Here is a 72,089-nt window from a genome sequence, read left to right on the forward strand (position 1 = left end):
TTCTTTATCCTGTATTGAGATGGAGGGGGGTAGGGTTTGATGAGGGAGATGATCCCTGTGACACAATATCTTCCAGTCCTTATCTTTCTGCCCGATGATACCCTGCACTGCTAGTTCAGGAAGTCTATCTGACCTGTACTCAGCTTCACTCTTGACTTGAATACTGTTTATTGCCAGCGCTTCTGTGTGGTACAGATCACACACACCACTTTTCCCTTCGGCTGCAGCCAGACTAATAAACAAGTTCCCCACAATCCCCCTGGGGCTCTGCTAACCACTCCTTGTCTCCTGTGATTGTTTTAAGTCTTATAGTTGCTGTATGCTTTTGAAGCAACAGCACTTCTTCTGCATGTCACATTCTTCCCTCCTTTTTGAATGTCACCTTCTGCATGTCACAACTGGAGTAAGGTTGTCATAATTTATGCCACTTGTGTGTTGTAAATTATGATGACTGTCACCTGCGTTCCGTCACAATCACTCCACTCTCTGGAAAGCTCTTCACACACTTCACAATGGTAGTGCTGAGCTTTGTGTACATACGGGAAGAGTAGATTTCCATCAAAACTGAACAATTAGGGCTATGTGTAACTTTTTATATTACAAAAAGCAACAATAAAAATGCAAAAATCCTTTCCCGCACAGCCCCCCAACATGCAGCCTGACACAATAAACATCCCTCCATTCCCTGCACAGTACCCCAGCATCCAGTTGCATTTGACTGTCATTATCCTCTTCGCCATGCAGCTCCAAACAAGGAACATCACCACCCCTTCCTCACACAGCCCCCCAGCATTCAGCATCATCCCCTTCCTCGAATAGTCCCCAACAATGCAGCCCCGCTCAAGTAACATCACCCCCCCATTCCCTGCACAGCCCCCCAGAATCCAGTCCTACGTGACTGTCATTATCCCCTTCCCCATGCAGCCCCACACAAGGAACATCACCACCCCTTTCTCACACAGTCCCCCAGCATTCAGCATCATCCCCTTCCTCGAATAGTCCCCAAAAATGCAGCCCCACTCAAGTAACATCACCCCAATTCCCTGCACAGCCCCCCAGAATCAATTCGCATATGACTGTCGTTATCCCTCTCCCCATGCAGCCCCACACAAGGAACATTACCCCCCTTCTCACACAATACCTCAGCATGCATCATCACCTGCTTCCCCGTCTAACCTCCCAGCATTCAGCATCATCCCATTCCTCGAATAGCCCAAGTAACATCTCCCTCTTTACCGCACAGCCCCGAGCAAGCAGCCCCGCTCAAGTATTATCTCCCTCTTTACTGCACAGCCCCCAGCGCCGCTCAAGTAGCATTCCCCCTTTACCGCACAGCCCCCGCATGCAGTTCCGCTCAAGTAGCATCCCCCCTTTACCGCACAGCCTCCAGAATGCAGCCCTGCTCAAGTAGCATTCCCCTCATTTACCGCACTGTCCCATCATGCAGCGTCATTATCATAAGCTCCTTCCCCACACAGCCTGAAAGCATGCAGCCCCACACAAGGAACATCAACTCTTTACCTATGAAAAACCCCAAAAAGCAGCCCCAGACAAGTAGAAACAGCCCTTTTCCTATGAAAGCCCCCTAATAGCCAGCCTCATACAGCAGCTCCACTGTAGTAACATCATCCATGCTTCAACAGCAGCCTCTTCCCTGCGCAATCCTCCAACATGTACCCCATACAGTACCATCATCCATGCTTGTTTGCCCCCCAAAATACATCCTCAGACTATGGCGCCCGGCTACGTATTGGCGCCACAGAACCCAGAAGGGTGCATGGATTGACTTCTCCACAAGAGGCCCTCACACATTCACACACCTCCACCCTACCACCCCAGACAAGCAGAGGGAGCCCGTCAGGGATATATATAGGGAGGGTGGAGCCAGGCAGCTCAGTTAGTGAGAAGTTAGTTCTGTGAGTAGTGAGCTGAGAGTTGAGCAGAGAGCGTGCTGACGCTCAGAGAGCGTTGGCTGCTGTGCTTAGGCAAGCCAAGGCCTACAGCACGAGTGAAGGCCTAGTGAGGGCCCTGAGTGTGGCCGAAAACGAGAGGAGAAGGAAGAAGTAAAGTGGGGGCAGAGGAGCATACCAGGCTCACCCCGAGATATATACCGGACACCGGGTCCGTGCCTAAGGTGTCCCTTTATACCCAGTAGGGACCACCGGAACCCCTGGGGGACTACCGGTCCCAGGTTTACCAAACGCTGACTACAGTACCAGGGCTAGGAGTCACGGAGGCCCCAGCGACCAGGGAGAGTGATCTCCAGGAGAAAGCCCTACCACCAGGTCAGCAGGTGTTAGGGAGAGAGAGAGACAGTAACCAAGCTAGGCCTAGCTCCAGGCAGGTCAGAAGCTTAGCGAGTAAAGCCACGGATCAGGAGGCCCTATACCCGCTCACTGGGGAGAGTCCAAAAGTGCGCCCTTTGTCCGGAGCACCCTGGACCGTGCCTGCATCATCACCAGTAAAGGTACTGAAGCTTACCCCCGTGTGAGTGTCCGTCTTTCCTCCGGGACCATCCTGCTGTCTCTCACCAGCATCCACCATTTACCCCTACACTGCCCTGGAGCTAGCTCTACCTGTGGAGAGCCACACCACCCCTGCTGCCGTAACACCAGCTCCAGAGAACTGCTCCGCAGCGGCGGCACCCTTTAGCCGCAATCCACAGGTGGCGTCACGAACACTTTCCAAATCCCCTATAAATAATAATTCACCCTTTTTGATTGACTGTCCTGGGTCACGGACCGGGCCAGCCACCATGATATCCCCCATACTGGCATCCCTAGGCCCGGCTGCCGAGTACCCCACGGCCCTGGGGGCGCGTCAAATCTTGGCGTCTTGAACAGGATTCCATGCCTGTGAGCCTTAAAAGACTGCAATACTCAATGTGGTGAAGGTTTCCCGCCATTCCCGAGATTTCCCGCCATTGTCCGCCATTTTCCTGTCGCCGCACGGGAAGAAGAGGGGCGTAACCACGGGAATCGGAGAGGCGTAACCGCTGGAAGCGCACGAAGCCCAGGACACGCCCCACCCCTGACGTCGAACCAGGAAGCGTCAGTTCCTGGAAGGAGTCCAGAGGACGCTCTGACGTCAGACGCAAGCGACGCAAGGTCCTGGAAGAAAACCGTCGCCCGCGGAGCCTACCTGATAAGAAGTGAAGAAGGTAGGCTCCGGGTTCACATGGGGGGCGCAACCATTGCCGACGACCAGAAAGCCGCCGGAGCACCGGTTAACGCTTCTGATGCCCAACATGCACCCGGCGCTGCACAGGCCGGATCGGCCTCTTCACCAGCAGGGGTCGTGACTCCGTTGATACCCATGGCCCTGCCGTATATCCCTGGAGCGAAATGGCTTCCCCAGTATAATGGCAAACCAGACACACTGTCCGGATTCAAAAGAAAAATATGCGGTGTGCTAGACATGTATTCTATGACTGGTAAGCAGAGAGCTGCTGTGGTGCTGGGACAATTGACTGGTGCCGCAGAGCAGGAAGTTGAAACCTGGCCAGCCGTAGACCAGGAATCAGTATCCATCATCTTTAAGAGACTGCAAACTGTGTTTGAAAACTGCACTGAGACAGATCTCCAGATGAGGTTCTACCACTGCGCCCAGAAACCTGAGGACAGTGTCTGGGACTTTGCCTAGCGCTTACAGGAAGCCCTGCGGGCCCTGAAATAGGTTAGTCCAGCCAGCATACAAAATGAAAATAAAATGCTGACGGAACAGTTCATCAGGGGGTTGAGGTCCCAGGATGAGAGCAGGACCGTACGGTGGTGGGTCTTACACCATCCAGATGCCACTTTTGACACCCTTAAGGACATGGCTATAAAGGGTCTGCAGCCCCTGGAAACAACAGATACTGCTATCCAGCGTTACCAGGGTGGGGCCACCTCAGTGCCCGCAGCACCCACTACTCCTTCATTAACGGCTGAAATAAAGATGCAAACAGAGCCTCCTAGCGAGCTGGACAGTCTACGCTCTGAAGTGCGTCAGCTAAGTAAAACCCTGGCCACTGTCCTGAACACCCTGCAGCTACAGGAGGAGCCCGAGCCGGAAGGAAGGATCCTACTCGCCGACAGCCCTGAGGATGTCCCCTGGATGAGGAGAAAAAGGAGGACAACGCCACCCCATAGGAGGACAACGCAGCCCCATAGGAGGACACTGCCACCCCGTGGGAGGACCAACGACCAACGTCACCCTCCAGGAGAATTCATCTGCTACCGCTGCCACAAGACAGGCCACACAGTGCAGAACTGTCCTTTAAATGAGAAAACCCTGGGGCCGAGGGCTGACACCCAGGAGTAAATCAAGCAGGCCCATCCATCTGGTATCACCGGTTCGTAGGAGGAAGGCCTTTCCTGTCCATCGTACTGGACGGGATAGCAACACCTGCGTTGCTGGACACCGGCTCACAGGTAACCATCATACAAGATGTCCTTTACCAAAGGTACTGGTCCATAGATGAACTCCACCCGCCAGCCCTGAACCTCTCTGTGTATGCCTCTAATGGCCTTCCTCTTAACCTAGTAGGGGTTAAGGACGTGACAGTCAAGGTGGGGAGAGCGGAACTGAAGGACCAAGGACTGATTGTAGTGGAATCTAACCCTGGTGATACAGACTTGTACATGATACTTGGTACAAATATTGTTGGTAACTGTTTGGGAGAAGTGTTGTTTTTGCTCCAACAGATTGCTGACACTGCCAAACTAGGGCAGAGGAAGGTGCTCTAGAGAGAGATACGAGCCCTCCTGTACCAGCAACAGGTAAAGCTAACAGGTGATGAGATTGGTAATTTACGGGTGACAGACCCGATACCCATTGTGATTCCCCCGATGAGTGAAATGCGGATTTGGTGTAGGGCAGCCATAGGTCTCAAAGGACGGAACTACCAGGCGGTAGTGGCGCCCATTAGCTCAGAGCACAGATCTACACTCTTAACTGCCAGGGGGGTGGTTGATGTACGCAATGGGAGGGTACCCGTACGTCTCCTAAATTGTGGGGAGGATGAAGTTAAATTACCAAGATACGCCACTGTTGCCAGGTTGTATACTGTGAATGATGATGCCATACACACGGTGGAACCCCACCAGATACAGTGGAGGACAATGACTCCGAAGCTCAGCTGGAGGATTGGTGTCAACAGCTCCATGTTGGGACTGACGCCACTCCTGTCCATCAAAAACAAGGTGTATACAGGGAGGTCCAGGAATACGAACAGGTATTCAGCAAACACCCACTTGATTTTGGGAGGATTATAGGGGTACAACACCATATACCCACAGGTGACCATCCACCCATCAAAGAACGTTACAGGCCCATACCACCAGCACACTACCAGAAAGCGAAGGAAATGTTGCATGACACGAAGAAAGCAGGGGTAATAAAAGATAGCTGTAGCCCCTGGGCAGCTCCCCTGGTCCTGGTCAGGAAAAAGGATGGAAGCATGGGGATGTGTGTAGATTACAGACAGGTAAACCGTATAACACATAAAGATGCATACCCTTTGCCCCGTATAGAGGAATCCCTGGCTGCACTAAAGTCTGCAAATTACTTCTCTACCCTTGACCTCACTAGTGGGTACTGGCAAGTAGCAGTTGCTGAGGAGGACCGGGAGAAGACGGCCTTCACTACCCCGATGGGACTCTGCGAGTTCAACAGTATTCCGTTCGGACTCTGCAACGCCCCTAGAGCATTCCAGAGATTGATGGAGTGCTGTTTGGGACACCGTAAATTCGAGACCGTGCTGCTATACCTGGATGACATGATAGTGTACTCAAAGACGTATAAGGACCATTTGAAGCACCTGGCAGAGGTATTTGAGTCGTTGTCCCGGTATGGGATGAAATTGAAACCTTCCAAGTGCCACCTGCTCAAACAGATGGTTCAGTACCTGGGGCAAATCATCAGTCCAGAAGGAGTAGCACCAGACCCGGAGAAGGTCCCTGCCATCCAGAAATGGCTGGAACCGAAGAATCTCAAGGAGGTATGTCAGTTTCTGGGACTGGTCGGGTATTACCGGAGATTTGTAAAGGACTACACCAAGAAGGCAGCGCCTTTGCAAGATCTCCTGGTAGGACAGTCCAACAGAGGCAAACCACCCCCCCCTTCCAGTGGGGTAAAGAGCAGGCTGAGTCCTTTGCAGTGATGAAAGAGATCCTGACTGACGAAAAATCCTGGCCTACTCTGACTACAGCCAACCATTCCTGCTGTGCACTGATGCCAGCAATGAGGGAGTAGGAGCTGTGTTAAGCCAGAAGCATTATGGCAAAGAGAAGGTGATTGCCTATGCCAGCAGGAAGCTCCGTCCTACCGAGAGGAATCCAGAAAACTATAGCTCCATCAAGCTGGAGCTCCTGGCCATGGTCTGGGCCATCAATGAACAATTCAAGCACTACCTGGCCTCCACTAAGTTCACGGCCTATACTGACAACAACCCCTTGACACATCTAGAAACAGCCAAGTTGGGAGCCATGGAACAGCGTTGGATGGCCCGACTGTCAAACTATCAGTTCACCATCAAGTATCGGGCAGGCCACAAGAACGCCAACGCCGATGCCCTATCCAGAATGCCTCACCAGTCGGACACTGAAAAAGAAGTGGATGACCTGGAGGAGATTGAGCTACCTGACTTCCATAGAAATGGGAGGGTCCACGAGCAGCGCACCTCCAGGAGATATCGTGGTAAGACACTAAACCCTTTACTTCACCACAGTTGGAAGGAGACCCAGGACAGCGACGCAGTTGTCAGCCGTATCAAAGAACTGATAACCCAGGAAGGTTCCTCCCTGGAGAAGGACGTTTCTTCACAAGCCAAGCAACTGTGGAATGAGAGAAGCCGGCTGTTCATCTATAGAGAGAAGCTGTGCCGAAGGTATGTTAACCCCAGGACCCATGAGATGGTATTGCAGATCGTAGTGCCCAGGACAGACATCCAGATGTTGTTGGAGGCCTGCCACGATCAAGCAGGGCACTTTGGCTGAAAGAAGCTGGAAACCCACCTGAAGAGTCGGTTTTATTGGGTTGGAATGCGGAGTTCCATAGAGAGGTGGTGCCGGGATTGTGGACCTGTAGCCTCAGAAGAAAAGACTACAGCAGACAGAAAGCACCCTTGCAGTCCATCAAGACAACCCAGCCCCTGGAGATCGTTGCCCTGGATCACGTCAAGCTGTCATCCAGCAGGTCATGCTACTCCTATGCCCTGACCATGGTGGATCACTACTCTCGGTTCCTGGTGGTAGCCCCCGTCAAGGATCTGATGGTAGAAACTGCAGCAAGGGCGTTTCAAGCATACTTTTGCAGGCCCCATGGATACCCGGATAAGGTGCTGATGGATCAAGGCCCTGTCTTTGAAGCTGAGCTGTTCAAAGAGTTTTGCCATCTGCAGGGGTGTAGGAAAATTCGGACTACGCCGTACCACCCTCAAACCAATGGTCTATGTGAAAAGATGAACAATATCGTCATAGACCTGCTGAAGACCTTACCTCTAGAAGAAAGGAATCAGTGGCCAGACAAACTACCTGACCTGGTAGATCTCTACAATCACATACCTGTGAGTTCCACCAATTGTACTCCAGCATACCTCATGAGAGCAAGACCCGGAAAGTTGCCCATGGATCTGGAGCTTGGAGTTGTAGAGCCGGAAGCAGATATGTCCACTGAAGACTGGGATACGACTTGACAGTACAAGAGAGTACAGGCCTGTGTCGAAGACAGTCTAAGTAGGGTGAGAGATAAGCAGGAAGCACAGTACAACAAGAGTGCACCAGCCGAACCCTTGACACCTGGAGAAGTTGTGCTGAAACGAAAGAGAAGAAGCCACAAGCTTGACGAACAGTGGGAAAGGGAACCTTACACTGTGTTGAATTCCAGATTCGACAATAGAAAAACCTGTCTAATTAGCAAAGACGGAGGAAGAACAACTGCAACGGTATCGAGAGATCATCTGAAGTTGTGCCCAAGTCCGCTGAAGCCTCCGGAGGAAGTGCCTCTCACCGTCCTGGAGGAGCCTAAAGAAGAAGTACTCCATACTGTCTTAGGAGATTTCCCGGCAGATTGGCCTCAAGTGGATGGAGCGGAAATAATACCTGTGCTACACTTCTACCAACAGCCAGAAGACTCTCCACTGCAAGTAAGACCTGTAAGTGCCCCGGAAGAGCCTGCTTAGGAAGAATCCCCGGAAGAAGGATCACCAATAGAGGCAGAGCCAGTAGGCCCAGTAACCAGTGTACTTGCCAGTCCCGTAGAGAGGTTAAGGCAGTCTTGCAGTCCACCAACACATAGAGCTGATAGAGCGGAAAATAGCGCAAACATCCGCACTACATGCATCCCAGTACTACGTAGGTCATCGCGTAGCACAAAAGGCCAGACCCCTGTCAGGTAAAGGGAGTGAACAGAGAAACACTGAGAGTATAAATAGTTACCCCGTAGGGTATGTTCTTGCAATAATTTCATGTATTTATTTATTGATTTATTTTGCCTTGCTAATGGACAATTTATGTGACACGGACACTTCTCATTGCATTTAGTTACCCATAAGGGTATATATAAAGGACTCGGTGGCTGAGAACTGAGAGCAGCCCAAAAACTGTCATGTACATAGTTGCACTCCCTGGAGTGCCTTTTAAGTGACCTCAGAACAAAAACCTGTTTGGCATGGCAGAAGTCATGGTCCGACCCCCGATCGCCCATGCCCTGCAGCCACGCCCAGGGCCTACGTGGAGGGTTTATGGACAGGTCCCTCAAGCTACCTTTGCACTTTATCCAGTGACAGGGATACCCTGTTGGGATCTCTCTGGAACTGATTTGAGAAACTCTGAAGATACTTTATATTATTGTATTATAATGTTACATGTAACGTTCAAGAAAAGTGCCTCCCATAAAGGGAAAAAATGTTATTGTTTAACCTGTTTTGAGAAAAATGCTTCAGTCCAGGAGTACTGAGTTTTACTAGGGGGGGGGATGTGGCGACCTGCTACACATTGGTGCCACAGAACCCAGAAGGGTGCATGGATGGACTTCTCCACAAGAGGCCCTCACACATTCACACACATCCACCCTACCACCCCAACCAGCAGAGGGAGCCCGTCAGGGATATATGTAGGGAGGGTGGAGCCAGGCAGCTCAGTTAGTGAGAAGTTAGTTCAGTGAGTAGTGAGCTGAGAGTTGAGAAGAGAGCGTGCTGATGCTCAGAGAGCAGCGAAGAGGCAGAACGCTGGCTGCTGTGCTTAGGCGAGCCAAGGCCTACAGCAAGAGTGAAGGCCTAGTGAGGGCCCTGAGTGTGGCTGAAGGCGAGAGGAGAAGGATGAAGTAACGAGGGGGCAGAGGAGAATACCAGGCTCACCCCGAGATATATACCTTACACCAGGTCCGCGCCTACGGGGTCCCTTTTTACCCAGTAGGGACCACCGGAACCCCTGGAGGACTACAGGTCCCAGGTTTACCAAATGCTGACTACAGTACCAGGGCTAGGAGTCACGGAGGCCCCAGCGACCAGGGAGAGTGATCTCCAGGAGAAAGCCCTACCACCAGGTCAAGGAAGAGAGAGAGAGACAGAAACCAAGCTAGGCCTAGCTCCAGGCAGGTCAGAAGCTTAGTGAGTAAAGCCATGGATCACGAGGCCCTATACCTGCTCACTGGGGAGAGTCCAAAAGTGCGCCCTTCGTCCGGAGTACCCTGGACCGTGCCTGCATCATCACCAGTAAAGGTACTGAAGCTTACCCCCGTGTGAGTGTCCGTCTTTCCTCCGGGACCGTCCTGCTGTCTCTCACCAGCATCCACCATTTACCCCTACACTGCCCTGGAGCTAACTCTACCTGTGGAGACCCACACCATCCCTGCTGCCGTAACACCAGCTCCAGATGACCGCTCAGCAGCGGCGGCACCCTCTAGCCGCAATCCACAGGTGGCGTCACGAACACTTTCCAAATCCCCTATAAATAATAATTCCCCCTTTTTGATTGACCGCCCTGGGTCACGGATATCCCCCATACCGGCATCCCTAGGCACGGCCGCCGAGTACCCCACGGCCCTGGGGGCGTGTCAAATCCACTCATACTTGTTCCTGTGTGTAAAAAGTAAAACACCTCCTTCCCATTTCCACAGCTCCTTTATGCAGCAGCTCACTCATGTCTCACAACTCTCTCACAACCCATACAACTTTTCTCCTTCTCAGCAGCATGAGCACAAAGCAGCATCCTGGTGGAGGAGGAGGCCCCTGTGACATAATACCAGTAACAGGGGGAAACTGGAGCTCATAGCATAATTGTGGACTTCAGAAAGATGATGCCAACCTCCTCCCATAGGTGTGACCTGGACAGGCCAGTGGGCATGCCCAGGTCACAGCTAAGGCAGTTTCCGTGCAGTAGATGCCGTCGGAGACCGACTGAAGAGTCTTATGTACAGGGGTGTATTTGAGGTGAGTAATTGCTGTTTTGGGCAGCCCCCAGTTGTTGAATAAAATATTAATAATAAAAAACTGTTAAAACAGTGAATTTAATTTTGTATTAAAAATAATTGATTATATAAGCAATAATTATTAATACAAAAATAAAAATTGCGGCACCTTCCCTTTAAAGTGACTTTGAGGGGCCTATGTGATAGAAAATACCTGAAAGTGATACTATTTTAAAATCTGCAACCCTCAAAGTGCTCAAAACCACATTCAAGAAGTTTATTAACCCTTTAGGTGCTTCTCAGGAATTAAAGAAATGTGGAAGGAAAGAATGAACATGTTAATTTTTCCCACAAAAATGTTGCTTTTGACCCACATTTTTCCTTTTCACAAAGGTAATAGTAGAAAACAAACCATATAATTTGGTGTGCAATTTTTCCTCAGTACACTAATACCCCATATGTTTTAGAAAACTACTGTTTGGACACATGTCAAGGCTCAGAAGGGAAGGAGCACCGATTGACATTTGAAGTGCAAAATTGACTCGACATGTTGGATTTGCAGAGTCTCTGATGTGCCTAAACAGTGGAAACCCTCCACAGGTGACCACATTTTGGAAAATACACCCATCAAGGAATTTATTTAGAGGTGGGGTGAGCACCTTAAACCCACAGCTACTTCAAAAAAATGTATAATGTTGAGCCATGAAAATTAAAAAACAAAAAAAAATTCCCACAAAAATGTTTTACCCCAAATTTTACATTTTAACAAGTATAACATGAGAGAATGGACGATACAGTTTGTTGTGCAATTTCTACTGAGTACACAGATACCCCAAATGTGGGGGAAAACTAATGTTTAGGCACCCGACAGGTATTGGAAGGGAAGAAGCGATATTTGAATTTTTTCGAGCTCCATTTTGGCATGAATAGATGATAGACACCATGTCACATTTGAAGAGACCCTGACATGCGAAAACAGCAGAAACCCCCTCAAGTGATCCCATTTTGGAAACAACACCTTGTGTAATTCATCTAGAGGAGCAGTGAGCATTTTAACATTCACAGAATTGTATAACATTGAGTTGAGTAAATGGAAAATAACCATTTTTTCCAATAAAATGTTGCTTTGGCAACAAGCATTTAATTTTCAAAAGGGATAATAGAAGAAAATGAACAGTACAGTTTGTTACTCAATTCTTCTGAACATGACAATACCCCATATGTGGTCAAAAACTACTTTTGAGGCAAAGGGCAAAGCTCAGAAGGGAAGGAGCACCATATTGGAATGCAGATTTTGTGGAATGTTTTGAGGGTGCCAAGTCACATTAGCAGAGGCCCTGACATGCCAGTGTGGTGCCCCTGAGGGTTCAGTCACCACAGAGGTACTGCACCTCACCCAGAGGTGTGGTGTCTCCTTCTCTCAGGTAAGGAGGGAGTGCTGCCGGAACCCCAACACCCACATTCAACACTACACTGCTCCAGGCCGGCTGGAAGGGCAAGATGCAATGTGTTTTCCTGCTGAGCCCTGTCCCTGGCAGGAGTTGGGGGAACCCAGAGGTAGGGGGAACCAGTAGTGGGTGTGGGTGGAGGAAGCAGTTTAGGGGAGCATTTTGACAGTAGGTATAAAAAGGGAAGCCATCTTAGGTGGCAGGGAAGTTCAGTCAGTGAGAGGAGAGTGAAGACAGTCTGGGAGCAGAGTCTCTTTAGGAGCTCTGCTCCACAAGTAGGGCCTAGTCCTAGAGGCCCAGGAGGGGAGCAGAGGAGAAGGCTCTGTTCTAGTAAAGGGATCCCAGGGGGTACGGCGAGTGCAGGACGGCACCCGTACTCCCCGAATCTGTCAGAAGACAGAGGGATCGTAGGCCGCAAGAAGGGGACCGGCCTCTGGACCAGTCGTGGTACTCCAAGTCTCGGCTGGAAAAACTGGAGGCTTCTGGCTTTCATAGTCCAGTTGCCAAAGCCTCATTCTAATCACCGTGAGGGTCAAGCAGGTCCGAGAACTCCAGTTAGACAGGAGGGACTTCAGAGCACCCGAGCAGGACTGAGAGTGGGGAAGCGCAGGGCAGGAGGGAGAAGACCCAGCGTGAAGACGGTCTAGAGAGGAACACAAAAAAGCGGGGTTCCGTCAGGTGCTCTTAAACTACCTGAGGAAGAGCTGAATCCCCTTTCTGGTGAACGCAGCGCGACATGGGAGGCTGTAAGCTGGACAGTGCAACCTGAGGAACTTAACAACTGTGAGTAAAGACTCGGATGACTGCACCGCACTGCCTCCGTCTATTATTTCAGCTGCGCCATCTTTACCCCTGCACTACAACGCCCAGCGCAACCCTCACTATCTACACTGCTAGCTCTTCCTGGGGAGAGCCACACCATCCCTGCTGCAGTAACATCAGGTTCAGAGGACTGCTCCGCAGCGGCGGCTCCCTTTGGCCGCATTCCACAGGTGGCGTCACAAACTTTTCAAATCCCCTATGAATATTTCCCCTTTTTGTTGACTGCCCTGGGCCAGCCACCGTGATATCCCCCCCACCAGCATCCATAGGCCCGGCTGCCGAGTACCCCACGGCTCTGGGAGCGCATCACCAGAAAAGCAGGACCCCCAAAAGGTGATTCTACCTTACAAACTACACCTTCAATGAATTTATCTAGGAGTGCAGTGAGCACTCACAGAATTTTATACCATAGGGTGATGAAGAAGGAATAATTACATTTTTTACCACTAAAATGTTGTTTTAACCCCAAGTTTTTAATTTTTATACAAACTAATAAAAAAATGGACTGCATAGATTGTTGTGCAATTTCTCCTGAGTGTGCCAATACTCTACATGTAATTGGGAACTACTTTTCAGGCATAATACAAAGCTCAGAAGGGAAGAAGCTCCATATTATAGTGCAGATTTTGCTGTTATGGTTTGCTGGTGCCATGTCACATTAGCAGAGGCCCAGAGTTGCCTGAACAGCAGAACCCCCCATAAGTGACCCCATTTTACAAACTACACCTCTTGATGAATTCATCTAAGTGTCTAGTGATCATAATGACACCATGGGTATCGTGGTGCAGCATATACTTTATTGCATTATTTGGTTTACTATTACTAATTACTGCTATTTGCTTATTCTTATACACTAGATGGTGGCCCAATTCTAACGCATCGGGTATTCTAGAATAGGTATGCGGCCGACGGGGCGCAATTAGCAGAGCGGCGTTTAAATTTGGCACCCAAATCGCTGATTGGTCGCGTTAGGCAACCGCGACCAATCAGCAAAGCGGTGTTTAAATTTGGCGGCAATATCGGTGATTGGTCGCGGGCGGCGGCCGCGACCAATCTGAAAACCGTGTTAGTGAGGACTGGAGAGCGTGTTTAAATTTGGCACCAAAATCGCTGATTAGTCGCGACCAATCAGCAGAGCGGTGTTTAAATTTGGCGCCAATACTGCTGATTGGTTGCGGCCACCGACCGCGACCAATCAGCAGAGCGATACAGAGCGGAGTTTAAATTTGGCACCAAAATCGCTGATTGGTCGAGGCCGCCGGCCGCGACCAATCAGCGATTTTGGCGCAAAATTTAAACAACGCGACCAATCAGCGATTTTTAACACAAATATCCGGACCTTTGTAACACCATGCGGATACTGTGGGGACATCAGTGGCTAGGGTGTGAAGGGAGGACCGGGGAGCGGTGCTGCGGGTCGGGATACTTCTGCTGCGAGCAGTCGCTCATCTCCAGGCTTCTCGCAGTGGAAGTATCCTCACAGGCAGAGGCGCTCCCCGGTCCTCACTAATACGATTCCGCTCCCCGGTCCTCACCAATACGATTCGCTGATTGGTCGCCCTCTCCGCACGCGACCAATCAGTGATCTTGGCGCTAAAGTTAAACACCGCTCTGCTGATTGGTCGCGGCCGCTGCCCGCAACCAATCACCGATTTGGGCGCAACATTTAAATAACGGCCGCGACCAATCAGTACAGCGGTGTTTAAATGTGGAGCCAAGATCGGTGATTGGTCACGGCCGATATTTAAATTTGGCGCCCAAATCGGTGATTGGTCGCGGGCATCGCCAGCGACCAATCAGCGATTTTTAACACAAATGTCCGGATCTTTGTAACACCATGCGGATACTGTGGGGACATCAGCGGCTAGGGTGTGAAGGGAGGACCGGGGAGCGGCGCTGCGGGTCGGGATACTTCTGCTGCGAGCGCCCGCTCATGCCCCGGGTTCTCGCAGCGGAAGTATCCGCACAGGCAGCGCCGCTGACATCCATGCGGCAAGGGTGTGAAGGGAGGACTGGGGAGCGGCGCTGACATCCAATTGGTCGCGGCCGCTATTTAAATGTGCCGCACAAATCGTTGATTGGTCGCGGTCTTGGACCGCGACCAATCACTGATCTTGCGGCTAAAGTTAACCACTACTGTGCTGATTGGTCGTGGTCTATATTTAAATTTGGCGCCCAAATCGGTGATTGGTCACGGGCAGCGTCCGCGACCAATCAGCACAGCGGTATTTAACTTTTGCGCTAAGATCAGTGATTGGTCGGGTCCGAAGACCGCGACCAATCATCGAATCGTCTTTGTGAGGACCGGGGAGCGGCGCTGCCTGTGCGGCTACTTCCACTGCGAGAACCCGGGACATGAGCGGGCGCTCGCAGCAGAAGTATCCCGACCCGCAGCGCCGCTCCCCGGTCCTCCCTTCCGCATGGATGTCAGCGACGCCGGCAGTCCTTCCGCAGCTACCGGCCGGGACATGAGCGCCTCGCGCCGCTCATCTCCCGGCTGCATCTCCGTCCCGCAGATGGGTCCGGCGGTCGGGGTCCTTCTGCTGGTACCGGCCGAGAGATGAGCACCTCGCGGCGCTCATCTCCCGGCTGCAACGCCGCTGAGCTCCTTCCCAGCAGATGAGCCGCTAACGACCGCCATCTTTTTCTGAAATCCCGCGGCGCTGATTGGCCGCTGCCGGACCAATGAGCGACGCGGGATTTCCTGGACAGACAGACAGACAGACAGACGGGATAAGACAATTATATATATAGATTGCTTTACATTGCACTTGCATTACCAGCAGATAGCCCCTGCTCTTTGGGACACGCGAATTATTAGCCTTTTTTACTCGGTGCTGACCATTAGCAACTATGTGGCATAATTAATTTGTCTTTTATTATTATTTTAGTGGGATGGTTTTGATGTTTGGGCACACTCCCACGATGGGCATTTATTATGCTTTTTAATTGATTTTAATATGTTTATGTGAAGTGTTTTTTGCAATAAATAAACTTTGAATATTTTTATATGGTGATCCCTGCAATGAATTGTTTTTTGCTTTTTTTTATTTTTTTTTAATGCAGTTTGATGTGTGGGAAAAGTGATAAGACAGTTTTATTCTTCGAGTCAGTACGAACACAGCAATACCACATTTATTTAATAATAACTATTTCCTAGAAAAAATAATTATTTTTGCATCGCTATATTCTGAGAGCTATAGTTTCTTTATTTTTCTGCTGATGGATCTTTATGGTGGCTTGTATTTTGCGTGACAAGATGATGTTTTTGGCTATATAATTTTCATTTATAAGCAGTATTTGCAAGCAGTATTGCCACTTTTTTACTTTTATGAACTTAACTATTTTAACAGTTTTATATACTGGATCGTTCCGGATGCAGCAATACCAAATATGTGTACTTTTTTAAAATTTTTACATGAATATACATATTTATTGGTATAATATCTTTTTCATTTTTGTTTCTTCATTTTGTGATTTTTTTAAGTATTTTAAAAGAATGTTTAACTATTTTTTTTTTACTTTTTTATTCTTTCTCCCCCTTTAGACCTTAACCTTTTTTACTCTGATCAAAGGTTTAATGGATTGCAATTCATCATACCTATCAGTGTTAGGCTGGTTTCACATGTCCGTATATTTCCGATACCGGAGATATCCGTGTCCCGTGTGTCTTTGTGTGTCACACGTGTGGCAAACGTGTGCCCCCCGTGTGCCGCATCAGGATCACATCGACCGGCGCCTGGGAATCAGCGTATAGTTACCGCTGTTCCCAAGCGCTGATGCTGAACATTGCCCTCATCATGGTTCCCTGCCACGCTGCAATCAGCACCAGCAGGGACAATGATGAGGGTAGTAGTAGTCAGCTCCCGTAGTGTCCCTGTGTAAAAATAAGAATAAAATAATAAAATCCATATAATCACCTGTCCTGAGATGTCCCCCGCTGTAATCCTCTGACTGCTGATGCTGAGGAGTCGGGGAGAATGAGCCGCTGCAGCAAGCGGCTCCGGAGCTGCACTCAGTAGCAGTGTTCTGTCGCTCAGCTCTGGAGTGGCTCATTCTCTCCGGCTCCTCGGCGGCAGCAGTCAGAGGATTACAGCAGGGGACACTTAGGACAGGTGAGTATAAGGATTTTATTACTTTATTCTTACTTTTACATGTGAACACTGCGGGAGCAGAAACTACTACCCCATTATTGTCCCTGCTGGTACTGATCGCAGCGCCGGCAGGGAACCATGATGAGGGCGTGTTTAGCACCCAGCACTTGGGAACAGCGCTAACTGTAAGGCACCGGTACGTGTTACATGGATGACACACGGATATCATCCGTGTGGGACATTTTGCTGACAGTGCATCCGCAAAAAAATGAACATGTCAGCACGTGAAGCACACAGACACATGGTCCATGAAAACACACTGACCTCTGGTTGCCATGACTACCATCGGCAGCCCGCGATTACGTCATGGGGGTGATGATCAGGTGGTAGAGGGAGCCTTCTCCTTCACCTAGCCTTCTAAATGCTGTGAATGCTATTGATCACAGCATCCAGAGTGTTAAACAGTTAGGGTTGCAGGCATCACCTCTTGCTGAGACAGTCAGAGCTCAGCTATCATTTAAGCTGAGCTCCTGGAGGCAATTGTGTTGCACAGCTCCTGTACTTGCACAATCGCCAGGATATACTGATACATCATTTGCGGAAACGCACTGCAAAAGGTACATCCATTGTCAGGAAGGGGTTAAATCACCCCTTTTTCACCAAACGTAAGTAGCAAAATATAAAGAATACAAAAATAAAATGTTTGTTATTAATGTGCGCGTAATTGCCTTAACTAATAATTAGAGATGAGCGTTGTTCTACTCGAACTGTTCGCCAATCTCAAATTCGAGCTGTTTTGGGCGGTGTTCGAGCCGTTCGGCGAACACGAACAATTTGATAAAAATTCGGCTGTTCGAGGTTATGTTCGATAACTGTTCGTGCACCAAAATCATAACTGGATTTTTTCTCAGTAATGATGAAAATTAATGTTAATACGCAGTTTGAGTGTACGGTGGGGTGGGGGGAGGGGCAGGGGATGGATCTCTGCAGGAACAATGAAGATCTCCATTTTTTTTTCTCTTTCCCGCATTTGCAGTGGGGAGGTGCAATCTGTCAGCCTATCAGCAGCGCACACACGGAGCGAAGTGCTTTTTTTCACACAAGCAAGGGCATGTGTCATTGGCAGTGTATGTCACATGTCCTTGCCCTATAAGACCAAGCCATTTTCCCCGTCGCCACCATTTTCTCACTGCTGCAGCTGCGTGTTAGACGGCACCGCTGTTGCTGTGTGCGCTATACCTTGTTAATTTCAAGCCAATTTTCGCACAAATATACAGATAGCTTGGGAGTAGGGAATAGTTGTGATTGCAGTCCTTTTAAGGACTAGGTTACAGCATTTCCTACGACTTTTATCAGGGAGGTCTGTGCTCTTAAATAGATAGGTTGTGGGAGTAAAGACTAATTGTAATTGGAGTCCTTTTCAGGATTAGGTTACATCAGTTCCTATCAGTTTTTGCCAGGCAGGTCTGTGCCAGTGCTGTGCAAGTTTTTTTCACAGCATTTGGCTGAATCTAGCAAAGCTAATCCTTTTTGGCCTATTGCAGAGTGTGTTAGTCAGTGGAGTAGCCTATCTGTGCTGCAAGATATACCACCTGTGTATAGAATACCAATTTTTTTACTGCACCTAGTGAAGTAAAATCTTTTGGGCATAGCATCATTCTATTAGTCCATCTATACTGACCTCCATCAGGTTGCAAATTAAAACTAATTTTTATCTGCATCTACAGTACCTCTGAAAAAATATTTGGGCTTCTAGCTGTGTGTGGGTCTTGTTCTATTAATCCATCTATACTGACCTCCATCAGGTTGCAAACTGAATATAATTTTTTTCTGCATCTAGCTCTGAAAAAATATTTGGCCTTCTAGCAGTGTGTCGGACTTTCTCTATTAGTCCATCTATACTGACCTCCATCAGGTTGCAAATTAAAAATAATTTGTATCTGCATCTACAGTACCTCTGAAAAAATATTTGGGCTTCTAGCTGTGTGTGGGACTTGTTGTATTAGTCCATCTATACTGACCTCCATCAGGTTGCAAATTAAAAATAATTTTTATCTGCATCTACAGTACCTCTGAACAAATATTTGGGCTTCTAGCTGTGTGTGGGACTTGTTGTATTAGTCCATCTATACTGACCTCCATCAGGTTGCAAACTGAATATATTTTTTTCTGCATCTACCTCTGAAAAAATATTGGGCTTCTAGCTGTGTGTGGGTCTTGTTCTATTAATCCATCTATACTGACCTCCATCAGGTTGCAAACTGAATATAATTTTTTTCTGCATCTAGCTCTGAAAAAATATTTGGCCTTCTAGCAGTGGGTCGGACTTTCTCTATTAGTCCATCTATACTGACCTCCATCAGGTTGCAAATTAAAAATAATTTTTATCTGCATCTACAGTACCTCTGAAAAAATATTTGGGCTTCTAGCTGTGTGTGGGACTTGTTGTATTAGTCCATCTATACTGACCTCCATCAGGTTGCAAATTAAAAATAATTTGTATCTGCATCTACAGTACCTCTGAAAAAATATTTGGGCTTCTAGCTGTGTGTGGGACTTGTTGTATTAGTCCATCTATACTGACCTCCATCAGGTTGCAAATTAAAAATAATTTTTATCTGCATCTACAGTACCTCTGAAAAAATATTTGGGCTTCTAGCTGTGTGTGGGACTTGTTGTATTAGTCCATCTATACTGACCTCCATCAGGTTGCAAACTGAATATATTTTTTTCTGCATCTACCTCTGAAAAAATATTGGGCTTCTAGCTGTGTGTGGGTCTTGTTCTATTAATCCATCTATACAGACCTCCATCAGGTTGCAAACTGAATATAATTTTTTTCTGCATCTACCTCTGAAAAAATATTTGGCCTTGTAGCAGTGTGTCGGACTTTCTCTATTAGTCCATCTATACTGACCTCCATCAGGTTGCAAACTGAATATATTTTTTTCTGCATCTAACCCAGCCAATAGTTTTGGCCTAATACCACAGTTTGGCCACTCAGCTCTGCTCGGTTACCATCCATTGTTTTTTTGTGCAAACAACTCCAGAGTTGTGAATTAGTTAACCACCAAAATGAGTGGAAAAAGGCCTGCTGCTGGTGGAAAGGGGAATAGGCGTGTTGGGAAGGGGAAAAAAGGTTGTGTCCGTGGGGTAGGTGTTAAAGCAACAGTAACATCTGCAGAAGAAAGACCATCTTCCAGCCAAACTAAAATGTCTACTTCTTTTAGCGGACAATGTGATAAGATCCCTTTCTTATGGCCACGCCAATCGCTACAAATTCCAGATGAGGCACAAAAACAGCAGGTGCTTCAGCGGATATCAAGTGCTCCTTTAAGTGGGCTCTCCTCCACATCAACTTCAACATCACAAATACTCCAGTCCTCAAAGGTGTCACCCAAATCGCACTTGCTTCCTCACAGCTCCCAAATCTCCAGCTGCCCGTCTGAGTATGAGGTAGAACAGATGGTTGAGTCTGCAGAGCTGTTTACTCATACTATAGCCTGGGAATCAGAGGTCGACTCCAGCGCTTCTGTGAATCCAGACGAGGAAAAGATCTGCACTGATGCCCAGAATCTTTATGAGTCGGATCCAGGACCAGACGCAGAAGGTTCTGACCATAATGTAGACCCTCATTCCCAAACTGTAACTCCTGTTGGTGGAGACAATGAGGAAGACGATGATAAGACTCAAATACCTGATTGGAGCGACAACTTTAGTTTTTTGTCAGGGCAGGAACAGGTTGGCTCTGAGGACGACGGGTGTGATAACACACAGGGTGATGATGATGAGGTTGGAGATCCCACTTACTGTCAACCCACAGTCAGCCAAGAGATGAGGTCAGCAGAGGAGGTGGAGGAAGATGCTAGTGACGACGAGGTCAGGTTGCGCCTTCCTGGACAGAGACGTAGTACTGGAAGCACGTCAACAATTGCATCCTCAAACACAACTCTGCCTCTCACCACAAGTCGTGGTGGCTCTTCAGGTCGCATGGGTGCTAAGCCTTGCATAGCCTGGGCATTTTTTCAGATCGATAAAGATGACCCAACTCGTGTTATCTGTAACATTTGTCAGCCAAAGCTAAGTAGAGGCCAAAAAATACATAGTTTGAGTACTTCATGCATGAACCGGCACATGGACATGAAGCATAAGTTGCAGTGGGAAGCTCAGTGTGCTACAATGCGGCCTAGCCGGCCGGGCCAACCACCGTCTGCCATATCTTGTGCATCCGCGGCCTCTTCATCCTCTGTGACTGGGGGGACAGCAGTCACACCTGTTTTGGGGCGCAGACCTGCCACCTCTTTACCCGCAACAGCCAGCGTGATTGGCAGGTCATCATTTTCTTTGGAGGTGGTAACAGCAGCTGGTGTTGAGCGCTGTCCGACATCGATAGCACCACCTTTGGATCAAGGCAACCTAACATGTCCGCCTGCATTTTCCTCACAGACCGGCAGTTTGCCGGGGACACCCTTATCAACCCCGTCTAAGCACAATAGCCAGCCCTCGGTCCCTCAGATGTGGACAAGTAAAAGACCATTTCCTCCTAGCCATGAGAAAGCTAAGAGGTTGAATTTCACCATCTGCAAGCTCTTGGCTACAGAAATGCTGCCTTTCCGCCTGGTGGACACAGAGGATTTTCGAGACCTTATGTCCGTCGCAGTGCCCCAGTACCTGATGCCCAGTCGGCACTACTTCTCAAAGAAAGGTGTGCCTGCGCTCCACCAGCATGTCGCACACAACATCACCGCTTCTTTGAGAAACTCTGTGTGTGACAGGGTGCATTTCACCACAGACACTTGGACGAGTAGGCATGGACAGGGGCGTTACATGTCGCTGACTGGGCACTGGGTAACTATGGTGACAGCAGGACAAGGGGCTGCTGTCCAAGTCTTGCCGTCCCCACGAGTTGTGCGTCAATCCTCTTTATGTCAAAGTTCCTCCACTGCTTCTGCCTCCTCAACCTCCTCTCGGTCTTCCACCTGCACCCAAAGCCTGTCTGGTCATGCCACAAGCTTTCTAACTGCGCAGAAGGGATCCTGCACACCTCCTTACTATGCTGGCAGTAGGGCTCAATGTCATCAGGCGGTTTTTACATTGAAATGTCTGGGAAATGTGAGTCACACAGCTGAGGAGTTGTGGTCAGCTCTGGAGAACCAATTTCATGAATGATTGTCTCCACTGGACCTGAAACCAGGGAAGGCCGTGTGCGACAATGCTGCAAACCTGGGTGCGGCCCTTCGCCGGGGCAATGTCACACACGTGCCTTGTATGGCTCACGTGTTGAACCTGGTTGTCCAGCAATTTTTAGCCCACTATCCCAGACTAGATGGCCTTCTGCAGAGGGCACGGTCGCTGTGTGCTCACTTCCGCCGTTCGCATCCCGCAGCTCAGCGACTTACATCTCTACAGAAGTCGTTGGGCCTGCCACTTCACCGGCTAAAATGCGATGTGCCTACCCGGTGGAATTCAACTCTGCACATGTTGCAGCGACTGTGGCAGCACCGACAAGCCCTGGTGCAATACGTTCTGACGTATAGCCTGGGCCAATGAGATTCAGAGGTGGGGCAAATCACGCTAGAGGAGTGGTCTCAGATCAGGGACCTATGCACCCTTCTGCACAGTTTTGAAATGGCGACGAAGATGTTTAGTGCTGACGATGCCATTATCAGCATGACTATTCCGGTGATTTACATGCTGGAGCACATGTTAAACAGAATTCGGAGTCAGGTGGTGGCACAAGAGGAGGTGGAGGAAGTAGAGGAGGAGGAGTTGTATGCGGAAGGGCTAACATCTGCAAGGTCCAGACGGTCGGCAGCACCAAGGCGGCAGGCATGTGAGGGTGGGGGAGATGGTTTTACCAGGGTGCATGGTAGCAGCCAAACTAGTGAAGAAGGTGCAGGAGCCCAGGAAGAAGTGGAGGACGAACTGATGGAAGACTCATCAGATGAGGGAGACCTTGATCACATTTCTGTTGTGCGAGGTTGGGGGGAGAGGACAGAGGAAGGAAGCATGATTGTTACCTCGCCACCAACACAACAGGGACTTGGTGCTCCTGGATGCGCAACACACATGAGTGCCTTCTTGCTGCACTACCTGCAACATGACCCTCGAATTGTGAGAATTAGAAATAATCCTGACTACTGGGTTGCCACACTGTTAGATCCCCGGTACAAAAGTAAATTTGCAGAAATTATTCCTGCCATAGAAAGGGATGCACGCATGCAGGAGTATCAGCAGAGACTGTTGCAGAATCTTACATGTGCTTTTCCACAAAATACCAGTGGTGCACGTAGTGAATCTCACAGTTCCAACTTGCCAACCGTGGGACCGTCAAGTGTTCAGCACTCAAACCGTAACAGAACCACAGTATCTGGTGGTAACATCAATTTTGCGGAATCATTTCACCACTTTTTTAGCCCATCCTTTGCAAGGCCACAGGAGACAAGAAGTCTGACACATAGTCAACGCCTAGAGACGATGGTACAGGAGTATCTCCAAGTAAACATTGAAGCCACGACTGTGTCACTGGACCCTTGCTCTTTTTGGGCTTCCAGTCTGGATAAATGGCCGGAGCTAGCCACTTATGCCTTGGAGATCTTGTCATGCCCCGCAGCCAGCGTTCTGTCTGAACGTGTGTTCAGCGCTGCTGGTGGTGTGCTGACAGATAAGCGCACGCGGCTCTCCACTGATAATGTAGACAGACTCACGTTCATAAAGATGAACAAATTATGGATCCGAAACGACTTTTCTACCCCTGTGTCATCCTGGGGAGAGTAAAAGCTTGATGATTGGTTAAAATCACCCTACCAACCGTTTTAAGCTTTCAAATTACTAATCATGTTTATCTGTATCTTGACTGGAAAATAATTTGGGCTTTGTAGCAGTGTGCAGCACTGATCCTATTAGGCCATCTATAATAAGCTCCACCAGATTTAAAATTAAAAATAATTTTTAGCTGCATCTAGCCCGGAAAATAATTTTGGGGCTCCGAGATGCGCAAGACACATAAGTGCCATCTTGCTGCACTACCTGCAGCATGACCCTCATATTGTCAGAATTCGAAGTAATCATGACTACTGGGTTGCCACACTCTTAGATCCCCCAAACTTTTCGATCAACCTTTTCATTTTAATAAAGACCAAAAAAATGGTCATTTTTGAAATTATAAGCATTAGCAGGTTGTTAGAAACTGAAATCAAACAGTTTTCAACTCAAAACTTTATTCTAGGTGATGTTACATTTTCACATAGGACCCCTTGTTCGAAAGGAGCTTCTGAACTCTCTCGTCCATTGAATTTGTCAGGTTTTGGATGGTTTCTGCTTCAATTGTTTTGCATGAGGACAGAATACCCTCCGAGAGCTGTTGCTTAGATGTGAACTGCCTCCCGCCATCATAGACACTCCTTTTAATGATGCTCCAAAGGTTCTGAATGGGGTAGAGGTCAGGGGAGCATGGGGGTCACACCATAAGTTTGTCCCCTTTTATGCCCATATCAGCCAGAGATGCAGATGTTTTATGTGCAGAATGAGATGGTGCATTATCATGCAGAAAAATGATCTTGCTGTGAAATACACCGTTCTTCTTCTTGAACCATGGCAGGAAGTGCTGTTTGAGAAAATCCACATACATTATGGAGTTCATCTTTAGCGCCTTCAGGGATCCTAAAGGGGCCGACAATCTCTCTCCCCATGATTCCAGCCCAAAACATTACTCCACCTCCTCCTTGTTGGCGCTGTAGCCGTGTTTGCGTGGGGTGTCCATCAACCAGCCATCCTCCACTCCATCCATCTGGACCATCGAGCGTTGCACGGCACTCATCCGTGAACAAAACAGTTTGGAAATCAGTCTTCATGTATTGTTTGGCCCACTGGAGCCGTTTCTGCTTGTGTGAAGTGGATAGAGGAGGTCGACAGGATGGCGTATGCACAGCTGCAAACCTCTGAAGGACCCTGCATCTTGTTGTTCGGGGGACGTTGGAGGCACCAGCAGCTTCAAAAACTTGTCTGCTGCTATGACAAGGCTTTTTTGCCGCTGCTCTTTTAACCTGACGTAATTGCCTGTAGGAAAGAGTCCTCAATTTGCCCTTATCAGCACGCACACGTGTGTACTGTGAATCAGCTACATACTTCTTGATTGCCAAGACACTTCATCCTGATCATCGCACAATGTTGATTGTAGTCATGCCTTGACCTAAACACTCCACAATTTGTTGCTTCTCAGCAGCCGACACATCCTTTTTCTTTCCCATTTTGGCAGAAAATGTAGGCTGCTGAATAATGTGAGAGAGCCTTCTTAAGTAGTCTTGCCTTTCATTGGACACACCTGTCAAACTAATTAGCACTGGTGTCTGCAATTGCTTACAGTGATATAAAGAGCCCTGACACACATCACCATCAATGAGTTTAACTGACAAACAAACAAATTCTTCCCTTATCACTCCTAAACACTTTTTGCATAATAATTTGGAACACAGTGTACATGTGCTTTTCCACAAAACACCAGTGGTTCACGTAGTGAATCTTACAGTTCTAACTTGCCAACCGTGGTCTGTATGGAGTTGTTCAATAAAGGGCCCAAAATTAAGATAACATAGAAGGGAGAGGTCTCTATGAATAGGAATTCCTAAGTATTTGATACCCTGTGAGGGCCAGGCAAAGGGAAAGTTGGACTGGATGGAATCCTATATGGATTTGGGGAGGGAGACATCGAGGGCCTCAGACTTCACTGCATTGATTTTAAAATTTGACCATGTAACAAAGTGATCTATTTCAGCCATAACAGCATGGATGGATATATGTGATTGAGTGATATATACTAGGACATCATCAGCAAATAGAGAGCACTTGTACTCGGTGCCTCCCACCTCAATCCACCTAATATTGAGGTTATGGCGAATTGATGAGAGCAGGTGCTCCGTCACTAGGATGTATAAGAGAGGGGACAGAGAACATCCCTGCCTTGTCCCATTGGTGATTGTGAAAGGTGATGAAAATGTTCTGACGCGCCCCCTGGGCCTTGGGACACCCGGAGCCGGACCCTTTTTGGTGGATGCTGGTGGTTGTAGTCTCCGTGGCGGCAACCCGGTTCCGTGGCTCAGGGCGGTCAAACCAGTGACGGAACTATTTATGTGGTTTTGATGTTTAAATGTCCGACTACGCCACCCGTGGATTGCGGTCAGAGTGTACCGCCGCTCCAGGGCAGACCGCTGAGGCTGGTGTTGTGGGTGCAGCAGAGCGTAGCATAACTCCCCACGGGAGGAGTATAGCCTCAGGGCAGTGTATGCGGAGGATGGGGGTGATGGTGCAGGGCAGCAGCAGTAATGACACGGAGTCAGTGATGCAGTCCAGGGCCTTTACTCACAGTTCTTATTATCCAGACCACGTCTGCAGGTAACGGCTGCCCACGTCGTACTGTGCTCACCAGGTGAGGGGCTCTGACAACTCCCAGATAACTTTGGAGCACTTCACAGGACCCCCTTTGTGTGTCCTTTGTCTGGCCTTTCTTACCAACCCTTCTGTCCGGCTGCCTCGGGCCTCCTCTTGGTAAACTTGGCGCCAGTTTCCCTGACCCTATGTGGTGCCTTCCTAGCGGGTGTAGCGAGGGGCTGCGCCACATAAAATGTCACAGCCTCCTGTTTCTAGCTGAGGGTCGTTTCCTGCCTCCACTAGTTTCGGCGACCGGTCTCCCCCTTTGGCCTGACCCCTCCACGCAGGTGGATTCTGGCGTGCGGTGGCGACTCGCCCGTCCGCACCCCTGAGATCCCTTCGTTCCTCGTTCCTGGAGCCTTCTCCGCTCCTCTTCCTTCCTTCTCCCTCTTCCAGGCCTGGGCCTCTGTTACTAGGCCCGCCTCCGGAGCAGAGCTCATGGAGAGCCCCTGCTCCCTGCCACTTCTGCTCAGACTTCTCTGCACTGAACTAAGATGGTGCCCACCTTTTATACTCTCTTCTCAATGCACCCAGGAACTGCTTCCTCCCTGCTCCTGCACTACAGGGTTCCCCTTCCTCAGTGTTCCCTCCCCCCACTCCAGCCAGGGACAGGGACTGTCGTGCCCATCTCAGGGGCATATTGGTCACCCTGCCCCACGGCAATGTGGTGTAATGCATGCAGGTGTCGGGTCCTGATCCACACTACATCCTTACCTGAGAGTGAGATATCACACCTCTGGGTGAGGTGCAATACCTCTGTAGCAACCGAGCCCTCAGGGTGCTACAGTTCCATTTATCTTCAGCCTAGGTGACGTATTGCGATACAGGGCCGTGATTTTGGCTATAAAAGGGTCTCCTAGACCCCTACCCCAAGCTTTTTAAGAGAATCATATATGGCGTGCCAGGAGACTCTATGGAATGCTTTCTCAGCATCCAACGAGAGTATCTAATTACAAATTTTTAACTGCATCTAGCCCAGGAAATACTTTGTGCCTAGTAGCAGGGTCTGCTAGTCAGCGGATTATCCCGGCTGTTAAGCAAGCTACACCACCTGTAGTTTGGACACTTCATTTTTTCAAAGGAAATGCTTCGGGACCACGGGATACTCAATGAAGAGCGTCAGGAGGCACCCCAAGGCATAGGGGCTGGGACTGGCAGTAGGATGCCTTGCGGTGGACAGCCGAGCTCGATCCTTATAAAAGCTTTTTAACTGCAGCAGCTTTAGTGGACGCTACTGGAGCTGGAATTACGCGGCTGCTGGCATGAGACTTGCCCTCCAATAGATCCTTGTAAATGGATTTAAAGTGTATTCATTCAAATTAGAGAGACAATTTAAATTAAAAAGCTTAGAGCTGCCTCCACCACAGGGGGGCTCGCTCGACCCACCAGCGGACAGGCACCAGTATTGGGAGAGGGGGGCTGGCCGTCAGGGTCCACCGCGGCTCTGGCACAAACCCGGCGACACGGAGGTGGCACGGGCAGGAACGGACTGGCCGTGTCGGCTTCTCACTTTTTGGATTTTAGAAGGGCATGACATGCCTATATCTGTGTCTCCCCCTCCTTTTACTCCTCCACCTCTTTTCTTTTCGCATGACTATATGTACTTGTCACTTTTCCATGTGTTAGTTATGTCTTCTGAGCAGTTTGTCAGCTTCTGGACACCTTTGAAGGTGTTTTCTATGTGTTTCTATGTGTTTTTGTTTGCCTGCCATTGGTTTTAACGGTGTTCGAAGGTGTTCGACGAACAGTTCGACGAACAGTTCGGCGAACACACGGGTGTTCGACGAACCGAACCGAACTCGAACACTACGGGGGTGGCTCAACACTACTAATAATATATAAATACACTGCTCAAAAAAATAAAGGGAACACTCAAATAACACATCCTAGATCTAAATGAATGAAATATTCTCATTGAATACTTTGTTCTGTACAAAGTTGAATGTGCTGACAACAAAAACACACAAATATCATCAATGGAAATCAAATTTATTAACCAATGGAGGCCTGGATTTGGAGTCACCCCCAAAATTAAAGTGGAAAAACACATTACAGGCTGATCCAACTTTGATGTAATGTCCTTAAAACAAGTCAAAGTGAGGCTCAGTATTGTGTGTGGCCTCCACGTGCCTGTATGACCTCCCTACAACACCTGGGAATGCTCCTGATGAGGTTGTGGATGGTCTCCTGTGGGATCTCCTCCCAGACCTGGACTAAAACATCTGCCAACTCCTGGACAGTCTGTGGTGCAACGTGACGTTGGTGGATGGAGCGAGACATGATGTGTCAGATGTGCTCAATCGGATTCAGGTCTGGGGAACGGGCGGGCCAGTCCATAGCTTCAATGCCTTCATCTTGCAGGAACTGCTGACACACTCCAGCCACATGAGTTTGCTGACAACAAAATCACACAAAAATCATCAATGGAAATCAAATTTATTAACCAATAGAGGCCTGGATTTGGAGTCGCCGCCAAAATTAAAAACACACTACAGGCTTATCCAACTTTGATGTAATGTCCTTAAAACAAGTCAAAATGAGTCTCAGTATTGAGACTCAGTATTGAGACTCAAAGAAATGCCACCCCACACCTGACCCACTGCCAAACCGGTCTATCTATAGTGATCGCGGCATTTAGAAGATAGTGAGAGGAGAGGGGGTCATCCACTTACCTCTCTGACGGCCCCCTGATGTCTGACAGGACCTGCCGTTGTCATGGCAGCCGGAGGTCACATGACTGCCTCTGGGTCTGCCATGTACGGTGTCCTGCTAGGCTTAGCCTGCAGCTGAAGTCTAGCAGGAGACAGACAGTGTGAAACTGTCAGCAAAGCTCTCATGCAATGCAATGCATGTCTATTGCATTAGAGAGCTTAAGAGCTTGAGGAAGGTGAGTCACAATGCTCCTTTCATGTGGAGTTCGTGCAGTGTGTCGGCCATTGTTGCTGTGGTTTTGTGCTTGTGGGGTGGCGTGGCCTGGAGTCATGGGGACTCGGTCTTGCAGCAAGGGTGCTGTGAGGAACCAGGCCGCCCGCCCTGCTGGTGCATTGTTGCTGCGGTGGTGGTTGGCGCACGGCTCCGCTCCCATTCAGGCAGGAAATGTTAGGACCCACTACGAGGTTGGCCGTGACGTGGCAGTGGGCTTCATACAGTCTGATCAGAATGTTAAACTAAGAACCTCATGTTCAGTTATATATATTTTTGCTGAGAGGCATTAGATCAAATGTATGATTTTTTGGAGGTGCGGTCCATGCTCCCTTTTTTTTCTGCTCACATTTATCCTGCGCTCTGCGCTGAGGACTTACACCAGAGTTTCCGTGTAAATCTCTGAAATACGTGATTCAGACGGAATCCATGACGGAAGATTCCCTGTAATGAGGAAAATATAGGCCACTGTGGATGCCGTCTGGCCTGTGATCCCACGGTGTCAGTTTTTTTAGGTGTGCATAAAAGTGCAATTGGCCACAGTTTTGTGCACTTCTGAAAAAAAGGACACCGCCAAACAGAGGCCAGACGGAGTCCAGAGTAACTCTGCTGCCTCATTACAGTGAATGGATCCCGCAGGGGTTTCATCTGAATTACATCACTTGGAAATTTAGAGCGCCGGATAAATGTTATGTAAAATGTTCCCAATAAAAGCTTCCACTCAGTCCTCAAAAAAAGCTAGTCCCCATTCAGGTCCGTTATCTGTTAAAAATATAAGGGACTTCCAAGTTACTGTTAGCAGAAAGGCTCTGGAAAGCGAAATGACCCTTGCCCCCCAAAAGAAATTCAGAAAATGTTGTGCTCCCAAATCCAAATGCCTATTCTACAATAATTTGTCCTCCAATTGTCAAATAGCGCTCCGTCCCTCCCAGATCTCGCCGTATGGCTAAGCGGTACGATACAGCTACAAATGTGGTATTGCCACTTTTAGAAGAAATTGTGTGACACATTTCGACACCATTTTTACCCATTGCCCTGTGTGAAAATATAAAATCTGAGGGTAAAACATTTTTTTGTGGTAAAAATATAATTATGTTTTCTTCACTGCCCAATGGTATAAATTAAAAAATTAAAAAATACTCACTACTTCCCTAGATGAATTCCTTGAGAGGTGTAGTTTACAAAATGGGGTCACTTGTTGGGGTTTCTACTGTTTCGGCATGTCAGTGACTCTTCAAATGTGACACGGTGTCTGCAACCTATCCCAGCCAACATAGCGCTCCTTTCTCTTCCGAACCCTGCCGTACACCAAAGCAGTCGTTTTCCCCCACACATCTAGATAAGTTCCCTAAGGGGTCTAGTTTCCAAAATGGTGTCACTTATGGGGGGTTTCCACTGTTTCGGCACATTAGGGGCTCCCCAAATACGACATGGCGTCCGCTAATTATTCAAACAAATTTTACATTCAAAAAGTGAAATGGCGCTTCTTCCCTTCCGAACCCTGCAGTGTACCCAAATAGTAGTTTTCCCCCACATATGGGGTATAGGCATACTCAGGAGAAATTGCACAGCAAATTTCATGGTGCAATTTCTCCTGTTATCCTTATGATAATACAAAATTAGGGGATGAAAAACATTTTTGTGGCAAAAATTTGAAAATTTTATTTTTACGGCTCAATATTATAAACTTCTATGAAGCACCTGGGGGTGCAAGGTGCTCACCACACTTCTAGATAAGTTCCCTAAGGGGTATAGTTTCCAAAATGGTGTCACTTGTGGGGGGTTTCCACTGTTTAGGCACATCAGGGGCTCCCCAAATGCAACATGGTGTCCGCTAATTATTCAAGCAAATTTTACATTCAAAAAGTCAAATGGTGCTCCTTCCCTTCCAAACCCTGCCGTGTGCCCAAACATTGGTTTTCCTCCACATATGGGGTATCAGCGCGCTCATGAGAAATTGCACTACAAATTGTGTAGTCCATTTTTTCCTATTACCTTTGTGAAAATAAAAAAATTGGGTCTAAGGTAACATTTTTGTGAAAAAAAGTTAAATGTTCATTGTTTTCTTCCACATTCCAAAAATTCCCGTGAAACACCTGAAGGGTTAATAAACTTCTTGAATGTGGTTTTGAGCTCCTTGAGGGGTGCAGTTTTTAGAATGGTGTCACTTTTCGGTATTTTCTGTCATAAAAGCCCCTCAAAGTCACTTCAAATAAGATGTGGTCCCTAAAAAAATGTTTTTGTAAATTTTGTTGGAAAAATGAGAAATCGCTGGTCATCTTTTAACCCTTATAGCTTGCTAACAAAAAAAAATTTTGGTTCCAAAATTGTGCTGATGTAAAGTAGACATGTGGGAAATGTTATTTAATAACTATTTTGTATTACATATCTCTCTGATTTAACTGCATGAAAATTCAAAGTTTGAAAATTGCAAAATTTTCAAAATTTTCGCCAAATTTCTGATTTTTTCAAAAAAATAAACGCAAGTAATACCAAAGAAATTTTACCACTATCATGATGTACAATATGTCATGAAAAAACATTCTCAGAACCAGGGGAATCTGTTAAAGGGTTCCAGAGTAATTACTTCATAAAGTGACAGTGGTCAGAATTGAAAAAATTGGCCTGGTCACGAAGGCAAAAACAGGCTCTGGCGCAAAGTGGTTAATGTTGATCTTTATGGATTACAGCTAATGAAAACACAAAAGCCATTATTTCAGTAAATTAGAATACTTTATAACAACGGCTTGAAAAATGTTTTTAAAATCTGAAATGTTGGCCCACTGAAATGTATGTTCAGTAAATGCACTCAATGCTTGGTCGGGGCTCCTTTTGCATCAATTACTGCATCAATGCGGCGTGGCTTGGAGCCAATCAGCCTGTAGCACTGCTGAGGTGTTATGGAAGCCCAGGCTGTTTTGATAGCAGCCTTCAGCTCGTCTGCATTGTTGGGTCTGGTGTCTCTCATCTACCTCTTGACAATACCCCATAGATTCTCTATAGGGTTAAGGTCAGGCGAGTTTGCTGGCCAATCAAGCACAATGATACTGTTGTTTTTAAACCAGGTATTGGTACTTTTGGCAGTGTGGACAGGTGCCAAGTGCTGCTGCAGAATGAAATTTCCATCTCCAAAAGCTTGTCAGCAGAGGGAAGCATAAAGTGCTCTAAAATTTCCTGATAGACGGCTGCACTGACCTTGGTCTTGATAAAACACAGTGGACCTACACCAGCAGATGACATGGCTCCCGAAACAATCACTGATTGTGGAAACTTGACACCAGACCTCAAACAGCTTGGATTGTGTGCCTCTCCACTCTTCCTCCAGTCTCTGGGACCCTGATTTCCAAATGAAATTTAAAATTTACTTTAATCTAAAAACAACACCTTGAACCACTGAGCAACAGTCCAGGTCTTTTTCTCCTTGGCCCAGGTAAGAAGTTTCTGGCGTTGTCTATTGATCATGAGTGTCTTCACACAAGGAATGCGATACTTGTAGCCTATGTCCTGGATACATCTGTGTGTGGTGGCTCTTGAAGCAATGACTCCAGCAGCAGTCCTCTCCTTGTGAATTCCCCCCTAAATTTTTGAATGGCCTTTTCTTAACAATCCTTTCAAGGCTGTGGTTATCTCAGTTGCTTGTGTTAGAACCCTCCTGATAGTTTTTGCTATCTATTATTTGCGGTCACGTGACCATCTGCCTATTTATTCCAGCTCCGCCCTTCTGGCTTTGCTGGACTTCAGTGTTGTTTTGACTGTCTCTCTAGCTAGGTGCTTCGGTGCCTCTCTCTGTCTAGTTCGCTTGGTCCTCTGGACCTCTTTGGTTTTTGTCTGTTTGTCTTTTGTGCTCTGCAACAACTTCTGTTTAGGAGGTGTCCCATTTTTGTCCCAGTCCTTAGTTCTTTTAGGGACCCCTCCCTTAATTCTATAGGTCTCCGTTCAGACTAGCCGAGGACTTAGGCGGGTCTATTCACAAGGAACAGGCAGCCCCCTACATCGTAGGGATTCAGCTTAGTCTTACTGTAGGGACAGCTTTCCCCTATCTTTCCTTAATTCATGTTGCAGATCATAACAGCTTGTGCATCTTTTTCTACCACACTTTTTCCTTCCACTCAACTTTCCATTAATATGTTTGGATACAGCACTCTGTGAACAGCCAGCTTCTTTACCAATGACCTTTTGTGGCTTACCCTCCTTGTGGAGTGTGTCAATGACTGCCTTCTGGACCTCTGTCAAGTCAGCAGTTTTCCCCATGATTGTGGAGCCTACTGAAACAGACTAAGGGACCTTTTAAATGCTTCGGAAGCCTTTGCAGGTGTTTTTTGTTAATTATTCTAATTTACTGAGATAATGACTTTTGTGTTTTTATTGGCTGAAAGCCATAATCATTAACATTAACAGAAATAAACACTTGAAATAGATCACTCTGTTTGTACTGACTCTATATAATATGAGTTTCAATTTTTGAATTGAAGAACTGAAACAAATTAACTTTTTGATGATATTTTAATTTTGTGAGAAGCACCTGTATAAGGGTGCTCTGTGTGGTGACAGTTTTCACACATACTGGAGACACTGACACACGTAGACCCATTTGAATGAATGGGTCTGTGCACATGTCAGTGTGTTTCCACTGTGTTTCCACAGGCCGTGCGTCTGTGTGATCCACCCGTAGACATGTCCATTTTTGTCCGGCAGCACGGATCACACGGACCCACTCAAGTCAATGGGCCTGTGTAAACACGTACCGCACACGGATGCTAACTGTGTGCCACTTACTGGATCTTGGGAATTAGCGGTACGGGTGCTGAACGCTGCCCTCATCATTGTGCCCTGCCGACGCTGCGTTCAGCACCAGCAGGGGATATTGATGAGAGTAGTATTCTGCTCCCGGTGTCTCCACCTGTAGAAATAAGAATAAAATAACAAAATCCATATACTCACCTGTCCTAAGTGTACCCTGTTGTAATCCATGTGACCGCTCACGCCGAGGAGCCAGGGAGAATGACTCCGGCAGCGAGTAGGCCCCGCAGCTGCACTCAGCGAGCGGTGTCCTCTCACTCACTGAGTGCAGCGGAGGTCTGGGGCCCGCTCGCTATACATCTGATTCCCAAATGCTGGTACGTGTGCTTGTGATGCAGCACACCAGCGGCACACGGTTGCCATGTGTGTGCCACACAGGTACACAAGGACACACGGACACAAATATCTCCGGTAATGGTTTTTCCAGTACCGGAAATATCCGGATGTGTGAAAGAGCTCTAACAGTGTATTTCTATGTACCTGTATTCTACAGGGAAAATAAATATTTTTTTCTTCCTATATAATTACTAACATTTTTTTAAAAAAATTGCAAAAATGCTATTTTGTTTTCTTGTGTTTTGATTTGCCAGTATTCAAACCGACAATCTCTAGCATTGCAGACAAAAGCTAAAACTTTAACCACAGGATCCATTGATATCACTGGGAGAATTTTATTTACATGATCTTCAGTGCAGTCTCTGTATCCACAAACAGGTTATACTGGTATATAGTAATACATCTGTACATAGAGAAATACTGCTATGTCCCTGTATTTTAGAAGTAAAGAAAAAGTCATATTTTTTTCTTCCTACAAAATTGCTAAAAAATAATAAAAAGCAATTACAATGACCCTTTTAACATGCTTTTTTAATAAAAATAAAATAATAAACATCACGAATCAGAAATAACATACATATAGTTGTAACTACTGACACAAGATAGCGATCAGAAATCAAATCAACTTTGCTTGACATGTTGTGTTGACATTTTCACATAAATGCTGCGTATTTTCTGCAGCTTTTTATGCACAAAAATTCTGCTGTGTTTAACTCTCCAAGCAAAGTGGGTGTGATTTCATGAAAACTGCACCCCCTGTGGACTAAAGACACTACTGAACTGTGCAGTTTTGGTGCTTTTTTTCTCTAGAGGCTTCTATGTGGAGCCTAAAAACACATGTAAAAAATGTTGTTGCATTCTTAATCACAGAATCAAAGCTTTTCTGTAATATAAAAACACATTACAAATGCAGCTTCACATCTTCACCAAAAATGCGTCAAATAAGGAGAAAATAAATAAAAAATGCAGCAAACATGTAATAACCACCACCCCTCTTACATTTCCTCCTGCCAGGTTAGGGCGGTTTCACACGTCCAGATATTTACCGGAAAAACCCGTACCCGAGATATCCGTGTTCATGTGTCTGTATGTGGCAGCCGTGTGTCGCCCATGTGCTGCATCAGGAGCACACGTACTGGCAGGGCACAGTTAGCACTGTTCCCAAGCGCATGGTGCTGAACACTGCCCTCATCATGGTTACCTGCCGGCGCTGCAATCAGCACCAGCAGGAACAATGATGAGAGTTGTAGTAGTGCTCCCGCAGTGTCCGATTGTAGAAATAAGAATAAAATAAAAAATCCTTATACTCACGTGTCCTAAGTGTACCCCGCTGTAATCCATACGACCGCTCAACAGAGGAGCCGGGGAGAATGACGCGCTGCAGCGTGCAGGCCCTTGACCTCTGCTGAGCTCAGGAGCGGTAGCCTGTCACTCACTGAGAGCAGTGCAGCTCTGGGGCCCGCTTGCTGCAGTGGCTCTTTCTCCCCGGCTCCTCGGCGTGATAGATGGAAACACACTGACTCGTGTGCAGGCCCATTCATTTGAATGGGTCTGCGTATGTCAGTGTCTCCGGTACATGTGGTAACTGTCACCACATGAAAAGAAAACACTGACGTGTGAAAGAGCCCTTAGAAAGAAATGGCAAATGGGTGTGGTTAAAAAAGGCCACATATTTTGTCCCTCTTTCTGTTCTGTGAAGGTTGGGAGGTATGTCTTAGCCATGTTGTCTACAGGGAGTCTGAGGCAGGCCAAACAAACACAAGTCCATCACTGGTTCACCAGGAAGTCATAACTTTACAGACTATTAAACCATCAGAAATCCTGAGATATACTGTGCGCTGACACAAATTAGTAGGATGCTTTAAATACTTTTTTAGTGTTTTATTGTTTTAGTATATGAATAAGCATATTTTTCCTTTGTTTTGCAGTTTAATTACTAGTTCCCAATAATATACCAGAAAACCTGAATTGTTGGGTTCTCGATAATTCTAAGTAGACAGAAATGAAGCTGAAGGACAACGAGTTCTCCTTTACTTGTCACAGAATAAAGCTTGCAGTGTTCTCATAGTCATTGCATCAATAAAATGAATTTTCCCGTGTAAACTTTAATTCCTCGGATTGTCTGTACTTTCATTTGAGTTGTATCACCCAATTATTTCATGCATGTTTTAAACAGATTCACAAAGTGCACAGGACGGACTTTCATTATTTGGTCGTTTTGTCTAAGTCTTAGCCTTGGGACAGTTTGATTCTTCACTTGGGAGGCATGACCTTCAGGTCTATAGAGCGTGCACTGCTTTTTACCTCAAAGGATGAGGTCAGGGTGCAGTACAAGCTAATGTAATCGTACTTCTGTCCCCTTCTCTCCTTTCACAGGCTTTTCTTCCTCTGATACACTTTAATTGGTAAATAGCACTCCAGCCATGAGAATAGCCTGCAATGTGCACAAGTGTGGCTTTTTGGAATCATGCTATAATCCCAGATGTCATGCACATTTTAAAGTGGCATTTTTCAGAACATATATTTGTCCTGTCTAGAAGCAAACAATTAGATTACTAAACTGAATTTTTAAGAAACAATGTATCACTTTACAAAATTATATACAATTATGTAGAATGTATATGTCATCCTAATTTCTAGGAATTTGCCAATTATTCACCAGCATTTTCAGTTTGAATTTTTACGATCCCTATTATTAACCAGTAGTACCAGAGTTAAAGATGTTTTTACCATATAATTAAAGGAAACATATCTAGGGAGACATAGTGTACTTTAGCAAAACAATATCAGGTATAAAATGGTTATATCCAATTAATACAACTCTTTTAGGAATTAACAGATTCTGAAAAGGGTTGTCCCATCTGGACATGTGAGTCTTACAACTGAAATCAATCAATTACTGAGAGCCACAGCATCAGACATAGCTGCTGTCACACTTTTTTAGTCCCTACTGTGTGCATTGCAGCTTAAGGCCATAGCTCCACTATCAGTATTTGGTAGACTTTGTAGACTTTTTATTAATAAATATCAACGTAGGCCCAAGACTTCGTCCAAGTTTTTAATTTTGGTCCTCTGTGTTTTCAAGTTTCACATCCTTGATTTAGAGCATATGAACATCATGAACATATTCCCCTGCTGAAGACCCTCCTCTATTAGCCAGAGAAGAGCACCGCTACAATGAGCCATACATAGGCATTTATTTATTTAAGGCCACAGCCCCATTATCAGTATTTGGTCAGTATTCGGTCAGTATTTTTTCTCAGGAGTGGGAACCCAAACAGGCAAGGAACAATCAGGGAAAAGGTAGAATAGAAACAAGTCACCAATTCTGCGTTTATCCCCCACAACTGGTTTTGACTCCCACTCCTAAGAACAAAATACTGACCGAATACTTATCAAATACTAATAGTGGGGCCGTGGCCTAAAGGTGGATAACAGCAGAAACGCATTGATCGCCCGATTGGTTATCTGACCACTGATCCATGGACCTTGCTCCTGTCTTTTAGCTATAGCATGCTATGTTTTAACCCTCACTGCTAAATTTAATTTCATTCACTAAAAAAAGAAAAGTTTTACTGCGTTCAAGAAAAGACATCGTCTATGCTCCAGAATTATATGGACATTGATAGCAGTGAGCTGGTCTTTCTCTTTTTTGAGTATGGGAATAATCCCATCCTTCAGTACATCACTTCTCTCCTCTATATACAACCACATCCTGCACACCATTATATATATATATATATATATATATATATATATACTGTATATATATATATATATTTATATACACATATAATCCTAGCCTCCACTAAATAATTGCTGTAATCTTTATACAGCCTCATCCTGCAATACATCATTCCTCTCATCTATACACAGCCCTATCCTGCAGAACATTACTCCTTTACCCTATATAGAGCCCTATGCAGCATAACATCACTCCTCTCACCTATATACAGTTCCATCCTCCAATTAATGACTCCATATATATATATATATATATATATATACACAGTATATTATATATATATATATATATATATATGTGCTTGAAGACGGCTGAAACGTTGCCACAGTTCCTGCTGAGCGAATAAATCATCTATGTTTGGAGTGCTGTCTCTATTATTTTATATATATATATACAGTACAGACCAAAAGTTTGGACTCACCTTCTCATTTAAAGATTTTTCTGTATTTTCATTACTATGAAAATTGTACATTCACACTGAAGGCATCAAAACTATGAATTAACACATGTGGAATTATATACTTAACAAAAAAGTGTGAAGCAACTGAAAATATGTCTTATATTCTAGGTTCTTCAAAGTAGCCACCTTTTGCTTTGATGACTGCTTTGCACATTCTTGGCATTCTCTTGATGAGCTTCAAGAGGTAGTCACTGGAAATGGTCTTCCACCAATCTTGAAGGAGTTCCCAGAGATGCTTAGCACTTGTTGGCCCTTTTTCCTTCACTCTGCGGTCACCCCAAACCATCTCGATTGGGTTCAGGTCTGGTGACTGTGGAGGCCAGGTCATCTGCGTAGCACCCCATCACTCTCCCTCTTGGTCAAATAGCCATGTATACTCGGCGAAAGGGTTAACGGAACATACTCGCTTATCACTAGAGGCCACAGAGCAGGAGTTTGTAGTAGTCGAGGCGGAAGATGATGAGGGCGTGCACTGGTGTTTTTCTAGATTCATGGTTGAGGAATGTGAAGATCCCCGAGATATTTTGGAGTTGGAGACAGCAGCAAGTGGAAAGGGCTTGGCTCTGACGTTTGAAGGACAGATCAGAGTCAAGATTGTGGGACTGGGGAGAGTGGGCAGCCATTCACTTTGATGGATGGGTCAGTTTGGGGGGATGAATTAGATGGTGGAAAGATGATGCATTCGGTTTTATCTATGTTTAGTTGTACAAATCTAGCAGAGAAGAAAGATGAGATAGAGGACACACATTGTGGGATTCTGGTTAGTAAGTAGGTGATATCAGGTCCAGAAAGGTAGATCTGTGTGTCATCAGCATAGAGGTGATACTGAAAGCAGTGAGACTATGAGCTGTCCCAGGCCGAAGGTGCAGATGGAGAAGAGCAGGGGTCCTAGAACTGAGCCTTAGGGGACACCGACTCATAAGGGGTGAGATGAGGAGGTGGTGTGTGAGTGGGAGACACTGAATGTCCTGTTGGTTAGGTATGAAAAGATCCAATACAGGGCCAAGTCTGTGATGCCGAGAGATGAGAGTCTGTAGTAAGAGGGAATGGTCTACTGTGCAGAAGGAAGATGACAGGTCTAGGAGGAGGAAGAGGACAGAGTAGTCTTGCTTGGATTTGGCAGTTAGTAGGTTATTGGTGACTTTAGTCAGGGCAGTTTCAGTGGAATGGTGAGGTCGAAAGGCAGATTGTAAGCTGTCAAAGAGAGAGCAGGAGGAGAGGTGAGAGGACAGTTCAAAATGGACGTGTTGATCCAGTAGTTTGGAGGCATAGGAGAGAAGAGAGATGGGGAGATAGCTAGACATAGGATGGGTCAAGAGAGGGCTTTTGGAGGATGGGTGGGATTGAGGTATGTTTGAATCATGAGGGGAAGACGCCAGTTGTTAGTGACAGGTTGAAGAGGAGGGTTAGGCTTGGGCTGAAGACGGTGGTACGGTTTGGAATGAGATGGGATGGTATTGGGTCAAGTTCACAGGTGGTGAGATGTGATTTGGAGAGTAAAGATTTTCTGTGATGGTGGAGGAGCTGGTTTTGGAGGATTAGAGTTGAGTAGTTATGAGGAGGGGCTGTTGGGACTATAAGCAAAAGGTTTGCCCTAAATTGTCAATCTTCTGCTTGAAGAATGAGGCTAAGTCTTCAGCTGAGATGAGAGGAGAGGAGAGGGAGGGGGAGCTGGTGGACAGAGGAGAGACTTGAAAGTACTACTGAATAGCTGTTTAGGGTTGTGAGACACGTAGGATATGAGAGATGAGAAGTAGTTTTTTTTTGCTGCAGTATTGTGCAGCATTTTGAAAACTTCTGTTACTGGACTCTACTACCTTTGTTTGGCAGTCGCAGAGCAGTACGCCTTGTAGATGAGGGGCAGGAAGAACATGTGCTCCAGTAGTTGACAAGCGCTGCATCAAGTAGCCTCTGCTCCTTTTCCTCCACAGTATAGTCCTCAGAGGTGGCACCCCAATTACCCTTGATTTCACCCTTGTCACAACTCTCCAACAGCCCAACTGACTGTGGGGAAGCACAGATGGGCAAGTCTGCAGAGCTGTTCACATATTCTATTCCGGGGCATCAGAGGTCTTATCCAAAGCTTCACAGACTCAAGAGGGGGTAAGCATGTGTAGCAATGCCCCAAATTTTTTTCAGTTGATCTGGGCCAGGACACAGTAGGGTTCGAGAAGTATCCAAACCCTCATCACCAGACGTTAACCCCTAGGGGTGGGTATAGATGGGTTGGAGAACAAAATAAATACACACCAGAACATGAAAAACTAAACTAATATAAAGCAGGGATTGGAAAACTTGGAAAACAAACCTACTAAACAGCTAGGGTTGGAGAACTAAACTACTACACACCAGGGGATGGAGAACTAAACCACTAAACACCAAGGTGTCACTAGACAGCAAGTGTTGGAATCCCCAAGGCTTGCGGGACAAACCTCTGTATCTAACACTTCCTCCAGTGCTTCTGCATCCTTCACCTCCTCTGGGGCATCCACCTGAGCCTTCAGCCTCAGCCTTAATGAGACACACATTCCAACAGTGCAGAGAGAATACCCCAATCTCCATAATGCGCAGCCAGGGCTCACCGCAATCAGGCAGTGTTAAAATTAATATGCCTTGGAGATCGCAGTCATACAGCTGAAGAGTTGTGGACAGCTCTCCAGGCCGAGTTTGGGCAATGGCTGTCTCCACTGAACCTGAAGCAAGGGAAGGCCGTGTGCGATAATGGTGCAAACCTGGTGGTGGCCATACGCCGGGAAAACCTCAGACACGTGCCTTGCATGGCTCACATCCTCAACCTGATTGTACAGCAATTTCTCTGCCACTATCCCAGCCTGGTCTCTGTGTGCTCTCTTAAAACTATAAAAATTAGCAGGATCTTTAGTATAAAAGCCAGACTACTAGACAACTATCAAACTCCTTCATGATGATAGAGGCCACCATCTCCTTAGCTTGCTGGTACTTTTCTGTGGGAATAATCTTGTCTCCAACCAGCCAGGAATATCCAGTGAATGGCACGCCACGGTTTGGTATTAGCACCTAGTACCAGAAGCGAAGCCATCCACAATTTTCATACCTCAGGAATTTTATTTTGTAGATTTGCTGCCCAAACATTAGTTTCTCACAAAGGAGCTGAAGACACTGAGTGGCAGTAGGTGCAAGTTTCTCCAGCATAACCTGTTTGTTATTGTTAGATATCAGAGGAGAACATAACTGGGCTTTGCCAAGGTGCCATATTGCATCTTAAGTCTTATAGACCCTGCACTTGTGGCCTTACATTCTACAGGATGGTGGGGAAGCAGACAGTAGGTTGTGGAGTTGCATTAGCTCCAGTGGAATTGAGGTGAGGTGGCAGCGAGCCAATGGCAGGCTGTAGGCTGTCCTGAAGAGATGGATTTTCAGGTTGTGTCTGAAGCCTCTGAATGTGGTGGCTAATCGGGCGTGTTGAGGCACAGAATTCCAGAGGATGGGGGATATTTGGTAGAAGTATTGGAGGCAATTGGGTGAGGAACAAATAAGCGTGGAGAGAAGGAGGTCTTGGGAGGACCGGAGATTATGCAAGAGAATATATCGGGAGATTAGTTTAGAGATGTACGGAGAAGAAAGGTTATGGATGGCTTTGTACGTCAGTGTTAGTAGTTTGAGCTGGATACGCTGGGCAACTGGGAGCCAGTGAAGGGATCTTATAGATTGCAATCTTATGGATTCATGGAGCCAGTCCAAAGTAAAAAAGCAGCCATAGAGTGTCCGGGAACCTTCACACAGACTTTTCTTAGCCAGGGCTGCTTCCCGGCAGGTTTGGACTGGCCCACCAGAGAACCGGAGAATCCTCCGGTGGGCCCTGGCTCCTCCATCAGGAGAGTTCATAGTGCAAAACTTGCACGTTGTGATGATGATGAGGCCATCCATATTTTTAGTTTTCTCTTACTTGGAATGCAAGCACAAGTATGCAGTCAGCCACCCACCCATCCACAGGCCGCAATACTAAACTGCCACATTTCTGTACAGCTGCTTGCACTTGAAATATTGCCTTTTAGCCTCATGAAAGCTGAAGCTTTTCACAACCTCATGGCGGTGGCCGGGTCTCCATACTCCGTCCCCAGCCGCCACTATTTCTCCTGGTGTCGTCCCCACCTTCCACAAGCACGGGCCCCAGAACACGACCCGTGCCCTCCCCAGTGTGCTTACTGGCCGCCTAACCACAAACACGTGGACAAGTGAATGTGGTGAGGGACAGTACATCTCACTGGAGCCAGTCCACAGTAAAATAGCACCCATAAAGTGTCCGGGAACCTTCTTACAGACTTTTCTTAGCCTGGGCTGGTTCTCGGCAGGGTTGGACAGGCCCACCAGAGAACCCGAGAATCCTCTGGCCCTGGGTTCTCCTTCAGGAGAGTTGATAGTGCACACCTTGCAGCTGCTATGGGGCTCTTTAGCGGGGGAGAAAGGTGGTCCCTTAGAATCAAATCCTCTGGTGGGCCCAATGTTCTTCAGTCTGACACTGCTTCTCGGTGAGAGTTGTATTTCACCACAGCCATGTTCTTTAGCTCGGTGAAAGGACTGGCATAGAGGGAAACCGTATCTACTCCGGCTGTCATTTCTCCAAGGAAGTCCTCTAATGCAGCTTGCTGCATATGCAATGGCAGCCCATCCAACATAAGCTCACACTTCTCGGTGGTGCTTAGTCACAGACAAAGATCTTTCTTTACGCCTTTAATTGCTACAGAGTTGGACAATGGCCTGATCTACAATGCATTTTGAGAAATAACGTTTATAAGCAAAGTCACGGTTTAGGCCACTGAAAGTCATTAAGCAAATTCATACAGCTTTACCTCAGACTGAAAGAGGGGTATCAAGACTTCCAAGAGTTCCCTGTCCTCCCCAAGAGGATGACTGTCCATGTTCTCCTCCTCATCCTCCTCCTCCTCATTATTACCCAATAAGCATTGAGATTAGATGAGGCTGGGCTGCATAGTTCTTTGCTTGGCCAGCAATGCCTCCTCTTTAACTGTGAGCATTGAGGGTTTCAGTAGACAGAGAAGTGGGATGGTGATGCTACTTATGGCGTCATCGCCGCTCATCATCTTGGGGTAGTCCTCAAAGTTTTGGAGGACAGCACAGATGTCAGACATCCATGCCCATTCATCAGCTCTTATGTTTGGAGGCTGACCTGAATGCCGATGGGCGTGTTGAAGCTGGTACTCAACAACTGCCCTCTGCTGCTCACAAATCCTTCCCAACACCTGCAATGTTGATTTCCAACGTATGGTGACATCGCACAGCAGTCGGTGGGCTGGAAGCTGCAAACGCCGCTGAAGCACTGCCAGGGTGGCAGAAGCTATAGCTGACTTTCTGAAATGGTCACACATGTGTTGTACTTTCACAAGAAGCTCTGGCAGATCTGGGCAGGTTTTGAGAAACTGTTGAACCACTAAGTTGAGCACATTTAGTGCTCTCTCATTACTAATGCTTACCCCTGTATGGAGAACAATATCAGCACCGAAAAATTACAAGATGAAATATAGCCAGCTTTATATACCATGGTACTAAGAAAACCAATTTTGATTATATCTTGTATACACCTGTGACAAAAATATCTGCACCAAAGAATTTATTTCACTAGAGTAGAACTAGTATAATGGTGACCGACAACTTTCACTACAGCTAAACCCAATAGATGGAGACCCAATCAGGATTCTCCACATTTCCAAAAATTTATGGCAGACACCATCAAAGTGGCATAAATTTCACCAGAGTAGAAGTAGTTTAATGGAGACAGAAACCTTTTCCACTACAGACAAACCCAATAGAGGGAGACCCAATTAAGTTTCTTCATATTTCCATAAATTGGTGACAGACACCAGCAAAGTGGCATCAATTTCACCAGAATAGAAATAGTTTAATGGAGACAGAAAGCTCTTCCACTACAGCCAACACAATAGATGGTGACCCAATCTGGATTCTTCACATTTCAAAAAATTAGTGGCAGACACCATTAAAGTGGCATCAGTTTCACCAGAGTAGAAATAGTTTAATGGAGACAGAAACGTCTTTCACTACAGCCAAACCCAATAGATGGAGAGTGGAGACCCAATCAGGATTCCCCACATTTCCTAAAATTAGTGGCAGAGACCAGCAAAGTGGCATCAATTTCAGTACAGTAGAAATTGTAGAATTAGGAACGACACCTCTTCCCCTACAGCCAACACAGTAGATGGAGCCCCAATCAGGAATGTTCACATTTTAATAAATTAGCGCCTAAAACCACCAAAGTGGAATCAATTTCACTAGAGTTTAAGTAGTATAATGGGGATTGACACTGCTTCCACTACAGCCAACCCAGCAGATAGAGACACAATCAGAACTGTTCACATTTAAAAAAAAATAGGGCCTAAGACCAGCATTTCCATAGTCTACAGATTGGAGATGGTGGAGTTCAACCTCTTAGCTTTGTCATGTGTAGGTGTAAACAATCTTTTACGTGACCACAACTGCGAGACCGAGGGTTGACTGCAGTGATGAGAGGGAGTAGTAAGGTGAAACAGACAAACTGCTACCGTGAGTGAAGTACAGGTGGATTGAGAAACATGTGGTGTACTCCGGGAAACCAACACAGCAGGCATGTCAGCTTCTGTAACAGCTGACGGGCTTTAACTCAGCCTGACTGGAGCGAGTATACAACTGTAGGTTCTTGGGTAGGAGACCTGCGTGACAATACTTGGTATGGTAACAGAGGAGGAGGAAGAAGAAGCAGATGCCTTTGATGGTTGTTTATTGAAAACCAATTTTGGGTTTATCCTGTTTGTGTTCCCCTTTGTGGAGAACAAAATTTGCACCAAATAATTAATTTCACTACAGTATAACTATACAACTGGATGGAGACCAAAACCTCTTCCACTACTAAATGAGGGCCTAACACCAACAAAGTGGCATCAATTTCACTAGAGTAGAAGTAGTATAATGAAGACAGAAACCTCTTCCACTACAGCCAAACCAAATAGATGGAGAACCAATCCGGATTCTCCACATTTCCAAAAATTAGTGGCAGACGCCAGCAAAGTCGTATTAGTTTCACTACAGTAGAAATTATAGAATTAGGAACGACACCTTTTCCACTACAGCAAACCTAATAGATGAAGACCCAATTAGGGATCCCCACATTTCCTAAAATTAGTGGCAGACTCCAGCGAAGTGCCATCAATTTTGGTACAGTAGAAATTGTGTAATTAGGAGCGACACCTCTTCCAGTACAGCCAACCCAATGGATGGAGACCCAATCAGGAGTGTTCACATTTTAATAAATTAGGGCCTAAAACCACCAAACTGGCATCAATTTCACTGGAGTCTAAGTATTATAATTGGGACCGACACCTCTTTGACTAAAGCCAACCCAGCTGATGGAGACACAATCAGGACTGTTCACATTTAAAAAAATTAGGATCTAAGACCACTATTTCCGTGGCCAACAGATTGGAGATGGTGGAGTTCAACCTCTTAGCTTTGTCATGTGTAGGAGGAAACAATCTTTTATGTGACCACAACTGTGGGACCGAGGGCTGGCTGCAGTGCTGAGAGAGGATGGAATACAGTGAAATGGACAAACTGCTGGACCGTGAGTGAGGTGCAGGTGGAGATGTTACGGTGGATTGAGAAATGTGTGGTGTGCTCAGTGAAACAAACACACCAGGCATGTCCGTTTCCATTAGAACTGACGGGTTCTCACTCAGCCTGATTGGAGCAGATATACGACCGGAGGTTCTGTGGTGGGAGACATGCGTGACAATACTTGGCATGGTAACAGAGGTGGAGGAAGAAGCAGCAGATGCGTTTGATGGGGCGGCTGATGGTTATTTATTGAAAATCAATTTTGAGTTTATCATGTTTGTGTACTCCTTCCTCTACAGCCAACCCAGCAAATGGAGACCCAACCAGGAGTGTTCACCAAAGTCGCATCAATTTCAGTAGATTAGAAGTAGTATAATGAGGACAGACAGCTCTTTCCCTACTGCTAACCTAGTAAATGGAGACCCAATCAAGATTATCCACATTGCCAAAAATTAGTGGCAGACACCAGCAAAGTGGCATCAATTTCAGTACAGTAGAAATTGTAGAATTAGGAATGACACCTCTTCCCCTACAGCCATCCCAGTAGATGAAGCCCCAAATCACATTTTAAAAAATTAGGGCCTAAAACCACCAAAGTGGCATCAATTTCACTAGAGTTTAAGTAGTATAATGGGGACAGACACCGCTTCCACTACAGCCAACCCAGCAGATGGAGACTCAATCAAGAGTGCACCATCCTCTCCAGTCATTCACCACGTGTCAGACTTGTACCTTGTTGTGCAGGTGCACGAGCTGGTCTAAAAACTGTGTGAAAGGACTCACAGAAATTGCTTCTGCCACTTACACTACTGCTGGTGCTAGTATTTTGGCATTGACAAATTGACGTGCCAGAGGTTGGAAGTGTAGAGCTGCAATGAACTCTGTGTGCCTCATTGCTGGCTTGGGGAAAACCTATCTTAACTTTGTGTAAAAGCGTGTTTTGATACTCCAGCATTTGCATGTCCCTTTCCAGGGCGGCAAGCAACTGGCAAAATTTACTTTTATAACGTGGATCTAACAGAGTGGCAACACAGTAGTCAGCACTATTTTGAATCATAACTATACCGGGAGCATGTTGCAGAAAGTGCAGCAACAAAGCACTCATATGTCGGGCTCTTTCATGAGGTTCAAGTCCATGCAGTGTTGGTGGCTGGGTAATTCTGATGCTTGTTTCCTCCGTCCCCTCCTACCAAACATGAACAGAGAGGGTATGATTATCCTCTTCATGTTCTGACTGTTGCTCGCCCATCACCTCTTCCTCTTCCATTTGTTCCTCGCCTTCACTAACACCTTCACAAACAGTTTTTCTGGTATTGCCAACCCCCCTCGATCGCAGAGAGCCACCCTGTCCCCTAGTTAGTAATAAAAGAAAGTATTTTTTACTGTGGATGAGGCCTGTATAACATACAAAATATTCTTCAAACTATTTCAAACTAAGATGTCCCTGCTGTATAACGTTAAGAACAGAAGAAAATATATTTTTAGTGTGGATGAGGCCTGTAAGACATAGGGGATATTCTCCAAACTATTTCAAACTGAGATGTCCCTGCTGTATAACGTTAGGAACCAAACAAAGTATTTTTTTTTTACTGTGGATGAGACCTGTATAACATAGGAGATATTTTCCAAACTATTTCAAACTGAGATGTCCCTGCTGTATAACGTTAGGAACCGAACAATGTATTTTTTATTTACTGTGGATGAGACCTGTATAACATAGGAGATATTTTCCAAACTATTTCAAACTGAGATGCCCCTGCTGTATAACGTTAGGAACAGAAGAAAATATTTTTTTTGCTGTGGATGAGGCCTGTATAACATACAAGATATTCTCCAAACTATTTCAAACTGAGATGTCCCTGCTGTATAACGTTAGGAACCGAACAATGTATTTTTTATTTACTGTGGATGAGACCTGTATAACATAGGAGATATTTTCCAAACTATTTCAAACTGATATGTCACTGCTGTATATTGTTAGGAACCGAACAAAGTATTTTTTAGTGTGGATGACGCTTGTATAACATACGAGATATTCTCCAAACTATTTCAAGCTCAGATCTAGCCTGCTGTATCACGTTAGGAATAGTGTTGAGCCACCCCCGTAGTGTTCGAGTTCGGTTCGGTTCGTCGAACACCCGTGTGTTCGCCGAACTGTTCGTCGAACTGTTCGTCGAACACCTTCGAACACCGTTAAAACCAATGGCAGGCAAACAAAAACACATAGAAACACATAGAAAACACCTTCAAAGGTGTCCAAAAGCTGACAAACTGCTCAGAAGACACAACTAACACATGGAAAAGTGACAAGTACATATAGTCATGCGAAAAGAAAAGAGGTGGAGGAGTAAAAGGAGGGGGAGACACAGATATAGGCATGTCATGCCCTTCTAAAATCCAAAAAGTGAGAAGCCGACACGTTCAGTCCCCTCCTGCCCATGCCACCTCCGTGTCGCCGGGTTTGTGCCAGAGCCGCGGTGAACCCTGACGGCCAGCCCCCCTCTCCCAATACTGGTGCCTGTCCGCTGGTGGGTCGAGTGAGCCCCCCTGTGGTGGAGGCAGCTCTAAGCTTTTTAATTTAAATTGTCTCTCTAATTTGAATGAATACACTTTAAATCCATTTACAAGGATCTATTGGAGGGCAAGTCTCATGCCAGCAGCCGCGTAATTCCAGCTCCAGTAGCGTCCACTAAAGCTGCTACAGTTAAAAAGCTTTTATAAGGATCGAGCTCGGCTGTCCACCGCAAGGTATCCTACTGCCAGTCCCAGCCCCTATGCCTTGGGGTGCCTCCTGATGCTCTTCACTGAGTATCCCGTGGTCCCGAAGCATTTCCTTTGAAAAAATTAAGTGTCCAAACTACAGGTGGTGTAGCTTGCTTAACAGCCGGGATAATCCGCTGACTAGCAGACACTGCTACTAGGCACAAAGTATTTCCTGGGCTAGATGCAGTTAAAAATTTGTAATTAGATACTCTCGTTGGATGCTGAGAAAGCATTCCATAGAGTCTCCTGGCACGCCATATATGATTCTCTTAAAAAGCTTGGGGTAGGGGTCTAGGGGACCCTTTTATAGCCCAAATCACGGCCCTGTATCACAATACGTCACCTAGGCTGAAGATAAATGGAACTGTAGCACCCTGAGGGCTCGGTTGCTACAGAGGTATTGCACCTCACCCAGAGGTGTGATATCTCACTCTCAGGTAAGGATGGAGTGTGGATCAAGACCCGACACCTGCATGCATTACACCACATTGCCGTGGGGCAGGGCGATCAATATGCCTCTGAGATGGGCACGACAGTCCCTGTCCCTGGCTGGAGTGGGGGGAGGGAACACTGAGGAAGGGGAACCCTGTAGTGCAGGAGCAGGGAGGAAGCAGTTCCTGGGTGCATTGAGAAGGGAGTATAAAAGGTGGGCACCATCTTAGTTCAGTGCAGAGAAGTCTGAGCAGAAGTGGCAGGGAGCAGGGGCTCTGCATGAGCTCTGCTCCGGAGGCGGGCCTAGTAACAGAGGCCCAGGCCTGGAAGAGGGAGAAGGAAGGAAGAGGAGCGAGAAGGCTCCAGGAACGAGGAATGAAGGGATCCCAGGGGTGCGGACGGGCGAGTCGCCACCGCACGCCCGAATCCACCTGCGTGGAGGGGTCAGGCCAAAGGGGGAGACCGGTCCCCGAAACTAGTGGAGGCAGGAAACGACCCTCAGCTAGAAACCGGAGGCTGTGACATTTTATGTGGCGCAGCCCCTCGCTACACCCGCTAGGAAGGCACCACATAGGGTCAGGGAAACTGGCGCCAAGTTTACCAAGAGGAGGCCTGAGGCAGCCGGACAGAAGGGTTGGTAAGAAAGGCCAGACAAAGGACACACAAAGGGGGTCCTGTGAAGCGCTCCAAAGTTATCTGGGAGTTGTTTGAGCCCCTCACCTGGTGAGCACAGTACGACGTGGACAGCCGTTACCTGCAGACGTGGTCTGGATAATAAGAACTGTGAGTAAAGGCCCTGGACTGCATCACTGACTCCGTGTCGTTACTGCTGCTGCCCTGCACCATCACCCCCATCCTCCGCATACACTGCCCTGAGGCTATACTCCTCCCGTGGGGAGTTATGCTACGCTCTGCTGCACCCACAACACCAGCCTCAGCGGTCTGACCTGCAGCGGCGGTTCACTCTGACCGCAATCCACGGGTGGCGTAGTCGGACATTTAAACATCAAAACCACATAAATAGTTCCGCCACTGGTTTGACCACCCTGAGCCACGGAACCGGGTCGCCGCCACGAAGACTACAACCACCAGCATCCACCAAAAAGGGTCCGGCTCCGGGTGTCCCAAGGCCCAGGGGGTGCATCAGAACATTTTCATCACCTTTCACAATCACCAATGGGACAAGGCAGGGATGTCCTCTGTCCCCTCTCTTATACATCCTAGTGACGGAGCACCTGCTCTCATCAATTCGCCATAACCCCAATATTAGGTGGATTGAGGTGGGAGGCACCGAGTACAAGTGCTCTCTATTTGCTGATGATGTCCTAGTATATATCACTCAATCACATATATCCATCCATGCTGTTATGGCTGAAATAGATCACTTTGTTACATGGTCAAATTTTAAAATCAATGCAGCGAAGTCTGAGGCCCTCGATGTCTCCCTCCCCAAATCCATATAGGATTCCATCCAGTCCAACTTTCCCTTTGCCTGGCCCTCACAGGGTATCAAATACTTAGGAATTCCTATTCATAGAGACCTCTCCCATCTATGTTATCTTAATTTTGGGCCCTTTATTGAACAACTCCATACAGACCACGGTTGGCAAGTTAGAACTGTAAGATTCACTACGTGAACCACTGGTGTTTTGTGGAAAAGCACATGTACACTGCGTTCCAAATTATTATGCAAAAAGTGTTTAGGAGTGATAAGGGAAGAATTTGTTTGTTTGTCAGTTAAACTCATTGATGGTGATGTGTGTCAGGGCTCTTTATATCACTGTAAGCAATTGCAGACACCTGTGCTAATTAGTTTGGCAGGTGTGTCCAATGAAAGGCAAGACTACTTAAGAAGGCTGTCTCACATTATTAAGCAGCCTACATTTTCTGCCAAAATGGGAAAGAAAAAGGATGTGTCGGCTGCTGAGAAGCAACAAATTGTGGAGTGTTTAGGTCAAGGCATGACTACAATCAACATTGTGCGATGATCAGGATGAAGTGTATTGGCAATCAAGAAGTATGTAGCTGATTCACAGTACACACGTGTGCGTGCTGATAAGGGCAAATTGAGGACTCTTTCCTACAGGCAATTACGTCAGCTTGAAAGAGCAGCGGCAAAAAAGCCTTGTCATAGCAGCAGACAAGTTTTTGAAGCTGCTTGTGCCTCCAACGTCCCCCGAACAACAAGATGCAGGGTCCTTGAGAGGTTTGCAGCTGTGCATACGCCATCCTGTCGACCTCCTCTATCCACTTCACACAAGCAGAAACGGCTCCAGTGGGCCAAACATTACATGAAGACTGATTTCAAAACTGTTTTGTTCACGGATGAGTGCTGTGCAGCGCTCGATGGTCCAGATGGATGGAGTGGAGGATGGCTGGTTGATGGACACGCCACGCAAACACGGCTACAGCGCCAACAAGGAGGAGGTGGAGTAATGTTTTGGGCTGGAATCATGGGGAGAGAGATTGTCGGCCCCTTTAGGATCCCTGAAGGCGCTAAAGATGAACTCCATAATGTATGTGGATTTTCTCAAACAGCACTTCCTGCCATGGTTCAAGAAGAAGAACCGTGTATTTCACAGCAAGATCATTTTTCTGCATGATAATGCACCATCTCATGCTGCACATAAAACATCTGCATCTCTGGCTGATATGGGCATAAAAGGGGACAAACTTATGGTGTGACCCCCATGCTCCCCTGACCTCTACCCCATTCAGAACCTTTGGAGCATCATTAAAAGGAGTGTCTATGATGGCGGGAGGCAGTTCACATCTAAGCAACAGCTCTGGGAGGGTATTCTGTCCTCATGCAAAACAATTGAAGCAGAAACCATCCAAAACCTGACAAATTCAATGGACGAGAGAGTTCAGAAACTCCTTTCGAACAAGGGGTCCTATGTGAAAATGTAACATCACCTAGAATAAAGTTTTGAGTTGAAAACTGTTTGATTTCAGTTTCTAACAACCTGCTAATGCTTATAATTTCAAAAATGACAATTTTTTTGGTCTTTATTAAAATGAAAAGGTTGATCGAAAAGTTTGGGGGATCTAAGAGTGTGGCAACCCAGTAGTCATGATTACTTCGAATTCTGACAATATGAGGGTCATGCTGCAGGTAGTGCAGCAAGAAGGCACTTATGTGTCTTGCGCATCTCGGAGCCCCAAAATTATTTTCCGGGCTAGATGCAGCTAAAAATTATTATTAATTTTAAATCTGGTGAAGCTTTAGTATAGATGGCCTAATAGGATCAGTGCTGCACACTGCTACAAAGCCCAAATTACTTTCCAGCCAAGATACAGATAAACATGATTAGTAATTTGAAAGCTTAAAACGGTTGGTAGGGTGATTTTAACCAATCATCAAGCTTTTACTCTCCCCAGGATGACACAGGGGTAGAAAAGTCGTTTCGGATCCATGATTTGTTCATCTTTATGAACGTGAGTCTGTCTACATTATCAGTGGAGAGCCGCGTGCGCTTATCTGTCAGCACACCACCAGCAGCGCTGAACACACATTCAGACAGAACGCTGGCTGCGGGGCATGACAAGATCTCCAAGGCGTAAGTGGCTAGCTCCGGCCATTTATCCAGATTGGAAGCCCAAAAAGAGCAAGGGTCCAGTGACACAGTCGTGGCTTCAATGTTTACTTGGAGATACTCCTGTACCATCGTCTCTAGGCGTTGACTATGTGTCAGACTTCTTGTCTCCTGTGGCCTTGCAAAGGATGGGCTAAAAAAGTGGTGAAATGATTCCGCAAAATTGATGTTACCAGCAGATACTGTGGTTCTGTTACGGTTTGAGTGCTGAACACTTGACGGTCCCACGGTTGGCAAGTTGGAACTGTGAGATTCACTACGTGCACCACTGGTATTTTGTGGAAAAGCACATGTAAGATTCTGCAACAGTCTCTGCTGATACTCCTGCATGCGTGCATCCCTTTCTATGGCAGGAATAATTTCTGCAAATTTACTTTTGTACCGGGGATCTAACAGTGTGGCAACCCAGTAGTCAGGATTATTTCTAATTCTCACAATTCGAGGGTCATGTTGCAGGTAGTGCAGCAAGAAGGCACTCATGTGTGTTGCGCATCCAGGAGCACCAAGTCCCTGTTGTGTTGGTGGCGAGGTAAAAATCATGCTTCCTTCCTCTGTCCTCTCCCCCCAACCTCGCACAACAGAAATGTGATCAAGGTCTCCCTCATCTGATGAGTCTTCCATCAGTTCGTCCTCCACTTCATCCTGGGCTCCTGCACCTTCCTCATTAGTTTGGCTGCTACCATGCGCCCTGGTAAAACCATCTCCCCCACCCTCACATGCCTGCCGCCTTGGTGCTGCCGACCGTCTGGACCTTGCAGGTGTTAGCCCTTCCGCATACAACTCCTCCTCCTCTACTTCCTCCACCTCCTCTTGTGCCACCACCTGACTCCGAATTCTGTTTAACATGTGCTCCAGCATGTAAATCACCGGAATAGTCATGCTGATAATGGCATCGTCAGCACTAAACATCTTCGTCGCCATTTCAAAACTGTGCAGAAGGGTGCATAGGTCCCTGATCTGAGACCACTCCTCCAGCGTGATTTGCCCCACCTCTGAATCTCGTTGGCCCAGGCTATACGTCAGAACGTATTGCACCAGGGCTTGTCGGTGCTGCCACAGTCGCTGCAACATGTGCAGAGTTGAATTCCACTGGGTAGGCACATCGCATTTTAGCCGGTGAAGTGGCAGGCCCAACGACTTCTGTAGAGATGTAAGTCGCTGAGCTGCGGGATGCGAACGGCGGAAGTGAGCACACAGCGACCGTGCCCTCTGCAGAAGGCCATCTAGTCTGGGATAGTGGGCTAAAAATTGCTGGACAACCAGGTTCAACACGTGAGCCATACAAGGCACGTGTGTGACATTGCCCCGGCGAAGGGCCGCACCCAGGTTTGCAGCATTGTCGCACACGGCCTTCCCTGGTTTCAGGTCCAGTGGAGACAACCATTCATGAAATTGGTTCTCCAGAGCTGACCACAACTCCTCAGCTGTGTGACTCACATTTCCCAGACATTTCAATTTAAAAACCGCCTGATGACGTTGAGCCCTACTGCCAGCATAGTAAGGAGGTGTGCAGGATCCCTTCTGCGCAGTTAGAAAGCTTGTGGCATGACCAGACAGGCTTTGGGTGCAGGTGGAAGACCGAGAGGAGGTTGAGGAGGCAGAAGCAGTGGAGGAACTTTGACATAAAGAGGATTGACGCACAACTCGTGGGGACGGCAAGACGTGGACAGCAGCCCCTTGTCCTGCTGTCACCATAGTTACCCAGTGCCCAGTCAGCGACATGTAACGCCCCTGTCCATGCCTACTCGTCCAAGTGTCTGTGGTGAAATGCACCCTGTCACACACAGAGTTTCTCAAAGAAGCGGTGATGTTGTGTGCGACATGCTGGTGGAGCGCAGGCACACCTTTCTTTGAGAAGTAGTGCCGACTGGGCATCTGGTACTGGGGCACTGCGACGGACATAAGGTCTCGAAAATCCACTGTGTCCACCAGGCGGAAAGGCAGCATTTCTGTAGCCAAGAGCTTGCAGATGGTGAAATTCAACCTCTTAGCTTTCTCATGGCTAGGAGGAAATGGTCTTTTACTTGTCCACATCTGAGGGACCGAGGGCTGGCTATTGTGCTTAGACGGGGTTGATAAGGGTGTCCCCGGCAAACTGCCGGTCTGTGAGGAAGATGCAGGCGGACATGTTAGGTTGCCTTGATCCAAAGGTGGTGCTATCGATTTCGGACGGCGCTCAACACCAGCTGGTGTTACCACCTCCAAAGAAAATGATGACCTGCCAATCACACTGGCTGTTGCGGGTAAAGAGGTGGCAGGTCTGCGCCCCAAAACAGGTGTGACTGCTGTCCCCCCAGTCACAGAGGATGAAGAGGCCGCGGATGCACAAGATATGGCAGACGGTGGTTGGCCCGGCCGGCTAGGCCGCATTGTAGCACACTGAGCTTCCCACTGCAACTTATGCTTCATGTCCATGTGCCGGTTCATGCATGAAGTACTCAAACTATGTATTTTTTGGCCTCTACTTAGCTTTTGCTGACAAATGTTACAGATAACACGAGTTGGGTCATCTTTATCGATCTGAAAAAATGCCCAGGCTATGCAAGGCTTAGCACCCATGCGACCTGAAGAGCCACCACGACTTGTGGTGAGAGGCAGAGTTGTGTTTGAGGATGCAGTTGTTGACGTGCTTCCAGTACTACGTCTCTGTCCAGGAAGGCGCAACCTGACCTCGTCGTCACTAGCATCTTCCTCCACCTCCTCTGCTGACCTCATCTCTTGGCTGACTGTGGGCTGACAGTAAGTGGGATCTTCAACCTCATCATCATCACCCTGTGCGTTATCACACCCGTCGTCCTCAGAGCCAACCTGTTCTTGCCCTGACAAAAAACTAAAGTTGTCGCTCCAATCAGGTATTTGAGTCTTATCATCGTCTTCCTCATTGTCTCCACCAACAGGAGTTACAGTTTGGGAATGAGGGTCTACATTATGGTCAGAACCTTCTGCGTCTGGTCCTGGATCCGACTCATAAAGATTCTGGGCATCAGTGCAGATCATTTCCTCGTCTGGATTCACAGAAGCGCTGGAGTCGACCTCTGATTCCCAGGCTATAGTATGAGTAAACAGCTCTGCAGACTCAACCATCTGTTCTACATAGTACATAGTACATACATAGTTTGTAAAGCCGAATAAAGACTTGCGTCCATCAAGTTCGACCTGTAAGTTCTGTAGTTGCTAAAGTTGATCCAGAGGAGGGCAAAAACCCCAAATGATTTAGCCAATCTTCACCTGAGGAAAAATTCCCTCCCGACTCTGAAACCAGCAGTCAGAATAAATCCCTGTATCAACCTACTATTTTATTCTATTTTTAAGTATATGCAGAAATCTGCCTGGTATCTAGAAAAGCATCCAGTCCCCGCTTGAACTGGTGTAGTGAATCCGACATTACCGTCTCCTCACTCAGTGAATTCCATATTCTCACTGCTCTTACCGTAAAGAACCCCTTCCTATGCTGGTGCTGAAATCTTTTCTCTTCCAGTCTTAGTGAGTGCCCTCTTGTTACCGTAATATCCCTCCTTTTGAACAAATCCTGGGCAAGGTCTCTATACTGTCCCCTAACATATTTGTACACATTTATTATGTCCCCCCTCAACCTTCTCTTTTCCAGGCTGAATAGTCCTAGTTTTGCCAACCTCTCTGGGTATTGCAGTCCCTCCATTCCCTTTATTAATTTTGTTGCCCTCCTCTGTACCTTTTCAAGCTCATTTATATCCTTTCTATATATTGGGGCCCATAACTGAGCACAGTATTCCAAGTGTGGTCTGACCAGTGCTTTGTACAGTGGAAGAACAATGTTCTCATCCTTTGCAGCTATACCTCTTCTGATACATCCCATTACCCTGTTTGCCCTTACAGCAGCGGCCTGACTTTGGGCACTCCAATTTAGTTTGCTATCAATCAAGATGCCCAAGTCCTTCTCCATCTCTGAATTCCCCAATGATTTCCCATTCAGTGAGTACTGGTGACTTCCATTTTTCCTTCCCATATGTATGACCTTACATTTCTCCTCGTTAAACCTCATTTGCCATTTAATGCTCCACCTACCCAGCTTATCCAAATCCCTCTGAAGGTCTTCACTATCCTCTTTTGTATTAATTGTTTTACATAACTTTGTGTCATCTGCAAATATTGATATTTTACTATTTATCCCGTTGACTATGTCGTTAATAAAGATATTAAATAACATTGGGCCTAGTACAGACCCCTGTGGTACCCCACTAGTGACGCTTACCCAATCTGAGTATATTCCATTTATAACCACCCTCTGCCTTCTATCCTTTAGCCAGTTAGCTACCCACTTGCAGACATTTTCCCCCAGCCCCATCATTCTCATTTTGTATACCAACCTATTATGTGGCACGCTATCGAACGCTTTTGAGAAGTCGAGATACACGACATCCACTGGTTCCCCCTGATCTACTCGAGAGCTAACCTCCTCGTAGAAGTCAATCAGGTTTGTTTGGCAGGAGCGATTCCTCATGAATCCATGTTGGTTCGGGGTTAATAGATTATTAGCGTCAAGATGCTCCATGATTGCCTCATTAATAAAGCCTTCAAAAATTTTGCCCACAACGGACGTCAGACTCACCGGCCGATAGTTTCCGGCGTCACTTTTTGCTCCCTTTTTGAATATTGGCACTACATTCGCCTGTCGCCAATCAAGTGGTACAGACCCAGTCTCAACAGAGTCCTTAAATATAAGATATAACGGTCTGTCTATCACATTACTTAGTTCCCTTAGTACCCGTGGGTGTATGCCATCAGGTCCTGGTGATTTGTTTATTTTAATGTTACTGAGGCGTTTCTGTACCCCAGCTTGGGTTAGATTTGTCATACTTAGTGGAGGATTAAGCTTGTCACTTCTCATTTCGCCTGTTTATTTAATAGATTAGCTTTATCCTCATCTTTCTCTATGATTTTGCCTTCATCACTTTTTATCGGTCCAATATTATTCGATTTAATCCTTTTACTATTTATATACGTAAAGAACAGTTTGGGATTTGATCTACTTTCCCTAGCAATACGTCTCTCTGTTTCCTCCTTTGCTATTTTTATTTGTTTTTTGCAGGTTCTCGTTTTTTCCTTGTAACACATTAGTGCCTCCTTGCTGTTTTCCTGTTTTAATCTCTTGAATGCCTCTTTTTTGCTATTTAACGCCCCTTTTACGTTCTTATTCTACCTCATACTCAGACGGGCAGCTGGAGATTTGGGAGCTGTGAGGAAGCAAGTGCGATTGGGGTGACACCTTTGAGGACTGGAGTATTTGTGATGTTGAAGTTGATGTGGAGGAGAGCCCACTTAAAGGAGCACTTGATATCCGTTGAAGCACCTGCTGTTTTTGTGCCTCATCTGGAATTTGTAGCGATTGGCGTGGCCGTAAGAAAGGGATCTTATCACATTGTCCGCTAAAAGAAGTAGACATTTTAGTATGGCTGAAAGATGGTTTTTCTTCTGCAGATGTTACTGTTGCTTTAACACCTACCCCACGGACACAACCTTTTTTCCCCTTCCCAACACGCCTATTCCCCTTTCCACCAGCAGCAGGCCTTTTTCCACTCATTTTGGTGGTTAACTAATTCACAACTCTGGAGTTGTTTGCACAAAAAAACAATGGATGGGAACCGAGCAGAGCTGAGTGGCCAAACTGTGGTATTAGGCCAAAACTATTGGCTGGGTTAGATGCAGAAAAAAATTATATTCAATTTGCAACCTGATGGAGGTCTGTATAGATAGATTAATAGAACAAGTCCCACACACAGCTAGAATCCCAATATTTTTTCAGAGGTAGATGCAGAAAAAAATACATTCAGTTTGCAACCTGATGGAGGTCAGTATAGATGGACTAATACAACAAGTCCCACACACAGCTAGAAGCCCAATATTTTTTCAGAGGTAGATGCAGAAAAAAATATATTCAGTTTTCAACCTGATGGAGGTCTGTATAGATGGATTAATAGAACAAGTCCCACACACAGCTAGAAGCCCAATATTTTTTCAGAGGTAGATGCAGAAAAAAATATATTCAGTTTGCAACCTGATGGAGGTCTGTATAGATGGATTAATAGAACAAGTCCCACACACAGCTAGAAGCCCAATATTTTTTCAGAGGTAGATGCAGAAAAAAATATATTCAGTTTGCAACCTGATGGAGGTCTGTATAGATGGATTAATAGAACAAGTCCCACACACAGCTAGAAGCCCAATATTTTTTCAGAGGTAGATGCAGAAAAAAATATATTCAGTTTGCAACCTGATGGAGGTCTGTATAGATGGATTAATAGAACAAGTCCCACACACAGCTAGAAGCCCAATATTTTTTCAGAGGTAGATGCAGAAAAAAATATATTCAGTTTGCAACCTGATGGAGGTCTGTATAGATGGATTAATAGAACAAGTCCCACACACAGCTAGAAGCCCAATATTTTTTCAGAGGTAGATGCAGAAAAAAATATATTCAGTTTGCAACCTGATGGAGGTCTGTATAGATGGATTAATAGAACAAGTCCCACACACAGCTAGAAGCCCAATATTTTTTCAGAGGTAGATGCAGAAAAAAATATATTCAGTTTGCAACCTGATGGAGGTCTGTATAGATGGATTAATAGAACAAGTCCCACACACAGCTAGAAGCGCAATATTTTTTCAGAGGTAGATGCAGAAAAAAATATATTCAGTTTGCAACCTGATGGAGGTCTGTATAGATGGATTAATAGAACAAGTCCCACACACAGCTAGAAGCCCAATATTTTTTCAGAGCTAGATGCAGAAAAAAATTCTATTCAATTTGCAACCTGATGGAGGTCAGTATAGATGGACTAATAGAATGATGCTATGCCCAAAAGATTTTACTTCACTAGGTGCAGTAAAAAAATTGGTATTCTATACACAGGTGGTATATCTTGCAACACAGATAGGCTACTCCACTGACTAACACACTCTGCAATAGGCCAAAAAGGATTAGCTTTGCTAGATTCAGCCAAATGCTGTGAAAAAAACTTGCACAGCACTGGCACAGACCTGCCTGGCAAAAACTGATAGGAACTGATGTAACCTAGTCCTCAAAAGGACTCCAATTACAATTAGTCTTTACTCCCACAATCTATCTATTTAAGAGCACAGACCTGCCTGATAAAAGTCGTAGGAAATGCTGTAACCTAGTCCGTAAAAGGACTGCAATCACAACTATTCCCTACTCCCAAGCTATCTGTAGATTTGTGCGAAAATTGGCTTGAAATTAACAAGGTATAGCGCACACAGCAACAGCGGTGCCGTCTAACACGCAGCTGCAGCAGTGAGAAAATGGTGGCAATGGGGAAAATGGCTTGGTCTTATAGGGCAAGGACATGTGACATACACTGCCAATGACACATGCCCTTGCTTGTGTGAAAAAAAGCACTTCGCTCCGTGTGTGCGCTGCTGATAGGCTGACAGATTGCACCTCCCCACTGCAAATGCGGGAAAGAGAAAAAAAAATGGAGATCTTCATTGTTCCTGCAGAGATCCATCCCCTGCCCCTCCCCCCACCCCGCTGTACACTCAAACTGCGTATTAACATTAATTTTCATCATTACTGAGAAAAAATCCAGTTATGATTTTGGTGCACGAACAGTTATCGAACATAACCTCGAACAGCCAAATTTTTCTCAAATTGTTCGTGTTCGCCGAACGGCTCGAACACCGCCCAAAACAGCTCGAATTTGAGATTGGCGAACAGTTCGAGTAGAACAACGCTAATCTCTACTAGTGATGAGCAAGCACTAAAATGCTCGGGTACTCGTTGCTCGAGTCTAGTAAATTGGAATGCTCGAGTGCTCGGTCCGAGTAACGAGGGCAATGTAAGTCTATGGGAAACTCGAGCATTTTTCCGGTGGCCCCTCCCAGCGGTCTTCAGAGCGCCTAAAAATTGCCCAAATCGATGGTTACAGTGCTCAAATGACATAGAAACAGCATGGGGAAAACCCCTGCAAGCATCTCTGACTCCCAGGTCACTGCTGTCAACAATGTTGTCAGAGGTATTACGCCACTTTTATGGACTCACAATAAAACACACAAAAACGAAACCAAAATTGATTTTCCTGGGAAAAATGTTAAGGAACATCCTTTCCGGGGCAATGACTTGCATATAAGGCAATATAAATATATAAAAAGAAAAATGCTCCTCCACACCTTGGGCTATGTTCACACGTAACGTTTTTGATGCGTTTTTGCACTTTTGCATTGCTTTCAACTGTGAAAACTGCATTCACCGGGAAATGTAATTTTAACATTTTACTACCTTATCTGGGCATGTGTTGTGTGAGACATGATCAGACACATTCATACAGTGCTGAAAGCACTTGTGCACAGCATCTCTGACTCCCTGGTCACTGCCTAAAACTGCGGTCATCTCATCAGACGTGAACCTATATTACTGCGGTAATAATACAGACATTTTTGGCAACGTGACAAATATTAAACTCCATTTAAAATGGGCAAGGTGTGTGTCAAGGGATGGGGAAGTGGATGTTATGGTGATGGTGATAGTGCACGCAGAGGCCGTGGGCAAGATGAAACTGTGCCTGCTGAGGGAGCACAACAAACACCCATGTCACGTCGAACTACCTTCCTGTCTCAACTTCTAGAGGGCCGCGGAACATCACTATTGAAGCCAGACCACTGTGAAAAGGTTGTTTGTTGAATAGAAGATAATGCTTCCAGTCAGTCTGCCACCACCATCACCTTGTCTTCAACACGGTCCAGCCTCAGTAGCTCTGAGTCTGGACCACATTATTATTATTACTTTAACGACATTTATTCCATGGTGGTTTACATGTGAGAAAGGGGTATGCATTGCAAAAACAATTACAATAATCTTGAACAAAAATGTGACGGTGACTGGTACAGGAAAGGAGAGGACCCTGCCCACAAGGGCTCACAGTCTGGTGAGCGAGGGTTACTGTAGGTTGTATGCATGTTGGAAGAGGTTGGTCTTCAGGTGCTTTTTGAAGGTTTGAACAGTAGGCGAGAGTCAGAAATGGTGGGGTAGAGAGTTCCAGAGAAGGGGGGATGCACGGGAGAAACCATGTATGCGATTGTGGGAAGAGTAGATAAGAGGGAAGTAGAGGAGGAGATCTTTTGAGGATCGGAGTTTGCATGCAGGTTAGTACCAGGAGACTAGGTCACAAATGCAGGAGACAGGTTGTGGATGGCTTTGCATGCCAAAGTTAAGGTTTTGAACTGGAGTCTCTGGGCAATGGGGAGACAGTGAAGGGATTGACAGAGAGGATAGGCCAGGGAATAGCGAGGGGACAGGTGGATAAGTCGGGCAGCAGAGTTTAGGATAGATTGGAGCAATGCGAGAGGTTTAGAAGGGAGGCCACAGAGCAGGAGGTTGCAGTTGTCAAGAAGGGAGATGATGAGGCCGTGCACTAGTGTTTTTTTAGATTCGTGGTTGAGGAATGTGTGGATCCAGTAGATTTTTTTTTACTTGGAGTCAGCATCTTCCTCACCCTGATCATCCTTCTTCCCACCATTCTGAGTGCTCTGAGACAACTGATCCCACACTTGTACACTCCGAAGAGCTGTTTTGTTCATCTTTCCATTTACAGATTCTGACCTCTCGCTCAGTCCACTCGTAAGTGGAAAGAGCTTGGATATGTGGTTTGAAGGAGAGATTGGAGTTCAGGGTTACCCCAAGGACTGTTCACTTTTCCATCGATAGATACAGGCCTCTTGACCAGCCAGCTTCGAGCAGGGCAACAGAAGATCACATGTAGCGATTTGAGCAGCCATGGTCACCCAAAGGTGACGGTGGGAAAGTGCAATTGCTGTTGCATGAGGTGGATAATGATGAGACACAATGGACAGAAAGTTAGGAGGAGGACCAGGGTGCGGAAGTGGAAGACAAAGCGGTGGATGATGAAGTCAATGACCCAACCTGGCAAGGGGACATGCAGAGCGAGGATGGCAGCACACAGGGGGAGGGAGGAATAGCACCACAAAAGGCAGGAACAAGCAGTGTGGTGACCACAGATACAAGGTGGGCAACTGCTCCCCTGAACCCCAACAAGACGGAAGTTGCCAGTACAACTGTTAGGTCTTCCAGAGTCTGGTTCTTTTTTAAAGGCTGTTTAGATAACCCCAAAAAGGCCATTTGCAACATCTGCCAGCATCAACAAGAGCACCAAAATTACCAGCCTGACCACCACCAACATGCTCAGGCACAAGACAGCAAAGCACCCGATTAGTTGGGCGGAATGCCAGGGTCCAGAAATGTTGTATGCGGGTGACACCACTGCCTCTTCCGCTATTGTGCATGCACGCCAATCCTCTGTCCATGGCGAATGTGAAGATGCCTCCCGCCCTTCACCTGTCATTGCAGACTTGCAACCATCACTGTCCAGTTGTCCCTACCACAGTTCTTGGAATGCAAGTGCAAGTATGCAGCCAACCACCCACCCATCCACAAGCCGCAATACTAAACTGTCAAATTTCTGGACTGCTTACTTGCACTTGAAGTGTTGCCTTTTAGGCTCGTGAAGGCAGAAGCTTTTCTCAACATCATGGCGGTGGCAGCCTGGTGTCCATACTCGGAGCCAGCCTCCACTATTTCTCCCGGTATCGTCTCCGCCTTCCACAAGCACGGGTTCCAGAACATTACCCGTGCCCTTCCCAGTGCACTTAAGTGGGAAGGACCGCCTAACCACAAACACGCAGACAAGTGAATGTAGCCAGGGGTGGTACATCTCACTGACACATCACTTGGTTAATATTGTGCTCGGTCTCCTAGACAATGACCAAATTATTCATGATGGTCGGATCATGCATTTCCTTAGCTTTGTGTTACTTGGAATGCAAGAGCCATATGCAGCCAACCACCCACCCACCCACAGGCCGCAATACTAAACTGCCACATTTCTGGACAGCTTGCTTGCACTTGAAATGTTGCCTTTTAAGCTGGTGGAGGCGGAAGCTTTCCACAAACTCATTGCGGCAGTGGCCGGGTATTCATACTCGGACCCAGCTGCCACTATTTCTCCCGGTATCATCTCCGCCTTCAACAAGCACGGGTCCCAGAATATTACCCGAGCCCTCCCCAGTGCACTTAAGTGGGAAGGACCGACTAACCACAAACATGTGGAAAAGTGAATGTGGCCAGGGACGGTTCATCTCACTGACACATTCCACTGGATTAATATTGGGGAAGCTTTGACCCAGTGGGACCCTGGGACAGCACACGTCCTCCCGACGCAGAGGATTGCGGGCCCTGGGTCAATCAGGGTTGCCCCTACATTCTACTGCTCTTGCAGCATCTCCTCCTCCTCCTCTTCAGCCTACATCTACATCACTTGATTCATTTTTTCTGAACATATTCCAGATTATTTACTTAAACTTCGTGTGTGCCAATAACAATAAGCAGAACTGTGTGCTTAGGTGACAAAACGCACACCGTTGCAGAGTGTTGTTGAAAGCTGTATCAGAGAACCTGGTGGCGGCTCTGAAGCTAGGCAAGCTCACACACGTACCAAGCCTGGCCCATGTGCTCAACTTAGTGGTTCCGCAGTTTCTCAAAATCCACCTGGATCTGCCAGAGTGGCGTGTGAAAGTACACTGCGTGTGTGCTCATCTCAGAAAGTAAGCTACAGCTTCCACCCCCTGGCAGGGCTTCAGCAGCGTTTGCAGCTTCCAGCTCACCGACTGATGTGCGATGTGACTACACATTGGCAATCAACGTTGCAGATGTTTGGAATGATTTTGAGCAGCAGAGAGCAGTTGTTGAGTACCAGCTTCAACACGTCCATCGGCATTCAGGTCAGGCTCCGCACATAAGAGATGATGAGTGGGCATGGATGTCTGACATCTGTGCCATCCTCCAAAACTTTGAGGACTCCACCAAGATGGTGAGCGGCAGTAATGCCATATGTGACCATCCTGCTTCTCTGTCTACTGAAACGGTCGCTGCTCACAATTAAAGAGGAGGCATTGCAGGCGGAGCAAGGAACTATACAGGGTGATGCTACTCAGCCCAGCCTCATCTCATCTCAATGCGGATTGGATGATAATGAGAAGGTGGAGGAGAAAGAGAACATAGACAGTCGTACTCTTGGTGAGAATAGGGAAGTCTAGGCTTTTGGCAGTCTGGCTCACAAGGCCAACTTTATGGTCCGCTGCCTTTACTGAGACGGAGGCTTGAGGTTCTGTTTAAGGAGTATGTCAGTCTTAGATCAGTTGCAGAACGGAGGGCACGGGAGGGGTGATGGTACACAGAAATGAGGAATGAGATATAGGCTGGTGCAGAACTGTGGACAGTTTGGGTGAGAGAGATGAGTTTGTATTGTATTCTGTAGTGATTGTTTAACCTAACCAGTGCAATGACTGGCACAGGGTAGAGGCGTCGGTGAAGCGGCTTAATAGAAATTTGACCCTGGCTGCAACATTCATAAGGGAGTGGAGAGGAGACAGTTTGTTTAGAGGGAGACCGATTAGAAGAGAGTTGCAGTAGTGATTAAGAGTGACAGTAAGACTTTTTGCAGTATCAAAGATGAGAATAGGTCAAATTCTGGAGATATTTTTAAGGTGCAGGTGACATGAGCGAGTGAGTGATTTTCCACGTTGAATAAAGAAAAGTTGTGTGTCAAATATTACGCCAAGATAACAGGCGTGCCGAGTAGGAGTTATGGTGGCACCACCTAACCGAAATTGCAAAGTAAGGTATAGGTAAGTTAGAAGAGGGAGGAAATGGAGGAGTTCATTTTTGGAGATATTAAGTTCAGGCTCTTGTTGAAGAATTACAACAAAAAAACCTCCCATCTGACAATGCTAGTGACTGAGGTCACAGTCAGACAGTTCATTGGGCAACTAAGGAGTACAAGCGAGGGAGAAACAAACCAGATGTGGCAGAAGCAGGAGAACCATGTCAAAGGTCTGGGACAGTTTTCTCAGACCCTCCCAGCTCCCTGGCCCTGATATACGGGGTACTCTGACAAGGAGGGAAAAGTTTGGGAAGATGCTGAAGGAGTATCTTGGTGACCATACCAGCGTCCTCCATGATTCCTCTGTCTCTGTGCCTTACAACTATTGGGTATCCAAGCTGGACACGTGGCATGAACTGTCTCTCTATGCCTTAGAGGTTCTGGCCGCTAGTACTGCGGCTGTAAGGGCCTAGGGTACTCAGTAGCTGGGCCGGCAGTCTATCAGGAAGGTCACGGTGGCAAGGGCCCAGCTCCGTGGCCCTGGCCGAGCAGATGAAGGGAGTATTTACAGGGGATTCATAGTCTTTATGTGACGCCACCTGTGGTGCCTGGTCAGGGATGACCAGTGCCGCTGTGTGGACCCTGGGGGATAGATGGTATAGCAGCTGGGATGAAACACTTCCCACAAGTGAAGCGGACCCCCAGGGACTGAGAAAGCTGATATGAAGGATGGCGGCAGGGGAAACATGGTGCAGAGAGCAGGGCAGCAGCAGTGATGATAGTTGCGGTGGTAGCAGAGCTGCGGGGATGCGCAGAAGAAGACAGACAGGAGGAATGCAGTCCAGTTACCTTTACTGCAGAAAAAGCTGTTTATTCCGGGGCACTGGTAACTAGGTCCAGGAGGGTCCGGTCAGCCTGGAAGCAACAGAAGTCAACCCCGTCAGGTTTGTTTGGAGGCTTGCCTGCTGTGCTTCTCCGTTGCGGGCCCCTCTGCCTGTGAGCTATCCTGCGGTCCCTTCTCTTCACTCCTGCCCTAAGTTCCGTACTAGCAGATGGTGCAAACCTATAATGGGTACTGCCGTCTTGGGTGCAGCTCCAGGCTCTAGTTATGCCGCTGTGCTGCCGGGCCTCTGCTTGTGGCCAGAAAACTTGCAGTCTCCTGTCCCCCAGATTTGGTTGCCAGGACGTGCAATCCCTGTACAACCCAGGACTCTGGCGTCCTCTGCTCCACTGCCTGGGGTGAGGTCTTCACTTGCTCAGCTCACAAGAACTTTCTCCTTCTCTCTCTGCTGTTTTCTCCTCCTCTCCCTTACCTCTCACACTCACTGACTAACTCCTTCCGCAAACCAGAAAAGGCATCTCCCCAAAATAGGGTGTAGAGCTCCCCCTTCAGGTCAGGGATCAGAACCTGTGTGTGCATGTGGGGTTTACCTGACGTGAGGAGCTCCTCCTGCTTCCTCCGGTGAAGGAGGCAACACTACTGTGACAACCGGCCCATGGGGCACCACATTCCCCCTTACTGGAGCACAGTACGTCCCGGACTTTAAAGACATAAATGTACAAGTTAACGATGAACAATTTCTTCCCTTTTGGGGAGACGCATTTCTTAAACGATACATTTTTATCAAAAATGCAAAAAGTACAAAAACATCAGAAAAATGCAAAATATAAACCATTCAATAAGGTGCCCGTGATAACGCCTATCCGTGGCGTCACCTCACAGGTTTGTAGTGCAGCTCGGTGAAAACCGCCCCAAACCACCTCAAACTTCGTCCCTGGTCGTGGCTACAGGGCACAAAGGCCATGGTTTGACCTGGTTCTTCGGCCACGCCAAGTCTTTTTTTGAGGTCAGGGTTGGATGCGAACCACCCTTTTGTTTTTTTTTATTGTCCTGGCCACACCTAGTCCTATGGTCCAATTGTCCATTAGCAGGTTAGTATGTACACATATTCAATTTAACTTAGAAGTTTATACAGTAGTCTCTGTAGGTAATTTACACGTAGTGATTACTGGGTCTCACATTACTTAGTCCGGGTGGGCACAAGCTTTTTCAATATTTTAACTTAATATGTACATCTGCTAGCTCTTATAATACTCTATAAACCATGCTTGTAACGAACTGGGATCAGACCTAGTGTACTACGCTGCGATCTACGTAACACTGGTGGTTCTGTTGACCTTTCTTGCTCTGAGGTGTCTACTGCAGGTGTGGTAGGCTCACTGTGGACTATTCTACGGCTAGTCTGACGTAGCACAGGTAGGCTTTGTAGTCTTCTATGACCTCTTTGAGTCACCATGGGCACGACAGATTCACCGCTAGCAGGGGGTAGATTCTGCTGATACGCTGCTGATGAGGCATCTGTTTCTGGGGCCGACTGGTCTTCACGAGGACCCAAGGTTTCTGCTGTTTCCCGTGTAGTCATTGGTGGAAATGTCAAGACTGGTACCACCACTGCCTGGTTCACCTGAGTCCAAGACTGAGGAAATTCTCCTAATACCGTGCTGACCTATCCTTCAACCTCTTCCATCTGTTAAGGAGTGTCTTGACCTCTACCTCTTTCAAGCAGTTGATCTGGGCACACCTTCAGGTGGTCTCTAGATACAGTCACAGAAGTTCTTCCTCCATCTTTAGTAATGAGGCAAACCTTACTGTTGTCAAAGTGAGAGGGCAAGATGGTATACGGCTCAGCCTCCCACTGGTCATCCAGTTTATGAGTTCTTTCTTATCAGCACCTGTTCTCCTGGTGACAAGGGAGCGGCAGGGGCTTGCTGATTGTAATCTTTCTTTTGTTTCTGTTTGGCTTGCAATAGACTCTCTTCCACGCACTCTTGGACTTTACGATACTGTAGCTGTCTTTCAGTGTCCCAATACGTGTCTGGCTGTACTGCTACTGGTGTTAGGACACTCATGTCCTGGTCTTGCCCGCATCAGGTAGGCTGGGGTACAGTTGGTCGAATTCACCGGAATGTGATTGTACAGGTCCACCAAGTCTGGTAACTTCTCGGACCACCGATTGCGCTCTTCCAGAGGTACAGTTTTCAATAAGTCAATCACCACCTGGTTCATCTTTTCGCACAGATCGTTGGTTTGTGGGTCATAAGGTGTTGTTCGAATTTTCTTACAGCCGTACAGGTTGCAGAATTCTTGAAATATCTCCGCTTCAAAAGCTGGGCCTTGGTCTCTTAGAACTTGCTCAGCATAGACAGGAGGTCAACAGAAGTGCTCTTGAAAGGCTTTAGCAGCTGTCCTCGCCGTCTGGTCCTTGACTGGTACAACCACTAGGAAACGGGAGTAGTGGTCCGCATCGTTAAGGCGTAGGTGTATCCTGACCGACTCGGAGACAGCTTCACATGGTCTAGGGCCACAATTTCAAGTGGTTGTCTTGTGATGATGGGTTGTAAGGGGGCTCTCTGGCTACCACAATCTCTTCATCTTAGATTGCGTGGGCCATACTCTCAACACCACCACTCGATGGAACTTCTCATGCCCATCCAGAAGAAACGCTCACGGATCAAGATCTCCAACCCGAAGTGTCCTGCCCCGTCGTGGTAAACTTCCAGGACCATTGGCACATTCTTCTTTGTAACCACTATCTGTCATACCAGCTCGTGCGTGGGGGAGTTGATGGTCCTTCTGCACAATTTACCTTCATAAAAGAACAACTTGGCTCTCTCCTTTCACAGCTGCAAGGCTTCTGGTGGTGCATCCGGGTCTGGGGATGAATCGGCTTGGCTCAGCAGTTCTTTCACCATGTGGACGGCCGGGTCACTGTCCTGCGCTTCTGCCCATCCTTGGTGGGGCAATGGGTTGAAAGTGACATCTTGAATGGCCGACTGCTTGTTTTCCACACAATGGGAGCATTGGGAAGCACCCTGGCGGTGGAAGGCCGGCATCTCAATTTCTTCGAGGTCTTCCAAATCTTTTCCCAAGTCTGGTAAGTTCAGCATGCGGGACAAAGCATCGGCATTGGCGTTCTTGTTTCCCGCCCGATATTTCATCACAAACTCGTAGTTAGACAGTCGAGCCATCCATCGTTGTTCTAGGGCACCAAGTTTCGCAGTCTCCAGGTGCGTCAGTGGGTTGTTATCCGTGAAGATTTTAAATCTGGAGGAGGCGAGGTAGTGTTTGAACCTCTCAGTCACTGCCCAGACTATGTACAGGAACTCAAGCTTGAAGGAACTGTAGTTGGTGGGGTTCCTTTCGGTAGGGCGAAGCTTCCTACTGGCATAAGCGATGACCCTCTCTTTGCCTTTCTGCATTTGAGACAACACGACTCCCAACCCAATGTTGCTGGCATCTGTGTACAGGATAAACGGCTGACCGTAGGCGGGGTAAGCCAGGATTTTGACTCCCGTGAGAGTTAGCTTCAAGCGGTTGAAGGATTCTTCCACCCTGTCGTCCCACTCAATCAGAGAGCTCTTGGTCTTCTCCTTTTTAGAGTGGCCCACCAAGAGGTCATGAAGGGGAGCGGCTATCTTGGTAAAGCCCTTGATGAACAGTCTGTAATAGCCAACCAACTCTAGAAATTGTCGTACCTCACGAATGGTAGTTGGCTTCTGCCAGTCCTTGATGACGGTGACCTTATCCAGGTCTGGTGACACGCCTTCTGCACTCACAACATGGCCTAGGTATTGTACCTTGGGTTTCAGGAGATGACATTTGGACGGCTTCACCTTGAGACCAAAGTTGGATAGGGCTTCGAAAACCTCGGCTAGGTGTTTCAAATGCTCTTCGTAGGTTCTGGAATAGACAATGACAGCATCCAGGTATAACAGTACCATTTCAAAGTTCTTATGCCCAAGGCAACACTCCATTAATCTCTGGAATGTTCCAGGGGCGTTGCATAGCCCAAAAGTCATACAGTTGAACTCGCATAAGCCCATTGGTGTAGTGAATGCGGTCTTCTTCTTCTCTGCCTCTGCAACGGGAACCTGCCAGTACACACTGGTGAGATCCAAGGTCGAGAAGCATTTAGCTGATTTCAGGGCAGCTAGCGGCTCGATACTCGAAACGCGGCAAGGGATAGGCATCTTTATGAGTGATGCGATTGATCTGCCTATAGTCGACGCACATACGCATGGTACCATCCTTCTTTTTGACTGGTACCAAGGGGGCTGCCCATGGGCTACAACTATCCCTTATTTCTCCTGCCTCTTTCATTTCTTGCAACATGTTCTTGGCACATTGGTTGTGAGCCAGAGGGACAGGACGGTATCTCTCTTTAATAGGGGGGTGGTCTCCCGTAGGGATATGGTGTTGGATCCCTTTTACTTGCCCAAAATCCAGGGGGTTCTTACTGAATATCCTTTTGTATTCCTTTACTACCCGGTAGACCCCATATTTCTGATGTGAAGGGGTGGAAACAGTACCAATGTGCAGTTTCTGACACCAGTCCTCCAACCGTCCCAAAGAAACGTTGTCCTCTGTCGTTTCAGACGGGTCCAATGGTTCTACTGCCTGGATTGCATTATTACTAACGGTAAAGAGCTTGGCTACTGTAGCATACCTGGGTAAGTTGGCCTCTTTTTCCCCACAATTTAATACTCGTATGGGTACCGTCCCCTTTCTGACATCCACCACCTCTCGTGCTGTCAGTATAGTGGGTCTGCTGTCAGAGTAAATATGCTCTACCAAGGCCTGATAGTCTTGGCCTCTAATGCCCATGGCTGCCCTACACCATATCATCATTTCACTCTAGGGGGGTAGCACAATGGGGTACGGGTCACTCACCCTTACGCTGCCAATCTCTCCACTGGACAACTCTACCTGTTGTCTTTGCATGAGTGCTCTAATCTGTTTGTGCAGGGCTCGCTGCTGTCCCGAGTTGGCGATTTCAGCTACCTGCTGTAACAACACAATTATCTCACCAAGACAGTTTTCAATAATGTTTGTACCTAGGGTGATTATGGGAGGGCATTCACGTTTATCAATTTCCACAATTATCAAGCCCTGCGATTCAAATTCCACTCTCCCCACCTTAATGGTCACCTCTTTATACTCCACCTGAGGCAAGGGCTGACCGTTACTTGCTACTATAGTCAAGTCATTATCAAGGCGATGGGTAAGGTCAGTGTCAGCCCAATAGCATTCGTAAAGGATATGAGTCATTGTGGTCACTTGGGAACCAGTGTGCAAGAGAGTGTTCAATGGAATGCCATCAATCACGACTGGCAGGATCGGCCGTCACACTATGTACTTGTCCCTCCAGTTGCGTGGACCAGGTTGCTTTACTCCTGGGAGTTGGTCCTCTGCCCCAGGGGTCGTTCGTTTAACGGACACCACCTTGCGATGTGACCCACCATATCGCAGCATCGGCAGATGGGCCGCCTGGTCGGGACATAGCAGTTGGTGCCTCTTCCTTTGGTGCAGGTGGATGGGATCCTCTTCTGTCATCGCGACGGCAGGTCATCCGGACTCGAGGCCAGCTCTACGTGTTGTTGGAGCTTGGCCACCTCCAGAGTCAACCCCTGCAAGCATTGGGCCAAATCCTGGATGGAAGCCATACTAATCCCCGTAATAATATTTTTTGGGGGGGCTGGACTTACTGTTAGGATCTGCAACAAGTACTAAGGCAAGAAGGGG

This window comes from Phyllobates terribilis, unplaced genomic scaffold (assembly GCF_046119375.1).
Source record: "Phyllobates terribilis strain yellow unplaced genomic scaffold, ASM4611937v1 Scaffold_10__3_contigs__length_209671492, whole genome shotgun sequence".
Lineage (NCBI taxonomy): Eukaryota > Metazoa > Chordata > Amphibia > Anura > Dendrobatidae > Phyllobates > Phyllobates terribilis.